A 71,397-nucleotide genomic window follows, 5' to 3' on the forward strand; every position below is an offset into this window, starting at 1 on the left:
ATATTTCACCCTCAATTTTGGCACTTTCTTAAGAATACTTGACCCTCATCCAAAGTACACTATTCTTATTAAAAAAAAGCGTGTATTACGAGAAATATCATAGGTTCAAAAGAAATTCAAAATCTGTAAAATGGCCCTGTTATATCCAATATGTTGTCCTTCAAAAAAAGTTGTCCTAGATTGGACCATAAGTAATTAGGCTCCACAACAGGTTAGGAACCACTCTACTAGAGATGCCAGTCTAGTCGATAGATGGATAAAGGGTCCACTTTGGTTGGCTTTATGGTCCAGGAATGGGCATGAAATTATCCTAATATTCTGAAGTCAGAAATTTTCCAATTCTTTTACTTATATGTTGCCCATACTTTTTGTGCTTAAGGACCTTTTAAATCTGTTTCTTAAGAATATCATATCACCCTGCCTTGCTGGAAAATTGTGTGAAATTTCAGCCTGCTTGAGCAAAAAAGCAGCCAAGAGTTGACCGCAAGAAAAATTTTAGTTCTTTGTTTCAGTTCTTAGTTTTTAAGCTATTAGATCAACAGGACCTTCACAATCTAAATTTTAAACCTTTTATCTTACTTACAACAATATTGGAAGTCAAGAGACATATCTTTTCATAGGTTACGGCTCAAAATGTAACCATGACTAAAAATGGTGCAAAAACAGCCATTTCTTGTATATTTGATTTGACAGTGTGTTCTGAAGTATTTTCTTTGACTAACCTTGCTTCTTGCATACTATACTTTAAATCACAGTGAAGGAGATAAAGCCAGTCTCACAAGGACAAAAACATATGCTTTTACTGACCAAGGGGTAACTCAAAGTGGGGGGTTGGGCTACTTTAGGATTCAAAGAATTTTGGGGGTACCAAAATGATTGGGGGTTCCTGAACGCTGGAGGACCCTATGGGTAAAATGTTTTTGAGTACACAATATTCTAGCACTTTATTCTACAATATAGCTAAATTTTCTCTGGGCTCCCCCTTTACCCCACCATTTCTCTGCCCTGGACCCACAGAAACCTAAAGTCCATGTGTCAAAAAAGTGTGCAGTGTTTTACTTTTGACCAAAACTTTCCAAGAATTTCATGTATAGTAAAAAGTTTGGTATCATTGGAAAGATATTTAAATGTGCTTATATTTCCTGCTAATTTGTTTTGCAAAATTTTTTCAAGAAATTGAAGAAAAATTGTATTTTCCATTCCATAATTTCAACATCTGTCATCTTGATTGGACTCACTTTTTTAGAATGATCATAGTTTGCAGAGTATCAACCCCCTGGGTTCTTTCTATTCCCTATATACCCATCCCCCATCTGTAATGAAATCTTACCCCTCATACAAACCACCAAATGATTGAACAGCACAAAAAAAATACAGTCACAAGCTAAAAATTTCACAATATGATAATATAATTAGCGTTTTTATCAATATGACAGACTTTGTGTTTTGGTGGTACATATTCTTACTTTAAAACAAAATTTGACCAAAATTTCAAAATCCACCCCCCCAGTTTTTAATGCAAATCTTGGTTTGTAAGGGGGACAAAGGCTCCCAAGAATTTTGGCATCCCCCCTATTAACAAGGGGGGTGTGCAAACTATGAATGAATAATAGGAACAAATCAGTGATTGAGAATCTTTTTTTCTCTAATCGCTAAGCATATAAATAAAATTTTAACCAGTGATTCCAATGTTTCTATCATTCCTAGTAGCTCTGAATAAGAAATAGAAAACTTACTGTTCTTATTCGATTGTTTTGATTGTGTTCTATAGATATTTTTGTCTTTCCATACGCCATATTGAATTGTATGCGAAAATTATGGTGGCTGAATTTCTGTGGCGAGATTTCATAAGAAAATATGCAAAACCTAACTTTTAGCTACTATAAATCCAACCATGGCTTTTTTGTTATTTTTTCGCATATATTTCAAAATGGCAGAAGGAAAGGCAAAAAGATCTATTGAGTTCAATCAAATCAACCTCTGTCTGATTATGATTAACATGATATAATGATATATGAACAGTAATAATTTTCTTACATATATACATGGTTAACCCCTGAAGGCACTTAAAAATCATCAAATATTCAATAGAAAATAGTCAATTCTACACTGTCTGCACCCCAAAATGTAGGTGAACCCAAAATGTAGGTTATTAGTTTGACGTCCACTAAAACTTATTCAGTATGTGAACTGCCCAAAAACGTTTGTAATGGATAGCCTGTAAGTGTGTGATTAATTTTAATGTTGATATTCTCTTGATTTGCCCATTCATCAACCAAGGGTATTTCAGAAAAAAAAGAGGTAAATTTTCTATCAAGTTTTGGGTTTCCGAGCGCCTAGTCCTTTCACAGGAAAAAAATTTCGATTTCCAAGGTTGGAAATTCAATATTTTTGGGTTGGAAATTTTGGTTTTATAATTGAAGGTTGGAAATTTGAGCGATTACTTTAAGCTGATTTGGAAAACGTAAATTACCCATAGGTTTTGTAGAATAAACCAATGCCCTTGAAAAATCAAGTGAAAAAAACCCATGTAGAAATGACAATTTTCCAAGGCTGGTTGGAAAACATGACTTTTTGGGTGGGAAATTTTTATTTTCCAAACAGTTTGGGAATTGAAAAAAAGGTCAAAACTCGATCTGAAAATACATATTTTTGTACATTTGATACCTCAGGTTGAAAAACTAAGACTTTTTGGGTCTGAAATTTGTGTTTCTCCCAAACAGTTTGGAAAACGTTAAAAATCCATGTGGAAATTACATTTTTCTAAGATTGAGACCCTTTCTTGGAAAATTAGACTTTTTGGGTTGGAAATTTGTGTTTCTCGAAACAGTTTGGAAAACGTTAATCGTAAATCGTAAATCCATGTGGAAAATACATTTTTGTGAAATTGAAACTCTTTCGATTGGAAAACTAGACTTTTTGGGTTGGAAATTTGTGTTTCTCCAAACAGTTTGGAAAACGTTAAAAATCCATGTGGAAATTACATTTTTGTGAAATTGAAACTCTTTCGATTGGAAAACTAGACTTTTTGGGTTGGAAATCTGTGCTTCTCCAAACAGTTTGGAAAACGTTAAAAATCCATGTGGAAAATACATTTTTGAAATTGAAACTCTTTCGATTGGAAAACTAGACTTTTTGGGTTGGAAATTTGTGTTTTTCCAAACAGTTTGGAAAACGTTAAAAATCCATGTGGAAATTACGTTTTTCTAACCATTTTCTGCGCATGTCCTTGGGAAACCCACAAGCGATTTTTCGCTCAAAAACTGTTTTGATGTATAGCTAACCTAGATATTAGGCTATAATGTGAGCAGTCAAGCTGTAAGTTTCCGTCAGGTGAGGCGTCTCTTCGGAGCGGCCTCGGTCAATCGCAGTGAGTTCGCACAGTGAAGCACATAGGGTACTTGTGTCATAGTTTCAAATAACGCCCTGCTGAGCTGTGTGAGTGATCTAAGATCAACCACGTATCTGTGCGAACAATAACGAGAGATTGACCGGGAGCCATCGAGCCTAGGCTAGCGAGTGACTGTTCACTAAAACAAAAACCTTGTTTAAGATCTCTTTTCCACATCTCTGCCATCACTTTTTGGATTTTGGCTTTTTTCAACCTGAATTTTAAAAAATTCCAACCTTGTTAAATTTGGATTTTGGCTTTTTTCAACGTGAATTTTAAAAAATTCCAACCTTGTCAAATTTGGATTTTGGCTTTTTCAACCTCGATTTTCGAAAATTCCAACCTTGTTTAAGCTTGGATTTTGGCTTTTTTCCAACTGAATTTTAAAAAATTCCAACCTTGTTAAATGCAAAATTTTCAACCTTGGAGAATGTCCCACATTTTCAGGTTGGATTTTCCATTGTATTTTATCTTTTTTCCAACTAAGAAAATTTGAAATTTCCAACCTTGGAAATCGAAAATTTTTTCCTGTGTTTACCATTAAGAGATAAGTCCTACAAACCAGGGTTCTTTTTGGAGCAACATGTATACTGAGATCTGTTCCAAAACCATCTGTGTCTTATTTTTAGTGTAAAACAAGATATCTTAGTAAATAATGACCAATATTTTGGGGTGCAGACAGTGTATATAACAAAAATTTTGTTTCCCGAGAGGTAAAAAATTAAAACTTTTCTATTGACACAGTCTCCTAGGTACTCAGCCATTTCAACACAATTATGCTACCTACCGTGAGATTGGGTAACTTGCAGCCCTCAAATGAAAGACCTGGCTAGTCATAAAAATACAACTAAGCAGCTCCGCTCGCAGCTCTACTCTACCATTTTTGTTTCGATTTAATTTTGAATTTTAATGGCCAGCCAGGTCTTTCATTTGAGGGCTATGCATGTTAGCCTCCACTGATATGCAAGTTACCCAATCTCACGGTAACATTCTCCAGCTTTGCATGCAATAACTGTGCGAATTTTACCCATTTTATCCTATAAAGTATTAGTGTTTTATTTCAGCAATACAGAGCAGATAATCTCCAGCCCCCTGAATGGCTGGATGGAGTAAATTTTATATATATGTAGAATAGTCAAAATTGTCAATATTGGTCCTCGTCACGCTCTCCAAAACAACTATTCTCATTACCAGTCTTTTTAGTGTTGCTCTATCCTTACCAAATCGAGATGTAATACTCGTCAGATTTTTTGTTTTCACACAACCCTTTACAGTTTGAATGTGATGTGCAGAAAACAATCAGAAAGTAATGACCAGGCGTAACTAATCGAAAAATTCGATTACCGAAATCATCGAATTTAATCGAAACTAATCGAAGCGATTAGACTTCGATTGGTTGAACTCATCGAAAACTAATCGAACTAATTGAGATTCAAAAAAGGTTGGAAATTTCGATTAATTCGATTAGATTCAATAAGCTTCGAATACTTTCGATTACTTCGATTAGGTTTCGATAAATTCGATTACTTGACTTCGATTACTTCGATTAGCCATCGATTAATTCGATTACTAGACTTCGATTTTTAAATGATATTTTTGTTTAGACAGGGTGAATCGCATAACCGGGGTGAATCGGATAATTTGTTTAACCATCTCTCATACTTCACTGACGATGTCTTTTTCCATTCTGTTTTTAGATCCCGTTCGCCGATCGATCAAGCTATCGGAAAAATATGGCTTCGAAGATTTGGAACATGTTCTTCGGAAGTTGAAGAAGAAAAGACCTTCTGATTTTCGGCCCTTTTTTGAAATGGCAAATAAGAAATAATGAAGTCACTTATATATAATGAAGCGACCGTGATTGGAAATTCCATTGTGTTCTACGAAAGCCAGTTGTATACAATCTTTGATTCACTAAACGAAAAACAATGTCTATTCTTCGTATTTTCATTCTAAGTTAGGACAGAAAATTGTTTACGTTTTAAAACGCGAATCGCCCATTTGCAGCCCAAGATGAAGGCGTTGTAAAGTCATACGGAACGGAGAAATGTAAAGGAATTAATTGTTGAATAATTGAAAAATATCGAATGCCGTCATCATGTCATTTTTAATTACTACCACACTATCCCAAGAGGCTTGTTAGTGTTCAGAGTAGCTAGGAATAAATGTTCAATATAAATAGTCAATCATTGTTCATGTGAATACAATGTCTTTGTATATTTTGTATAGTGATAATTTAGGAGTTAAAATGTTATGTATTACTACATTCCAGAAGAAGATAGTGGGAAGGGTAAGGCTACAAACACTTTGCAACAGGATAAGAACATTTATTAAAGAAACGGACGTCGCAGTCTCTCGTCCTTCCTAGGAAATGTCCCGGGGGGGGGGTACTAGGGCAAGATGGGTTACGGGGATGCTCCGCTGGTCAGGGTACCTTTTTTAACCTCCACCTCAAAATTAATACCTTATGAAATTTAGAGTTTTACTGTGGTGGTCATCTTTGAGATTGAGATTGCCCTTTTTTCATGTAGAGGAATAGTCGATGTTTTCATATGACAAAAAGGCCAATCTCAAAGGCAGAACAGGATTGCAAGATTTCCAATTTTCCAAGACACTTATTTTGAGATTGAACCTTTAGTCATGTGAGGGACGATATGTTCTTGCTGGGAAATATTGAAGATTCTACTCTAGTCCTTCAGGCTTTAAGCTCAATAGATGAGGTAGAGTGAACTGAAGATCGCATGGCCGGCACATTCACGCAATTAAATGACACAATCAAAATTGCAAGTCGGCGGTCAAGTTTATCAAGGTAATCGATTGTAATCGGCAAAATCTTATCAGCAAATTAAATACACGTGGAAATAGAAAATCTTCAAAAATTGACCAGGCAAAATTCACCTTTGTTGATTATAAACGATCATTTATGTACAGAGCAGCTATTGTTTGGAATAACATTCCCAGCTCAATACGGGAAATAAAAACTTACAAAGCTTTTACAAAAGCGTTGAATAAATCTGATTGTTTGGATAAAATTAATTTTAATATGACGGGTCGTGCACTATTATATAAAGATTATGTTTATTACTAAATTACATTTACTGAATATATATTTTTTCTTCGCAAATTCTTAGCTTATTATTACCTAGAGTTTATTTATGTACTTTTATATATGTATATTTCTCCTAAATTCTCCTTAGTCTTAATCCTAATCAACTTCTTGTTCCTATACGAAACAACTCCTAGATTCAACTAACTTTTAGCTTGATTCAACCAACTTTTAGCTTGATTCACTAGATTTTACTTTTTCGTTTTTAGCCAGTAGGTCCACATCAGTTTTTTACTGCCAATATGTACAGAATTGTGTATAATTGTATATAGTTTTGTATATAGAACCTGACCTGCTTTACCAAATAAATAAATAATAATACCTAATAATAATAATAAAGTAATCGAAAGATAATCGAAATAATCGAAAGATAATCGAAAGTTATCGAACACTAATCGAAGGTTAATCGAATTAATCGAATTAATTGAGAAAAACATTGGAAATTTCGATTAATTCAATAAGCATTCGATAACTTCGATAATCGAAGACTAATCGAAACGATTAATCTTCGATTAGCTTCGATGAATTCGATTAAAAATCGAATTCGATTACCTTCTATTGGTTACGCCTGGTAATGACAAGGTTTTCAGGCGAGGCCAGGTTTTAATATGTTCAGATGTTTTAAGTCATAGTTATTTATGATGTGAATGAAACAATTTCTCATAAAAAGAAATCTAGAATTTCTTACCCTTAGATTTGTCCCTCAATCTCACTTGAAGTTAAAATAATGATTCGAAAGCATCCACCGAAGGGGGACCTCAAAATATCTGTTCTGAAGGCACGTTCCAGCTGGATATGGCGGTCTGTTCTTACCGAACTAAAGAAAAAAGTCTGCTGAAAAAAGAGGTCTGTTCTACTGAAGATTGGGACCAGCTGGAAAATATGGTCTGTTCTACTGAAGATTGGGACCAGCTGGAAAAATATGATCTGTTCTACTGAAGATTGGGACCAGCTGGAAAAATATGATCCGTTCTTATGAAAAAATAGTCTGATATCTTATATTTATAAATAACGTGTCTAAGAATTTCCTATCTGTTCTGACGGAATTTAAAAAAAGTCCTGAATGTGGTTGCCTGGAGTGGCAGCTGAAAATTCTCCATCTGTTCTACAAAACATCTGGAAATTGTGGATCTGTTCAAACTGTTAGCTGGAAATTAAGTTTCTGTTCTTAAAAGTCCTTCAATGTCAAGCTGGAATTTAGCGATCTGTTCTTATAAGATTTTATCAGCCCTGGTAGATAAGAACAGTTAACTCGCGTTAAATCAATCGTCTGGTAATTTCGTATCTGTTCTGAAAGTTTTTTTACCTCCTAGCTGGAAAAATATAACTGTTCTGAATTAAAAATTTCTCACCTGGAAAACGAGGAACTATTCTTAATTTCGTGGAAATCCTTCCAGCTGGCAAATCAGAACAAATATTTTCAAATTTTAGGTCGGTGGCTGCTTCTGATGATTGATGATCGAGATTTACCATTAAAAATTCTGAAGTAGGAGGTCCATTTCTATGCGCCATCTTGAAAAAAGTTTGTTTGTGTTCTTTCAAGCAATGGACTAAATAGAATTTCTTGATTCTAAGAACTGGTGCCCAGCCCCACCGTGGTCATTCCCAGACTACTTCTATCTTCCAATTCTCACCATAATGGCGGCCACTTTCGTTTTGAATCTTCCCTCATTTGGTTGTTACATAAGAAATTGATCAAACCCTCAAATCAATGGAAATGCAAATCGCCATGATTCAGCTTGAACATTGGCTGATTGGGGACGACCTGATCATGATCATGATCATTACTCACACATAGAACTACCTACATGATAAGTTTATTTTTCAGTTTGTGAGGTTTCTAAAAAAGGGATTGGCAGATCATTATAAAGTCTTTGATCTTCTTCAGACAATCCCTCCAAATATTCTTATGGTTGATATTCACAGCTTTCAAATTCAGAAATTGAATTTTCTACCTACAGTATATGGCTAGTTCAAAACGCAGGCCACAGGCAACAGGTAACAGGTCACAGGAAGAGGTCATTGACACAAGTAAGCCTGAATGTGTTGCCAAGCCGGTGTGATGAAGGCATGATAGACCTTTTTTGAAAGAGGACGTCTTGTTGAATAATTATGTAGTCCAGCCATAAAAACAATGATAGAGCCATGCATAATTACTGTATCATGCATATTGTAATAATTATGCGTGGTTTTATCATTGTTTTTCTGCTGGACTACATAATTATTCAACAGGGTGGCCTCTTTGAGAAAAGGTCTATTAGACAGGAGAACCGTCCTGTATTTTTATAATCTGATGTATACAGGATAGGTATGACCTGTGAGGCAAATTTCTGCCTCAAAAAATTTACAGTTCTAGTTCTAGTTCTAGTTATGTATTTGCATAAGACAATTAAGCCTAATCTCGCAAATTCTAGTAAAAATTACAAAAATGGAAAAATTTTAAATGTGCTGTCAGCAATAAATAGATTAAAATATAAGTTAGTTAGTCAGTTAGGATCTGGGAAATTCAAACTATCAGCCCATACCATGCTATCTATTTCGCCATCAGTATACAGAATAAAAAATCATAGCATGGATCTCCAGGCTATGGTGTGATAGGCAGATAGAATAGGGATTTTTTTCTAGCATGATTACGTAATGTGGAAATTTCTTTTCGTAATTGCTTGATTAGAGTTCAAAACATGTCACAGTTCGAAAGATTTTTGAGCCATGATACCGTGAAGCCCTAAATGACTGACCAATCAAAGCAGCAAAATTCCAAAACAAATGAACTACGCAGCTTCGCTCGCAGCTCTACTCTACCATTTTTTGTTTTCATTTAACTTTGTATTTTAAGGACCAGACAGGTCATTCGTTTAAGGGCTATGCATGTTAGCCTCCACTGATGCAAGTTACCTGACTTCACGGTAAGTGATTGGGGTGGGGGACTTTTTCAAAGGGATGCGTGATTACCCAAACTTTTTGTACCTTTTGCTAATTTTCATGATTGTGATTGATGAAAAATTGCATGATATTGTGATCAAACTTACCGCTGGGAGGCCTCTTGAATAGTTGTTTTGGAAAACGTGATAGCCTATTTAATAACAAATTACTCCACATACATTACTTTCCCTCAGCCAATAAAAACGTCTTGTCTCTTAGGTAACTGATGTGGAGTAATTAATTATTCAATAGGTTGGACAGCCTATTTGTTTCTCAAAAACAACTATTACTGTAAAATGAAAAGTAAAATGTTTGAAAACACTTGCTATTGTCAAACATATCATACTGAAGGTATTTTTTTTATCTAGAACCTTTTTAAAGGTCAAAATCTCTCTACATGCCTACCACACGCTTTCACATTCTGTGCTGTGTATAACGCAGACCTGTACTACTTGTATTACCTATATATTATACCTATATCACAAATGTAATAAGAGTTATATTTTCAGTTTTGTATGTATGTTACAAAGTATAGTAAATATTACTATCAACTTTAAACAGCCCTCGACAGGAAAATAGCTATTTCACAATCGCTTTATTATATCTCATTATATCTCCTTTACATCTCCTTTACATCTTGGTAGGCTAGTAAGGTTAATTTTTTTTTCAAAAAAAGACTATAATTTGTGTACCTTTATCCTTACTTCCAAAAAACCAAACTCTCAAACATCACAAGTCAATGAAATTACTTTTGAGTTCCCAGAGAAATTATGTATATAAAGCTCATTGATGCTGGATTTCATATCTACGAATTTTGTAATAAAAAAATTTAAAATTGTTGCATTAAAAAAGGACAAATATATACATGACATTGACCTATTTTCTTTTTTTTTTATACCCAGAAAAGTTTGCATAAATGTTAGCTTTCTCAGAATTCCACTTTCTCTTGATTATTCATGTAAAAACAGTGAAGTAATAATTATCATTCATGCTATCAACCTTTCTTTTTCTAAAGATGATACCATTTTTCACCAGGGGGGGGGGGCGTCATGCAGTTATTATATAAACAGTTCTAGTTCTATTAAGTGATCACATAATGCGCTAACGTACATTATCATGATATTGAAAATAAAAACTTATTAAAAATACCTAATAAAATGAAAACAACTAAAGCTAAAAGTGGCTGCAAGAAGAAGTAGTGAGATAGCGAAGTAGCGAGATATGACTGAAGCTGAAAGACACCACCATAAGGATTTAGAATAGTATGTAGTAAGCGAGAGGCTAAGATGTGATAATGTAGACCTGAAAGACTTGTGATTTGATGAAGCTAATAAGATATAAAATATACATTTAAATTTTTATATAATATATAAATATGATTACTTAAAATTAAATATTATGATTCAGTATTATGTTTAATATAAGCTAAAAAGAAAGGAGAAGCATTAATAGTAAATAAATAACTTTTGCCTTGAATGCACGACCTAGCTGCTGAGCTGAATAGAAAAAGAATAGAATTAGTTAGAGTTTGAGATTAGAGGATGATGACTAGATTGAGACTAGATACTAAGCACAGCAGGAATAGAGCTAAAATAAAAAGCTTGAAATCAGGAGGAGTTATGAGCAAGTGAAGGCAAAATGTAAACAATTAAAATGATACATACAAGTTAAGTATAGTGCTCATTGACACCTTTACAAAAAGAATCATAATTTAAGTCAGATATGAGATTCACGGGTAATTCATTCCACAGGCGGATGGTTGACGGGAAGTAACTGATTCATATGTTTGAATCCTTGCATTGATTGTAATAAGTTTAAGATGAGTGTTACGTGCACGAGGTGCAAGAGCGGATAAAGATTCAACTTTGCCATGAAGAATTTTATGCATGAATTTAACTTTATTTGCTGTTCTCCTGGTTTGAAGGGTTTTAAGTTCAAGATTACGAAGCATCAATGAGGGACTACTCATTTGCCGCCAGTCATTCGAGATGAAGCGTGCAGCTTTCCTCTGAACCATTTCCAGCTTATAGATGTTGGAGGCTGAGTGAGGGTCCCATACGACTGATCCATATTCCAGGATGGGTCGGACATAGGTTTTGTAGCATTGGAGCTTTGTATTTGGGTGACATGATCTGAGATTCCTTTGTATGAAACATTGAGTTTGGTTGGCTTTCTTAACAGTATAGTCGTTATGGACATTCCAGGAGAGCTTTTTGTGGATATACACACCTAGATATTTCGCTGAGTCAACAACTTCAAGTACTTGGTTGTGCATTGAATATGGCTGAATGATAGTATTACGCTTGTTGGTGATTCATAAAACTTTACATTTGTCCGGGTTGAACTCCATTGACCATTCATGTTCCCAATTCATGAGTTGGTTTATGTCTTCCTGAAGGCTTATGGTATCATTAATTGAGTCAATGACTCTGTAAATGAGTGCATCATCAGCAAACAATCTTATTTTACATTTAACCAATTCAGGAAGATCGTTTATGTAAACTAAAAACAGAAGAGGGCCGAGGACTGTGCCTTGAGGAACTCCAGAGATAACATTAGCTTTTTCAGATGACTCGCCGTTAACGACAACAGTTTGAGTGCGATCGGAGAGGTAGTTGGTGATCCATTCAAGAGTTTTACCCCTTACGCCATAATGATGAAGTTTTAGACAAAGTTTTTTGTGGTCAACTTTATCAAAAGCCTTTGAAAAGTCTAGTAGAATTGAGTCGATTTGCTTAGCTTCGTTCAGGGACTTAGCAAGGTCTTGGATGGTTGTTACAAGTTGTGATTCACATGACCGATGTTTACTGAAACTATGCTGGCTATCTGTCAGAATGTTGGTGTTGTCAAGGTGGGCCATAATGTTGCTGTGTAAAATATGCTCCAAAATTTTACAGGATATGGAGGTAAGACTGATGGGCCTGTAGTTACAGGCTTTGGATTTGTCGGCTTTACCAGGTTTGAACACAGGGGCAACCAGGGCATGCCTCCAGTCATCTGGGATGGAAGACTGTTTGAGTGAAGCTTGCATCACTAAGGTAAGACCAGGAGATATTTGGTCAGCAAACTCATTGAGAAATCTTGATGAGACACCATCTGGACCAGCAGCTTTGTTAGGGTTGATATCGTTAAGCAGTTTCCGAACACCAGGTTCTGTGATATTAATTTCTGGCATGGGTGTATTCGCTTGACCCTGCAGGGGTGGGATTCGATCGTCAGGAATAGAGAAGACATTTGAAAACTGTTTGTTGAGGATGATCGCTTTCTTGGTGTTATCAATGTGTAAGCTGCCTGAATCGAAACAGTTTCTTAGGATTATTTACCCCATCTGGGCTTACACAGTTTTTGACAAAGTTATTGAATGCTGATTTGCAAGCTTTCCTGCATTCGTTTGTTAGCTTTTTGAAGCGATCCCAGTCTGCAGGTTTTGATAATTTTTTGGCTCGCTTGTAGGCCCTCTTCTTTCGCCGAGATAGCCTTTTACATTTCTGTGTTATCCAAGGTTGAGAATAACGACTTGATGCAGCTTGATGTGTATTTTGAAGGGACGGATAGCATGGCATTTTCGATAAGACCTTTGAGGGCTTTCCACATGTCATCAACAGGGGATTCAGAGTTGTAAGTAGTGGTAAACTCAGCAATTTCAGCAGAGATTTGATCTTTGATGGACCCAATGTTTGCTCGGTTCCACATGAAGATTTTGTGTTTGCTAGGTTTGGATCGAATAGGATGACATACCATGTCAAGAAGAACAGCTGTTTCGTGGTCACTGAAACCTGGGTGAGGGGCTATTCTGCTGACAAAAGTTGGTCGATTTGTTGCGATGATGTCAAGAGTGTTTTCCTGACGTGTAGGAAACTTGACTAGCTGCTCTAAGCCACAATCATCAAAAGTCTCGAGGAAGCCTTCGCTGATGTTCTTTTTGTAATTATTGCTAGCAATAGTGTTATTGTTCCAGTCTATATCTGGAAGATTTGTATCACCACCAAACCAATGTGGAGAGTTTTTGAATGTGTTATTCAGATCTTTGATTTCATTACATATGTTGGTAGCTACAAGAAGATTGGAATCAGTAGGTCTGTAGCACGAAGTGATGATTACTGGGTGTTTATGTGTCTGGATTTTGATTGAGACAAGTTCGCATGTCTCTGACAATTACTACCGTGGTGGTATATAAACCAAAATTTGGGAAAACAGTTACTCCACCAGTAGACTAACTACAACATGGGTGGGACCTAAGCCCAAAATTGTCGATTTTGGTAGGATATGGTGTACTAAGTGAGCACATTTTTCAATTTTTCACTTAAAATTTTAGGTCCCCCCCCCTGTTTTCACTAAAACAATAAGCATTAAAAGATTACCTAGTGAAAATTAACTTCTGGATCGCTATGGCCATAACTTTGGGGCAAACCTTTAGGTCCTGTGATATCTTTTATGCGACACAACTAAACTTGTCGTTTTATGGAAGAATGAAGTATTTTATAAAAGCATTTTTTCATGAGGAGGGGGTTCTGCTCAGGCCTAGGAAAATCTTTTAGGGCTGAGAAACTGATGTCACATGCGAAAACCCCTTTTGACAAAATTTCAAAGTTGACGAAATTTGAAAAAACCACCCTCAAGTTCTTCAAACACAAGTATCACATTAACCCACACCTTCACAACTTGCACCAAAGGCTTTCTATTAAATACTGCTTGGAGAATCTCATAAGTGAATTTGTTCAAGGGATCAAATATTGCCTTTAATAAAGCTCACACACGAAGTTAAATATTTCAAGGTCTGGTTATCAGTTCACAAAGTGTGGTAGTTATTATATGAAATGAGCTATACAGGAGGTTTTAAAAACATGAAATTCAACCTTGTTATACTTCATTTCTAGCACTAATCATATATCATTATTTTATCGTTTTTAGATATAGATAAAATAAAAAATATTGTCCATAAATTGACAAATCGTTGGGCATTATCAAGTTAACATTAGATCTATGTTTTCATTAAGATTCTTGTCAAAACATCTCTCAGCAAGGTATAAATTTTAGTTCCCTTTCTCCCCCCCCCTCCTCTCTCTATGTGAACTATTGTAGAAATATTTATTTGAAAATCCATAGTGTTTCCACATGAGGAAGTATGTAAAATATTTTTTTATTGCAGGGCTATGTCTTCTTCCTCTTCGACCACTCATCTCGAAAGAACAAGTCACGTGATCAGAGCAAGTCAGGTCAGTAAAATCCATTATTGTTTTAACTCCAAACATTAAAAAGAATGCTCATTAAAAATGATTTAGGTTTAAAGTTTTTGGATGAGTAATAAAGTGCTAAGATGTTTGAGTCGGTCACTGAAAATGATTAAATTGTTCTTTGTGAATGAATTCCCCCCAGTTTTTATGATATCTCTCTTTTAGGCAGTTGTAGATGCAGTTGTGACCAAAATCAGCAATATTTCACCAACTGTCAAATTTTTAAAGCTCAATATAAAAGATGAAAGTGTTTCTTTTAAACCTGGACAGTGGTGAGTGTTCTTAATCTTCAAAATTCGATTGTGTTCTTTGAATTGAAGCTCAAAATTTATTCTATTGTTTTAATTTTTCTTATCTTTCTTTGGAAAAACTTGCTTGTCTTTTAGGGTCGATTTTCACATTCCTGGTCTGCCAACTGTGGGTGGCTATTCAATGTGCTCTACGCCATTACTTTTGAAAGAAAGAAAAGAATTACACCTGGCTGTGAAATACAGTGACCATAAACCTGCCCATTGGGTCCATACGAAGGTAGGAAATTTGAAATTTTTCTTCCTCTTTTTCCAGGGTTGATTTTCATATCCCTGGTCTTTCAACCTTCAGTGGATTTTCGATGTGTTCTGCACCTTCACTACTAACCGAAAAAAGAGAATTACATCTTGCTGTCAAGTACAGTGACTACCCACCTGCCCACTGGGTTCATACAAAGGTAAGAGGGGGGTGCAGTGTGATGAATTAAATGAAATTACTTTTGTCCTTACTTACACAACAAACCATTGCCCACTGGGTTCATACAATGGTAAGAAGGGGTTGTAGTGTGATGAATTAAATGAAATTACTTTTGTCCTTACTTACACAACAAACCATTGCCCACTGGGTTCATACAATGGTAAGATGGGTTGCAGTGTGATGAATTAAATGAAATTACATTTGTCCTTACTTACACAACAAACCATTGCCCACTGGGTTCATACAATGGTAAGAGGGGGTTGTAGTGTGATGAATTAAATGAAATTACATTTGTCCTTACTTACACAACAAACCATTGCCCACTGGGTTCATACAATGGTAAGAAGGGGTTGCAGTGTGATGAATTAAATGAAATTACATTTGTCCTTACTTACACAACAAACCATTGCCCACTGGGTTCATACAATGGTAAGAGGGGGTTGTAGTGTGATGAATTAAATGAAATTACATTTGTCCTTACTTACACAACAAACCATTGCCCACTGGGTTCATACAATGGTAAGAAGGGGTTGTAGTGTGATGAATTAAATGAAATTACATTTGTCCTTACTTACACAACAAACCATTGCCCACTGGGTTCATACAATGGTAAGAAGGGTTGCAGTGTGATGAATTAAATGAAATTACATTTGTCCTTACTTACACAACAAACCATTGCCCACTGGGTTCATACAATGGTAAGAGGGGGTTGCAGTGTGATGAATTAAATGGAACTACATTTGTCCTTACTTACACAACAAACTATTGGTCAAAAATCCCTTTTTTATAAACTGTTGATTATTTTTTATTGAGCTAGATCCGATGAAAGTTAAAAAGCAGATTACATCCACGAAGCAATTAATTTTTGGTTAAATTCAAATTACAACTAAAGGTTACTTCGATTAAAAGACGATGTGAAATTGCATTTTTATTCGGACCCTTATTCTTTACTTTTTCCCAGTGTGTAGATGGAAGTGAAGTCAAAGTGAAAGTTGGTGGAAACGTTTATCATGATGCTTTTGAAGAGCTGGAACACAAAGAACCGCAAGATTTTCTGCTTATTGCTGGTGGAGTTGGTATCAACCCTCTTTATTCTATGTTTCTGAACATACATGAAGCTTCAACGAAATTACCAAATACTTCGAAGATATCGACGACCCTTCTTTATTCAGCTCCTTCCAAAGAAGAACTCATTTTTAAGGTTTGTTTTCAACAGATTACAATAATCGGGCTCTTCATTTTTGACAAGCAAGACAAAAGAATGGTTGGACCAACAACCTTCCGGATAACTTGTTGGGTCTCGCAGGGGAGGAGGATCGTAGGGTCCGGAGAAGAGCCTGGAATTTCATCTTTGGGGAATTCCATAAGCTTAATTTCTTCTACAAAATCAAAAATTGAAACGATTCTTGGGAATATATGTATCGCTTTGAATGTTAGTTGAATAATCTAGGGACAGTAGTGCCTTTTTGAAAGAATGAGAGCCAACGTTGGACACCAGAGGGGATGAGCTAAACAATGACAAAATAAACTCATTATAAATCATTCTTATGAAAAGTTTATGTCCACAGGATTACTTCCCAGTTATATGTGTTTTGGTTTTGAGTTAAACAAATAAACTGACAAACGTGTTGAGAATTTCAGAGTGTTTTGTAATTCCGGTGTTTCACCTTATAAACTGTTGTCTAATCAATGGAACTAGTGTTGTTTTGCTGTTTGTTTTGGTGATCATCAACTAGTCTGAACCTTTACGAGCAATTTCATCAACTTTATAATTTGTTATTTGTTGGTTACACGCTGAATTTTTTGTTATCATGCTTAATTTCCGAGTGACCTTTTTACTAGATACTTAAATTAAGTGACTTTCAATGATTTTTAATCATTACGCCATTAATTATGTGTTCTTTTGATATGTGTTGTCTGATGACCCTCTTTCACACCTAATTACACACTTGAATGTATTAAAAACACTTCTGCTCCGTAAACAGCTCGGATGTTGTGCTTTAAAAGTTTCAGTTTCAATGTTTCTCTTGAAAACAAGCCAATGTTGTGATGTAAAACTTTGATGGAGTATAAAGTAAATAAGGTCATTAAGGGACACTGAAACACAGAAGTCTCCTCGTGTTTCATTTATAAACTTACCATTTTTTTATCAAATGGTAACTTTAACTTTAGACCTTTTAGGGCATTTCTGATGAATGAGATGTCGATGTAAAACCTGTTTCAGAATTTCGTCAAGTCTCATCAATCATACTTATAAATCGACTTTTAAGTTTGTAGCTCATATATGATCTTAGCTATTACTACTTTCATCAAAATTACATTCTTGCTTTTATATTTTATCACATAATAATGCTTGAAAACATATCTTTCAAAATATTAAGAGTAGCCACTTTAACAATACGCAAGTTTCGGGTTTGAAGAATGGCTCTTCTATCACACCACCCACCTGTGAATGTGGGTTATTTGTAAAAAAAGTACTAGACGCAGAGCAATTATAATTTAGCTCGGGTAAATCTTAAAGCCTTATAAGATAAATTTTCGGGGGCAAGTTTAAATATTCTATCTACCTTACGCCCGACCTAGATACGTAGGAAGGCTCACCTACGATGCAGTTTGTTAGTAAGCGCCCAAAATTCATTTCGTAATAACATTTTCTTTGCAGAAACAAATCGATTCTATCATATCAGAAGACAGTGATCATTTTCGAGCTTCATATTTCGTGACCAAGGATCAAGAAGGAGAAACTGACAACAGCATCACATGTAAGTATGAATTCAAGTTAGAAATTTTTAGAAATTTTTATCCACTTTTTTGAATTTGACACGGCAAAAGACCGGCCGTATAAACTACATCTTAATTTTAGGTTGAATTCCGATCCTAACCTAAGAATGCCATAAGATTTAAGATGATTTTCCCCGAAAAGTTCAGAATATCGATGATGAAATAGAAAAAAGCTATTCTTGAAAAAAAAGTCAATCAGACTGTAACAAAAATACGCACAAAAACGAAGCGTGTATATCCGCTCAATGACCTCAATTTTTTTCAGCATTTCACCAACCCTTGCTTTCAAAATCTTTTTAAGGATGCCTATTCGTTTCTTCAAAATACTTTTCTCTGGAATACCGTTCTCTGCAGTTTTTCATTGTATATTTTACATTTGCTAAATCAGTAGTTTCCAGTACATTTCTTCTCGGGTACCTAATAGCCGGTGGGTTTGGAATAAGCAGGGGGAGGGGTTGGGAAAAATCTCAAAATTTAATAAGGGGGGGGACCCAATGTCCTGGGTGGAAAATGTTCGAAAAGGAGGCTAATACAGCAGGATTAGGGAACTTTCAAAAAGATTTTCTCGAAAATCAATTAGCGGGGGGAAGGGGGTGTGGAAATAGGAATGTCCTGTCTGGAAGATTTTCGAAAAATTGATTAGAGGACCCCCCGGCTATTAGGTACCCGAGAGTATAAAATATTCGATCGACAAATTATGCTTTTCATCATCATTTTGGTATCTTAGATAAACAACAATTTTTGTATGTACTATGTGAGTAAAAATATTCTAAACCGTTTATAAGATAACCTTCCCCTAACTAAACAAAAATATGAAATAATGACTTTGCTGCTCCCTTAACCTTTAAGATAATCGGATTACCAAAGCAGACATACAGCGCATGCTCAAGGGAGGAGCAGATGACCACAAGCGATTAGTTTCTTACTTATGTGGGCCATCTCCCATGATGAGTCAAATGAAGAAATACTTGACGGAGATTGGTTTGGAAGAAAAGAATATCCGATACGAATCTTGGTGGTGACGTCATCAAAACACCAAAACGACAAAATATAAAAGGTATATGTCTGATGTTTTTCCTGTCTGACTAGCGTAGATATATTTTCATAGAGTTTAGACTTGTATCGAATGTCTTTATTATTTTGATTAGAAGTATTTTGTGAAATCTTGACGAGATTTTGTCGAGACTAGCATAAAAATTCGGTTGAGTCAGCGCGTTATTTAGAATATTTCCTTTAAGTTCACAATAAGTTCAACGTAATTGTAAAGTAAACATCATTAAGGTCAGCTGACTCAGCATTTAGGTTTCTTAGAAACTCTTTTGACGTGTTTAAGTATATACCCTCACAAAACATTTCATCGTATGGCTGATGGTTGAAAACTGTTTGGTCTACCATTCTTTCATCGTTCGTACAATATTTTTGACGAAGAAAATCATTTGGACAGGACGGATCACTGTTTGGGTTTAGGTTTGGGTTAATGGTAGATCCTCTTCTCTTAGTAAGATATTATGGGTATTATGGTCATGTATTGTTCACTTGCTTTTGGTTGTTCCCGTCGTCTAACCATCATCTCTGACAACATGTGATGGAGTGCAAACTCTTCTTTAGTAATACCTTATATGGAACTTAGACCCTCCCCTTTAGTATGTAGTCGTCTCTGTCACTTTCATTTCACTAGTGAAGTTTACTATATTCAACAGCCTTCTAAAAACGAAACTTGTTAGTTTGTTAGCGTTTAAAACTTTAATATACTTCTACAGAAATAGAGTGTGATTTCGAAACTCCCGTCTGAGTTTGTCGCCGATTGTTCATTTTGAAGCTCTTCCACTCCTCCCTGTCTTTACCCTTCACTCATAGTAAAATTCTTCTTATAGTAACTGTTTTTCATTAATAAAATTTCCTCAATCAAATCTCGTCAAAGCGCTGTCAAAAAACTAGTAAAAATTTATCCGGCCTTTCAATCAATGAATAAAATATTATGAAAATAACGAAATTTTCAATGAAAAGAAATTGAATTTTTCATAGCATCCATTGGAGATATTTGAATGGTGGTTTCTCAGTAAAGAAATTTTCATAATTGATGAACTTTTTTTTCGTTCCGCGAGCACATCATGTGATTTTGGTTTTTGATCTTGGATACTTAACGTATTAGCCGAGTTTCCAAGGGTTTCTACTGATTTGTTTTTTATTTGTTCCAATCCTTCCATCGGGGTTGGAGCAAGGTCAAAATGAGATGTTCTTAACAGTAATGGTCTCTCCTGGCAATGGATATTTTCAGCCCTTACCAGTCGTGATGCCGAGCTTTGATACTTTCTTTGGGTACTCTAATTTGTGTAATTTTTCATTTATGCTTTACTCGATCTACGGATAGAGACTGTAGAGATGCAGTAGTAGACAGTTGAAATTTGTGGAATTTTTCACAAGTTTAGGATGAAAATAGTAACATTTGCATTCGGAGACTTAACATCAAAAGGCGAGGGACAAACCTCTCTTTAAAGTAAAAAAAGGGGGACAATAGAAGTGTTGATTACTTGTTGTTTTTATAACCTTTTTTATTTCGGAGATTTTTTCACTTCCGACGTGATCGATCGAAATGCTATCTGAAGTGATTTCTCGAGTCTATTTCTCTTATAAAGTACTTTATGGTATAATGGAAAGAGACTCAATTTCTTAACACACAAGTAGAAATGATGCAAGCATGTAGTGTCAGACTGCTGAAGTATACACTTTTACTTGAGTGAAGTTATGCTTCAAAACACTTGAAGAATTTTATGTCATGATTTTGATAAAGTACTTTGTATCACGTCTTTCATAATTGTCATACCACTTCACATCATTTGTCATTGAAATTCCTCCTAGTGATTCCTGTATAAATTTGTATACGACTATTCGGTAATACGTTAAGACTCGTTTTCTCTTTGACCAGATCATTCAATTTTCTTCATCTTTTCTTTTTCAGAACAAAATTACAGCGTGAGAAAAGAATACACAAAGATGAAGAAATTATTACTTGTTTTGCTTTATATGGTATCTGCCGTTCACTGCGCTCGACTTTCCAAACGAGACTGGCTAAGAAGACATAATCTAACGTGCAAATTTTGTGAGAAGAAGAAAAACATTTTTGGATTGGTACCCGAGCTAGAACACAATCATGAGGAAGTAATAATCAGCTTTGAAGCGGAGTTACCGAAATGTAGACTAGATGATCGGTTTTTATCCTTCAGTCTTGACGCACTTGAACTGAAGAGAAATTTACGTTGTTTTCCGTTGGAATCGCGCAAAATTAATACTCTCGCTCGTGCTTTATCGCCCGCCTACTTTCGCGTAGGTGGAACTCCGCAAGATTTTTTGATATTCACAGAAAAGAAGAAAATACATGCCGTAGAAAATGACCAAGGTCCGTCTAATTGTCATCCAATGTTTGAGAACTGGACTCGAATGAAGCAATTTCAGTACACACATTCAGAATTCGAAGAACTTTTCACTTTCACCCAAAGAAATAATTTCAGATTGATTTTCGGTTTAAACGCGTTAACACGTGATCGCAAAGGCTCGTGGGTAATCAGTAATGCAACAAAAGCTGTTCTTAACAAATATTCTGGAAAAGTTGATTGGGAGATCGGGAACGAGCCTAACCGATTTTCGAAATATGGCGGGAAAACGAAAGTTAGCGCTCGACAGCTAGCCCGTGATGACAAAAAACTGCGAGGTTTGTTAAAGAATTCCAAATCGAAAATTTACGGACCAGATATTTCTAAACCGTCTTTGAAACCATTGAAATATTTAAAGAAATATCTGGCAGCCTCCCCTCCAATCGATGCAGTGACTTATCACATGTACGAAATGCATCAAACCGAGGCTAGTGTTGAAGCTTTTTTAAACCCCATCTATATGTCAAAATTAAAAGAACAAATGAGCTGGATTGATCAAATCGTTCAAAATTCAAGTCGTGGGAATCCATCGAGACAAAAAGATGTTTGGGTAGGTGAGACAGGAAGTGCAAGCGGAGGCGGAGCACCTGGTTTCTCTGACCGTTTTATCTCTGGTTTCCATCATCTCAGTAAAATTGGACTCGCTTCAGAATTTTGCCATAAAGTTTTCATTCGACAAAGTTTTTATGGAGGACATTATGGCATGCTGGATCCTATTACCCATAATCCCTTACCAGATTACTGGGTAACTTTACTATTTAAGCAACTTATCAAAAATGTTGTGTTGAGCTCCAGCGCGAATCAGAACTCATTCTTCAGGACACATTTCTATTGTTCCAAAATGGTAGCTGGAGATGTGGTGGTCAGTTTTGTGAACATGAAGCAACGGTCAAATTTTTTTCTCTCCGTAAAAAACTATGAGAAATATCCGATAGAGAAATACATCTTCACTAACCCTGAAGGGTTGACTTCAAAAAATTCTTACCTGAATGGAGAGCTTCTCCGAATGATAAGTGGTGAGCGATTACCGCAAATGAAGGGCGTTGATGGCGTTCGTCAACCAGTTGAAATACCGCGTTTGAGCTATGGATTTTTGGTGTTCAAAAACACGAATGTTAAAGCTTGCATGTAAAATTATTTTCGTTGTTTTATATTTTTTCTGTTCTTTGTATTTTCATGAAATTAATTGTACAGTTTGACTTAAATTTATTGAGATTTTAAGAGTTTTTAAAAGACTATAGTAATTTGAATTCCTTTTTCTTTGATATACGGATATAATTCAAATCCCTATGTTTGGATGATTCCATGCCCTAACACTGTCGAATGCTTAAACTTTTTCTTAAAACTCAGTAATTGCTTACAAATGGTATGTTTAGCAGACTCCCTACATACTTTTGACGTCACCAGGCCACCCCTAATTTGACCTTTTCACAAACATAAATTTCACTCTCGTAAACTACAACATGTTTTGACAGTTTAATCTTAGACACTTAAACTTTGGCTTTACCCATTTCCTTTTCCATGCTGTGTGGATTTAACTAATTTTTTTTGTAGGCATAAACAAAACGAATCAATGTATGACCTAAACGAGAATCTATCCTATTGATTTTTCACTTTCTAGAAAAGGACAAATCTACGAAAAAGCTTCCTATCTCGTATTCAAGTCAAATTCAGGGCACCTTTTGGAGAAATTCTCAGGGCCAATTTTAAGGATTTTCTTTTCCTTTAATTTACTTTAAGGACAAAAAATGACAAGCCAACTCACTTTATCGTCTCTCTTTGGGGAAATTTAATCTTTTTGGCTTTGTTAGATTTACAAAATAAACATCAGTAAAATATCTACCGAGAGCTCAAATTTCTGCTTTCAGGTAAGATGATTTCATGTCTACACATTATATACTTCATATCTAAACTCTCATCTGTGATCTTATCACAAGATATTTAAGGATCATTTTGATGTGTTCTTTTTGGTGTACTCTTAGGTGTCAAATAAACGGGGGGGGGGGGTCGGATAAACGGGGGGTTGGAAAATTTTGGAGCAAAATAAGGGGACTTATTTTAGCCAACTGAAAATATTCTTAAAAATTAATAAACAGGGGGGTCCTAATAAGGTCAAATTTTCGAAAAATTAACAAGCGGGGGGGGGGAGGGGGTGGGCGTTTATTTGGCACCTAAGAGTAGTAACACCATGGAATTATTATAGAGACTGGATAAACAATCCATAAAAGGGTGGAGAGCAAAGCATTGTATTTCCATTGTTTCAGAAAACAATCAAGGATCGAGCTGAGTCCGCTAAGGACAACTGCCATGGTGGTTCGAAATTCTCTAATTTAGAAAACTATTGATAATCTCATTTCCAAAAAGTTTTTTAACTTTGTCTCTTTGTACTTTTACTGCCAAAAATTTGAAAAAACTTGGTTTAGGTAGGAAATCCTACCAAAGTCACGTGACATTACAATAGAATTTCAGCGTTTGACCAATCAGAAGCTTCATAGGTTTTCGAAAGCAGTATAGCAACAATATTTTTTTCGATATTCACTTTTGTTTGCCTGCGATGGCTTAAAGCCCGACACTATGTGGAAACCTAGCTTGTTGTTGTCGTTGTTTATTCAGTGTCTATAATGAATTCATGGTAACATGATTAAGAAATAAAAACATCGCCGCCTATTTTAGTTTTCAAAAAACATTTCGACAAATATTTTTCAGCTGAAATTTTACAACAATATTTTTACCAAGGAGGATTGCCACCAAAGTAGACAAATTGTGCATGCTCGAAATGTTTTTTGATCCATAACTTTAATTTCCTTGTTATTTTATTACAACAATATTCTAGTTTTATTTTCTTTATTCACCATTTTCATATTTTAATCGCACGATGGGTTATTTTTTCTTATTTGGCGCGCCCTCAAAGAGAGCAATTAATCGTTAATTGCATCCTGTAGAGAGCAATTAATCGTTAATCACACTCTTCGATGCAGCGCCAATGTTTACAAAATTGATTTTAATGTTTTTTCTTACATTTTTTTTTGCATCGAACGTCTTAATTGCATTTGAAATTTACTTTATGAGAAAGAAACTCAATAAACAACAATAAAAGAAAGACATAGAGAGAAGAGAAAAATATAAAACTCTCAGTGTAATTTCTGTAATTTACTTTCCTAACTGGGAAAAAGTAGTGAAAGCCATTGTGCGATTAGCTCGTAATCACATAATAACTCGTACAATTCGAGAATCGCACTCGTGATTTTTTTGTTTCGAATTTTCCTCGTCCTTTCGGACTCGGAAAATTAATAACAAAAAAATCACTCGTGCAATTATATTCGAATTGCACTCGTTATCATGTGATTACATATACGAATCGCAAATTAGGATTTTATAATTTACTCGGCAAACAACGTATTCGGACCCCCCCCGTTCTTATTAGGACCCCCCCCCCATTTATTAATTTTCCAGTTTTTTTGTTTTTGAGTTGAAGTGTAAATCATTAATCTATTTCGACGTTCGAATTTCGTTTTCATAGAATTAGGTGGGGGGAGGGGGCCCGTTTATTCAGACCCTTTTATTATATTTCGCAAAAATTTCGGCCCCCCACATTTTATTCAGACCCCCTATTATTCAGGACCTTAGAGTAACATGCATAGCAAATTCTGGAGTAAATTTTCACAATATTTCTACAGAGGGATGTACAGCAAGATAAAATGGACAACTTGGCTGATCACCAACCTAGCAATGGTTTCTATGGGAGTGGAACTCACAGAACGGCCAGATCTTCTGATCTTTTTGGTTGATGATCTTGGATATGGAGATGTTGGATTCAATAAGGAAGGTGACTCGGGTAAGAAAACGAATAGACTAGCAAGCCAGTCGGAATAGAACGATATCAGGCGGGAAAGGTGAAGCTAGGTAAGCGTAAGAAATTGTCGGCTCTCTCGCTAACTTCTCTTCGTTCTCCTTATGTTATTCTAAGCAGCTCCCTTCCTGGCAAACGCACAACGCCGTTATTTCCGCCCTTTGACATGATTGATTAGTAGACTAATTTGCTAGTCTAAGTATATAATTCTAGGGTGTGGTTGCCAGAGTAATGCAAGGAGCCACAGGGAACAACCGAAAAGACCTCGGGGTAACAAGCGAGCTTACGGAGAATAAAAATACTACATTATTATTTCAGATGGTTCAGGAGAAAGCCCGACCCCGAACATGGACGCTTTTTCCAAAAAAGGAATTCGTTTTACAGACTACCATTCACCATATGCCGTGTGCACACCAAGTCGTGCTTCTTTGCTGACTTCAAGACTGGGTGCAAGAACGGGTCTCTACAGGTAGGTATTGGTGAAACACAATCTCCATCTCTGTAGCTTATTTACATATGAAGTCTCTTTAAGTTAAACCTCTATAACATAAATGTCTTCTGGTAATTAAAACAGTGAGTATCGAATTATCCATTCGTACTGGAAATCTGATCCCTAAAGAGTGGTAACGGATATTAATTCTTTCTTTAGTCTTTTGAATGCGAAGAGCATTGGAGGACTGCCAACCACGGAATACACTCTCTCTGAACACTTGAAGAAGATTGATTACTCAACGTTCGCTATCGGGAAGTGGCATCTGGGACATCAAGACAACTACCATCCAAATGATCGAGGCTTTGACCATTACCTTGGTGTACCATACAGTCTAGATATGGGATGTCTCGATTATCCAGGTTATTCACATCCAGAACATTTGAGTTGCAAGCGAGACATCACTGACGAAGTTGCTATTCCCCTGTATCGAGATAAAACTATTATTCAGCAACCTTTAGATTTGAGAACTCTTTCGGATATTTACTTCCAAGAATTTCAACAAAGAATGGAAGAAATTCATCAAAAGAAAACTAATTTCTTTGGTTACATCCCCTTCTCAAAGGTGCCGCGACTCATTTTCTTCTCAGAGTTGTCGTTCAAATTTATTCGATTTTCACGTTGACCTTCATTTACCCTGGACCAAGCGTTTTCCACTCTATTTGATCGAATTTTATGTTTAGTGAATTTTAGTGCTAGTATTAGGGTACAGTTTTCAAAAAACTCCGATCAAAGATATTGCATGGCCGGGGTGAGAAACTTTGTCCAGAGTATAGATCAGTGGATCAGTGGGTTTTAACATGTCGCCTCATTTAACGTCAAACTTTATTATTGGTAGCGAGAAATAATATGGTTTGAAATGATGTTTCGGGTCCTACAGATCACAAAATATGATGGAAACCTTGATTTTTACAATTGAGGCTTGAAAATGAAAGTAAAGAAAGCTTAATGTTTGAGGAAAGTCATAACCTTATCCAATACGCGCACAAACTACTCTGTTTATAGGTACACGTACCACTTGGCTTTGCTGAACACTCTCCAAACGGCACTGCTTTTTCGGACAATTTGAAGGAATTGGACATGAATTTCGGACGGATGATTCAAACAGTGAAGGATTTGGGATTGTTTGAGAATACAGTGATATGGTTGATCAGTGATAACGGCCCTTGGGAACTAGAATGTCAATTTGCAGGTATTTGCATTTTCGTGTTTTTCTTGTTAGCCAATGTTCTTTATTTGCATTCTTGAAAATACATAGCTATTATTTCTGTATTTCAGGGCAACCTGGAAAATTTCAAGGATTATGGCAAAAAATGAAAACTGGAGGTAGGAAAGCTTCACTCGAGCACCTTTGAGCATCATTCTTAGCATTTCTGGTTACTTTTTTCAGAGAGCATTTAATATGTTACTGTTACACTGCTATGGTAACAATGAATAGTTTCCTGAATTCTATCGCTTTGCAAATCAATACAAAATATCCATCCAAGCTTTTTATTGTAACATACCACTGTTTGACCAATCCCGTAGCTGCTTGCACCACTACTTAATACTATTGAAAGCAGTACAATCACGAACGCTATTAGAACCATAAAGAACGAACTAAGGGTCCGTGACCGACTTTGCCGTTTAAGGTCATTTTAATTATTAGGTGGCGGAGGTACCAGTTGGAAAGAAACCATCTGGGAAGGAGGACATCGCGTGCCAGCAGTCGTTACATGGCCACAATACATCAAAGAGGGGAGGGTATCTGACGCCTTGATCAGTGGTTTAGATATCATGCCCACAATGGCAAGTTTGATGGGGTTTGAATTACCAACTGATAGACATTACGATGGAGAGGACTTGTCTCGTGTTTTGAAAGATGGATCGGATGAAGGGCGACTGGTAGGTCATTAGGCTGCACACATCCCCTCTGATAAGTTTTGATATAGAACTAATTTGGGGATGCATGCAGCCTAGTAGGTCATATCACTTCCCTGTCCCTACTGATATATTACTCAGAGCCAATATCCAATCATAATCGCTAGTCATGGTATCTATTTGTTTTAGAAGATTTTCGATAACTCCTGTCAGTTTGGTGTTGTATACAAGTCGTGCCTTTTCTAATCCCAGCTTTCCTCTGCAAAATAAAGGGTAGATTGAAAAATACTTCCTTCCATTTAACAAACATCTCAGCTAATTTTTAGCATTTTTTATACATGCGTAGCTAATGAGCAGAACATTTATAATTATTAAAAGGTTTTGTGAAGGGATGAAGCTAGATGTTTGATAAGATAAGAATAATTGATCGTTAATTTAATGACAGTTGGATGATAATCTTTCAGACAGAGAGAATCATGCTGTTAAACACGTGATTGGTACAGTTTTCACATCTCTCCACTTCTTTCTCTCTTTTTAGACGCTTTTCCATCCGCGTTCGAACGCAAGGGATAACGAGATCACTGCCGTCCGGTGGAAAAATTATAAAGCTGTCTTCAAGTCCGGTAAGTTTCCCTCGTTGTATTTCCTGCCTTGTGCGTTCAATATCCAAGGGGATGGATAATTGCCACTTAACGTAAGCTTTAACATCCCCTTTATATCCCTTTTAGTGGTCAAGTGTGAGTTGTGACCAAGCATTTTCATCTAACAGTTCCAAGAACTATTCCATAATATTTTGATAACTGAATAAAGATTCGCTATTCAAAAATTGATTTTGGTATTTGAACATAAAAGTTATATCTCAGGTTCCTTAACACTTTAACAAAGAATTGCCTTTTATAAATTGCTTTTTAATCAAATCCCTTAAGAGTAATTAAGAATTTAATTGCAAAAATGACGTTATGAACTTTAAAAAGATGTTAATAATATGTTGCATCACCCTCTTTTACAAAAAGTGCTTAGTTTTAATGGGTAAATAACTTTTTTGTTTCAAAATTTCTTTACTCTGTCCGCAAAGAATTGAACTATTTTAAATTTTGCGGAAAATTTTTGTAAAAAGATGTGTCAAAAGTTATGACTGTTTTTTAAGCAAAATCCAGGTGAAAAATTGATGAAAAACCACTATTTTGAAGATTTCGAGACAAAGAAGCATTTACAAATATTTTGCGCAAAAATATTTATTGTTCGGTCAAGAATGTGTGCTGGAAATGTGAGCCAGTGAAAATACAAAGTTGAAATTGAAGAAATTCTGATTATTGTCATTTGTCATTAGTCATATTGATGTTGACTCTCTCATAGTCAACTTGTGACTGAGTAGCGAGTGAGAAAAAGTTGGCCTTTTTTATAATAAATTTGAAAAAAACAAAAAACTAGTTTGACAAGATATAAAAACAATGAATATGTAACACTCTTGAGAAATCAAATGATAATTAAATAAAGATGCGTGTGAAATAATTAATTACTAGATAATGACTAAATGACAAAATGATAATAACTGACAAAGTATTTGAAATAATTGATAACATAGATAAATGACTTTAAAACATAGAACAAAACAAACGACGCATGAAACACGAGAATGCACAAGAGAGAGACGCAAAGGACGCTGAAAAAGAAAGCACTGGGAAAACAAAGGACGCTGGGGACAAAAAGACACTGACAAAAACAAGACACTGAAAATTGAACTATAAAATATTTTTGCTTTTTTAAATATACTAAAAATTTGATGAATCACATTACAAAGATGTTTTTTCTTCACCGAAACTAAGCTCTTCAAAGTTGAAATACTCTTCCTCGCAAAAGTCTCCATTTTCTTCTTCATCAAATTTTTTTCAATGCAATTTTTGAATTTTCAGATTAAGGAATAGTTTGTCTAACAGAAAATGTATAACATGCCATAGTTTTGTTGGTTACATCAGTCAGAAAACACATTTTAAACACGGCAATTATGAAAAATTCACTATGGTCAGAGCCCACAAAAACTGATTCTAAATTCTTTTCGGGGAAAGCTTTCGAGAAAAAAACTGATCAAAAGCTTGCCAAAATATTCTCAGAATAACATTTATCTTGATTCATATTTTTGAAAGGAGAAAGGAGAAATCAAATGAAACTAACATAGAAATGAGTATTTAAGAGACTCAACAGGGCCCACGCCATGAAATTGAGAAAGAGAGAGGAGAAATGGCCTTTGTGTGGGAGGGGGGCAATGAATATAGAGTCTAAGGTGGCGCAACCAAAAATTTTACTTTTCAAAAAAGTGGTGCCCTGTTGAATCTCTTTACTTTCAATAAAACAACTTTAATTTTTATCAAAGTGTATTTTCTACAGGTGGTTTGAGGCTTCTTGATTGTCACTTCGGATCATCGATGGCCAGGACGTACGATCCGCCATTATTGTTTGATCTGAAGGACGACCCTTCAGAAGCAAAACCTTTGGATACAACCGACCCCTTCAATAAAGCATTAGTCAGTCACTTGAAAGACTTATTAGAGAAATTGAATGAAGATATTGCTGGTGATTTTAAAAGCAAGTTTGATGATCGGCAAGACTCATCAGTGATGCCGTGTTGTAACGCACGAAATAGACATTGCCGGTGTCAACCTCTGATTGGTTCAGATTAATGAAATAAAAATGTAAATAAAAAATGAGAAACATTATAATAAAGGTCCTTGGAGAAAGTTTACTAAAAATGAAAACATACTTCATTTATGTTTTATATACCAGTGGATACTACTTTAATGGGATAAATTTTCGTGGGGATTAATTTTCGCGGATTTCGCGGATTTGGGTGTCATCCGCGAAAATAAGTCCCATTGGAAATTTGAAAAAGGCCCATCCGCGAAAATTAGTTTCCGCGAAAAATTTGAATTTTCTTTTGCAAATTTAGCTCCGCACCATGGAAGTTCAAATTCAACTTTTGATAGTTGTAATACATATTTCCTCGCCCTATTCCAAAACACTCTCTTATTACTTGAAAAAAAAGTTCTTAATTTTCCTGGAAAAATTTTATTTTAACCCTTTAAGTGCCGATGTCGTATATATACGAGATGGGCTATATAGGAGGGCGAAGCCCTCCTGTAATGCCCAGTTTGAGTTAGAAATCGTTATTTTTGGTCAAACTCGTAGGAATTAGATTGTCCTTTATGGTCAAGCAAAAAAAATTTCAAAAATGAGTCTTTCCAGCGAGATTTTAAGCAAAAAAGTCAAAAAAATGCAAAAAATTGACAAAAATTCACTTTTTTGAGATTCTGACCGTTTTTTGACTATTTTTGGTCAACGAGTGATCCAAGAACCTCCAAATTTGGCCCTGTTTTACTTTATTCTGTCTTCTAGTGAATTGATTTGAAGTTTTACCACTGGGCACCTTTCCATCAGTTCAGTCAGGTCCGCGCAGCGGGCCTGACTGCTTTAATTCCCCTAACGTACCCCCCCCCCTTGGCCGCCGCCCACCACGCCCTTCCTCAATCGGGCGGCGCCGAAGGCGCCCAAAAGAAAGAGGAGACTCTAAGCTATCCAACGAGCTATATACAAGCTTCTAATTCTTTCTAGATCAGGAGATATAAGCCCTTAAAGTTTGAACTAGCGATTTTTAAAAAAAAACTTAGAAAAAAAGACCCTGGCACTCAAACGGTTAATGTTTTGACCCTTTTCAAAAATTTTAATTTGTACCCCAATCCGCGAAATTAAATCCCCGCGAAAAATCAGGAAATCCCTCATCCGCGAAAATTAATCCCCGCGAAATCTTAAAATTTCGCGGATGAGCTCAACCGCGAAATTTAATCCCCGCGAAAATTTATCCCATTAAAGTAGTAGCTGTTGCAATTCCCATTCGAAAACTAGTGTCATGTCCACTGGGAAAGACACTAAAACCGATTAAGAGTTTGACAAACACCATTGCAAACCTTATTGTATCAAAAGTCAGAACTGTTTAAGAAATCCTCTTTTGATGAGACACGGGTGATTCGAAATCAGATCAAGGGAGAACATGAGAGGTTTTTGAAATTTCTTTTCTAACAGTAAGCAATTTAAAAACCTTAACTTTATAAAATATTTAGGTAAAATGGTATTTAGTTTTTTTACAGGCCCTTAAAAGTTAATTGGGGTCAATACTACAATCATCTGGTTATTCATCTAGCAAAATATTTTCTGAAATGAGTTTTCCCCTTTTACTTCTCAGAAATTCAATTTTATGTCACCTAAAGGTGAATTGGATAACCTTGAATCTTCATCAATAATGTCTTTATACAAATCAATTATGAAAGTTTTGTTTTGAATTTCGTTACCCAAATAAGTCGTTGTGTTTATTGTCAACTTATTATACTTGATTGAAAGTAGACAATAGAAAAGTAATTAAGCTCATGTCATTATCATTTATATTGCTATTTTATGACGCACGCCTTCTCTTGTAAAGCAATTAACAAAATAATTTAAAAATGCTTTTGATCATTTTCATGCAATTTCTATGCGATTGCAAATTCAGCCAGTTGGAGTTTTGATGCGTTTTGTTTTTGTTGTGGGGATGAGTTTAGCATGGATGACAAAGCTGTGAACTTTTTTTAGATTTGACATTTCTTCTGTTTACCTCCTTACCTTACTGTCTGCATTAATGTTTTCAAACCCAGTCCCGGGGAAGGAGGGCACTCTAGGTAAGCGGTCTCTATGCGGCCCTTAAGGTTTTCAGACTTCCCAATGTCTGAATGTGCACTGTAGAGTCGAAGTAAGAGAAAGTGCACCCCTGAGGGTGTAAAAAATAGTAAAACGAAGTTTTTGGACAAAATTTTCGAAGATCTGGCCATTTTTTGTCAAAGATCTTGAAGAAAATGCACCTCAAAGGTAGATTTTTCGTCCAGATTGACTCAATTTTGGCTATTTTTTTCTGCACTGTAAGGATCTAATTAGACCTATAAATTTAGACCCAGACTCGTCAAATCCTTAGCTGCACGCAATCGTTTTCTGTTTTTAGAGGTTATATCGATTTTTGAAAACCAGGCAATTAAATCAGAAACATCTCTAAATAATGAAAGTTCAAAGCCACACTATACCCTGGAGAAGATACCTAGGCAAGTAAAGGGGTACAAGTGTGCTTCTCTAAAGCCTTGCTTTCTTTTTGGAACCAGGAAGTCCCTATAATGGTTGGAAAATAGAAAATTCAACTTTTTTGCCTTTGAAAGACAAATTCGTCACAAGATTTTCCTTTTTCCGACAGTCTGGTCACTAAAGGATTAAGCATGGAGTTATAAAGAAACAGGAGAAGTATGCTATTGTAACCATGCTCGCCCTACGATTAAAAATATTACGAGGTATGCATGCTCGTAATCTCATATATCGTGCATTTTTAATGAGCTCTTTTGTTGATAGGTAAAATCTTATTGGCTAACTTAAGTGTTGGAAATAAGATGGGACGAGATTCATTGTTTCTGACATTGGTGTGAGAAAATATTTGGATTAAAAAAGGGCCTGTAAACTTTGCAATCTATCATCAAATGACAAGATTTTTCGATCAACATTTTCTTCAAGGTGAACTCTATTGCTTAATACTTTCCTCCAAAATTCTCCAGCGACTTTTTGTCTACAAATTGGGTCTGAAATTGTGTGTGCCTATAAAGAACTTTCCATTTTCTGGCTTGAGAAAATATATTTTCAAAACAAAATTCAATGGATGACAAAATTGAACGCAAACTTATTTCGTGGAGTTAAATTTTATTTTATTCTCGTATATATGAAGGCTGGAAATCTTCGATGCTGATAGTAACAATGTTCAGAGCAAACTTGAGTTCTACTAAAAAGTCGTATTTCATCGGGCGAGCCTAGAATTTCTTTTGATTTATTACATAAAAGAAATCAAAAGACTTTAACGACCAATTACCGACAAATTCATCTCCTGTCTTTCTTTACACCTCTATGGATTAAGCCAGCTCTGATGTAAAAATACCTCTAAAAATTTTCCCCAAAATTCTTCAAATCAGAATCCTCTAAAAACATCGAGTGTTCTATCTTTTAAGTGGATTAATTTTGGTGGGATTAATCCCCGCTAAAATAAACAAAAAGAATATTTGGTTTTTCCAGAAAATGTCCATACATGGGGGGGGGGATATAGTGTCCGGGGGTAGTGAAAAATCTACAAAATTATCCTTGCGCGGGGGGGGGATAAATATGCTCTGTTTGGGGGTAATTTCGCCCTGTTTGAGGGTAATTTGGAATGTTCAGGGGGTCGATGCTTGTCCGGGGTTCAAAAGTCACAATATCCGGGGCGAGGGTAAATTTCCAAGAAATCTTATATCCTCCACCCCCCCTTATATTATTCAATTCTTTTTTGAAAAAGCCCATTATGTGAATAATCAAACCTTTTTAATATATTTTAAAGTACATATAACTTTCATCTATTTCATTGTCTCCAAATTCCCAATACACTATTCTCGAGATGCATAAATTTATTGTTGTCCTCGTTTTCAAACAGATATCATTGCTATGAAATTATACATTTAAAGGAATTTAAATCCCCAAAAGGCAAACATTAACTCTAAAACAAAAGTACTTGAAATTCAAAATATCTCATGAGGTGTAAACAACATCACTGTGAATATGTAATTTTATAGCAATGAAATCTGTTTGAAAACGAGGACAACAATAAATTTATGCATCTCGAGAAGAGTGTATTCACTAAATTAAATCCCCGCCAAAATTTGTCCACTTAAGGTATGTTAAAGATCACTAGATAGATAGAAAGCAGTCTGCAAGAATTGGATGTGATTAGCTATGATGGAAAGTTTTTCTACCTTTTGATGGGACCTTTTGATTCGAATTTTTGTTTATCCTATCGAAACCTCCTTTTTACAATCATACAATAGCAAAAGGGAACAACTTAACGACCTCAGCATGTAATTAGATGAGATAAGCTGAAATAAGACTTTCGAATTATAATTAAAACAGCTATTCAGTTAATTAAAAAACTCTCTTTAATGGTATGCTGTGAATGACGCATCCTTGCTTGTAGCGCCTATATTTTAGACAGATTTTGTTTATTGGGAGGATTTCGAGTGGTGGTTTACAGTGTTGTTTTCGTAATTCGAAAACTGAAAAACGCGACCAGTTGTATGAATATTTCAATTCATGCAAACTGGTTTATAAGGGTTTGTTAACAGAGAGGTACAGAATTTTGAGTTGGGTTAAGAAGTATTTGAGGATTCGAGTTAGTAACTCCTCTAACCTCCTTAACTCTTCTCCCTTTTGGTTGAGCTGAAACATTGCAACGTCTGTAAATTGCAAAGTTAGCTTTATTTTAAATGTATCTATTATCTTCTCACAGATCTAGATAATCAATATAAATATTGGATGCAAAGGATTTATTGACATGGATTTCCAGTTCAAAGCGATATCGCTGATTATATTATCTCTGTTCTTGCTTCAAGTGGAGGCCCATGGACGTAAGTTGACTTTTTACTTTGTTTATTTTCAAACACTTTCTCCTGCTGCTTCAAGTTGAAGATTTGACTTTAATACACCTTATCGGAGTTTTTGATTTTATTAAAAAAGCGATGCATTGTATATCGATCGATTGTATTTCAATAGAATTCCCTCGAGGAATTCCTAAGGGATTTCTATTGTAATACACTCGAAACAATCCCACAATGCATCGCTTTTTTAGAAAAATCAAAAACTCCGATAAGGTCTATTTAATCATAGTCATTATAAAAACACTGGTCTGGAAGGCTTTTGTCTCGTTTTATTGTTAAAAGATGAATCTTACGTACTAAAATCGATTTATTTTGCTAACTTTTTGATCATGTGATTAGAAAATAGACCAATCCCAAGAGGAGATTTTGGTAATGTGATCAAAAAGTATGCAAGTCGCAACTTGTCTTTTGTTTGTAACAAAAGAAAAAATAGAACAAAAAGCTAAAACAATACATTACCAGACCGGGGTTTTTTTATAATGACTATGATTTAATCTTCAAACCCTACGACGTTTGACAGGGAAAAACACAGAATACCCTTGAACGATGCTTTTTTGATCAAATATGTAAGATATTGTAGATTTTATCACTAGGTGTTTTGAGTCATATTCAGATCTACTTCTTACGCAAACTATGATAAAAAATGTGTCCCACTTTTTTCGAACCTTATCGGGCCATCGCTTTTGAAAGATAAAAAAATACATTCTTCTTCCCATTAGATGAGAATCATGGTGGTGAAGATGATAACGATGACGATATGATGAAAGCGATTGTGGAAAAACCGTTGAATGAGCTGGTCCCTGTGGATGAACAAGATCATCTAATGGACAAAACAATCATTCAGATCATCACCGAGTATGTCAATGATACCACTTTCAAAACCCTCAAGTCAAACATGAGTCTATCCATGCATCTTGTGGATGCGTTGAATAAAACATCTTTTGGGACGGTAAAATCTTGTCTGAATAGCTCTGATATTGATGTTAAGGATAGTCTGAAAGAAATCTTGGAAACTGTCGTCGAGAAATTTCAACTAAATGAAGATTTCAAAAATATGAAAATAATGAAACTAAAAGCAGCTGGACTTGGTGACTTAGTTGCTGGCATCTCTGCTAACAATTCTCTTGAGTTTTGTTCCAAGTTTTCAATGGTACTTAAAATGAATTATTCCAAACTTTTGGCACACGAAGCATCTTTGCGTACAAATTTGAACGCGACTGAATTCGAAAATGCATATCAGCATTTGAATGTCTCGTCTGCAATGTTGATGAAATTCATCCTTGCTCAATTCAACTCTGACGTCAAAGATGTTGCAATGCTCCGAGAAATGATCAAGAAACAGGTTATGACCACCTTCGATGAAAAACAAAATCTAAAGAAAACCGAAAAACTTTTTCCTCTGATCGAAAAAGAATACAATTTGGCATCTGACTTTGTTACAAAAGAGTTAGTAGATCTAATTGGCCTCAAAAATTTCATTATTGAGGCTTATAAGGCAATAATAATCGAGAAAGCCCCTGGTTACTACAACGACACAACATCTATTAAAGATCTGATTCTTGCAGCCTTACCTATTGATGGCATCATTGCAAACATCGTCGATCAGCCAATAGGAGTGGTCAGACCTGGAAAGTCTCTTTCAGATTATGAAGGTTTGAGAATACCAGATATAACTTCATTACATATAGGAGACGATCCAACTCATATTTCCAGTGGTCATTTACTCATTCGGTGGCTTTACGAGCATCGTAAATTTGGACTAACTGGAACAACCTTTTCTTTGAAAGCAAAATTTGGTGCAGTTAGCGGCTTCAAAGAAATTCCCTTCGTTGATTTCATATCCATCAAAGTAGCAGATTTCATAAAACTTTACCAACCTTTTAAAATTCCCACAAAAGAAGAATTCTTAGCTTTGGGTAAAAAGTCGTTCGCAGCAAATGGACCTCTAATATTCCCTGTCATCCCAATTAATATGATTAAAGAAACTACCTTGGCTGAGGATTTCAACGTCCAGCACTTTGCTACCACATTACAAACATTCTTTCAAAATAAAGATCTACTTGATGAAGTTCGTATGAATCAAGTCATCAAGTTTTTCCTGAAGAGATACACTGGCAAGTATCTTGAATCTCAATTTGGTCACGTGACTCTTGGAGAATTAGTTAGCAAGATTGCAACCACTCATGGACCTTCGTGTAAGTGTACAACTTCCATATTTTTTTTGGAGATGGAATTTGAAATCTTTTATTTTATTTAATGAATTTTTATTGCAATCTACGAAAAAATGTCCTGATTGAAAAAAAACTACATTGTACTTCTAAAGTCTGATTAGCAAAAGTTTGTCTAATTCCATCATTATTTCACTTGCCTTATTAGGTTAAACTCTTAAGGATAGAATTGAGTAATTATTTGGGAAGTAGATGCAAGTCGCTTTTTCAGGTTTTCAGGCCCGTTTGGAGAAAATGATTGTATAAAGGTATTTGTTTTCCAATCGAATAACTTAAAACAAGTTTTTTTGCGGGAACTGTTCTACTTTTTCCTTTCTATTTCAGTTCCAGCACTGGTCATTACTGGCAATATCCAGCAGGCTGTGGAACTTTGTGCTGGAAGTGGCACGAATTTCACTACGGACAACATTTTGGAAATCGCTCAAAAATGCATCGGCGTTAATTTCAATCGTCTCGCAATCATTGGTCAAGTCTCAAATCGGAATTTCTCGAAACTTGATTTTGATGGGGCAGAAAAACAACCTTTGGGTCACCTATTAGTTAAACTGAAAATGCAGGGGACAAATTTCCAAGAATCTGGAGGCAGCATTCGGGAGTTGCTGGTCATGTCTTCAGCGCCAAGTGGATTCCTACTTTCAACACCGATCAAAGATCTTGTCAACATCTCCGATCCACATACTGCCAATGTGACCATCATTGATATCCTTGGTGAGGGTAGATCGAAATTCGGCATGAACGAAACTTCAGATATCCAGCTATTGTTTGCATGGATGAATCATCCTGATTTACCGCACCAAAACACTTTACAAGATCTAGCGGCACATGTTGAGCAAAACGTGGAATCGATCGGGAAATTCTCATTGGGTGAGATTCTAAACATGATCAAAGCAATGGCTCATAAACCATTCGGTGTGAAGCTTCCGATCTCCCAATTACTTGTTGTTTGTAATCTAACAAGCAACATGACACTCGAACTCAAAACAATTACTGAAAAATGCATTCAAGACGATTCGATGTTAAACATCCTAGGATACCCGAAAATCAAATCATTCAATGTGTTGGAAATCTACAAACTATCTGGAGGAAAAATCAATCTGATAAAAATGCCAAATCTTCTCGGTATTGTGGACATAACTAACTATGGTTTTGACCAAATCATCAAACTGACGGCTGAGCCTTTAGTTCTTCTGGCACGTGGCAAAAATATTTCACTATCACAATTGAAAAATCAAACAATGGAGACGACCCTTATTCAAATTTTTGACGCTGACAAACAAATAATCCGGAAAGTATTCTCTGATATCAGTGAAGAAATTTATAAATTGGTAAGTTTTTGCTCCCCTTCATTTTGCTGTTACACTTTCACTAAACACAACATACGGAGTAAACATCCCCCTCCCCTTCGATGTTGATATTGAATATTATTAAACTCATTATTCTTGGTCTTGATTATATTTCATTCTGTTTGACTGTTTTTCCGGGGGTCATTAGGTTTGAGAAACATGAAGAATTAGGGCCCAACCTGTTTACGGACCTATTGAATTGCATGGTATCCCTATACGTAAGTCTATATGTATTTCATTCACTCATTCAGGTTTCTGAGACTCCATTAAAAGATCTTGTTGATGAAGATTCTGGACTAAAGAGTGTTCAAGAGCTCTACACTGGTTCCGTTCAAACGATGGCAGCTACCGTTTTGGCCAATGAGACGTCGACAGGTGCAATTGAAAAACATCTACCACGCTACGTTCTCTTGATCAGCAAGATGAAATTCCCACAATTGTTTCATGTTTACGAAACAAACACCGAGATGCTTCAAGATCACTCATTGGTTGATATTGTTCATCATTTGTTTGGAGACTTCAGTGCAGCTACATTCAAAAAAATCTTTGAAGTAGATGGTCAACAGTTTGGAAGATTACAAAAAGTCACTTTCAAATTAGCTATGTCGACACATCAACACTTACAGAAGCCTCAGTCACACGATGTCTCAACTTTATACAGTTTACTCAAATTTGCTGTTACAGTCGAATCAAGTCACTTTGACTTCCTCACAAAGCCAATTTCAGAACTCTTCAAATCTGGAATGAGTAGCAATTCAACCGTTGAAGATCTTTTGGGGTACAATACAAGTTACTCCAAACACATTCAAGGGTACATACCACAATCTTTCAAAAGCTCTGCAAAAAGTGATATTCTGAAATACTTGCTTGAAACTGAAATCATTACCCTGGCTGAAAGCTTTGGTTACAATTTGACACAAGTTGAAAAAGTGAACGTTGTTAAGTTGGTCCAACAATCACTTAAAGGTAACATTCGTTCATTTTATTTTGTGAATTTTCCCTTTCTTCAAATTTTCTTCTCGCCCGACTACTTTAGGGGAAGAAACATTTCGCGAGTATTAACTTTCGCTCATTCAGTTTTTTTTTCAAAATATATAATCTTTCGAGATTAATTAATTTTTCTCATTGTTTTTAACTTAGTTTTCACTAGTTGTTGTGAAACAGAGGACTGAAACCTGGCTTTCTTTTCTTTCATCAATCTAAAATATGTTTCAAAATAACTGTTTAAATTGCTCTAAAGAAAATTTCATGACAAAAGGCACATCTTTGGGAAAAGTATTTTTTTCGCGGGATTAATCGTTCGAATATTTGCCCGAAATTCGCGAAGATCGCGAAAGCTTCTTCACCTAAACAAGTACATGTCAGTTTTAAACTTTATGGCTAAGAGTTTATATTTTCACTGATCTTAAAACACAACACACTTACTTAAAAAACAACTGAAACATTTTTTTCTAGCGATGAATGAATGTGCCATCATCACCCAAGTTTGCCCACAGAATGGTTTCTGTATGAAGAAAGAGATGATGAAACCGTTCCAATGTCAATGCAATGATGGCTTCTCTGGTAATGGAACCACATGTGAAGGTATGATTTTTATGGCATTACATAAACACACAGACCTGGTGGGTGGGGGGTGGTTGATGATGCTTCCAAATGGAAAAACTGGCCAAAATATGGTCGTCAATGAAAAAGATCCAACCGGATCTGTGGGAAGAGGGTGTATAAACTGATTGAGATAGAAGGGGAAGAGGGCTAACGCCACAATAGTGCTTCATAGGGTATTAATGAGGACATATTTATCCTTTTTTTCTTTTCAGACGCTTGCAAGTCAAACACGTGTGGCGGAGACAATGGTGTTTGTATCAATGACGTCAACGGACCAGTTTGTAGATGCTCCAGCAAATACGTTTTTGACAAAAGTAAAGGGAAATGCAAATCTGCTAAACGCGTGATTAAGGTGACACATTATTTCCACAACTGAAAGTTCTTGGCTCGATTGAAATCACTTGCACATGTATACAAGCATTTTATGTATACTTTGGGTTCTTTTTTTAACCCCAGCATTGGGATAAATTTCACTAGAATTATTTTGAGACTGTGACCACAGAAGGATCTTCTTTCATAACGACACCCCTGTGTCACAGACCCGCTGGGACCCCAGCCCCACTGGAAAATCTGGCAAAAATTTCGTCCCAGGTAGGAAAATACCCTGGAATCTTAGCCTTATCATTGACTTATATTTCATCCCTACTCGAAATTAAATATTTAAAAGTTGCACTCCAAAACCATCCCCACTGGATTTTTTAGCCTTTGAACAATAGAATTTCTACCCCCATTGGGATTTCATAAGGAATTTTTATCTCCAATGAGGAAAAAAGTTCCACCGAGGCTGTGAGACAGGGGTGTATAACGAGTTAAGAATAAATAACACTTTTCTACTGGTGACTTCACATATGAAATGAATTCTCAATTTCCTTTTCAGATCAAAGGACTGAAATTCCGTGAGAATTACGACCCTGATTACGCAAACACAAAATCCAAGAAGTTTTTGAAACTGATTGAAAAACTAGAACCCATTCTTCTCAAAGTTTTACAAAAGAAATTTCCAAATATCACAAATTTCATCATTGTCTCTGTAACAAAAGGTAAATTACGTCATCCAAGTTGCTCCCAGTCCTTTTCTTTCTCTATTTCACTTCGCCGAAGAACACTGATGAATACACTTTCATTCAGAAAGTGTAATAACTACTGAAGATCCCTTTTTGAAGTAATGCTAAGACAACTCAGTTCCAACAGAATTTCTTAGCTGGAATAGACCTTTTCATAAATTACGTCACGAACATCACTTGTCTCGTATTCAAACAATTTCCATAGTGATTATGTCCCTTGAGACATTAAATGATTTTTTTATAAATAGAAAGTAGTTTTAATAAAATCCACTGGGAGTTAATCACCATGGCAATAATTTCAAAACGAAGCAAGTGATTTTCGCAACGTAATTTATGAAAAGGTCTATTGATAACCTTCATAATTGTTTCAAGGCAAGGAGTTGTGCGTTATGTTATTTATGAAAAGGCCTTTATTTTGACTGTCAGGGGGGAGGTTGATCCCTAGTTTCAAAGAAACTGAAATGGAATGGAAGCATAGCTTAAGCTGGCAGGTAATTCTTGATATTCATGACGTAATCTTTGACACGTAAACGTCCGAAAACACCAATATAAAGAAATAAACCGAAGCGTGAAGGTTTTAACAAGATATCATCATCATCACTCTGAAATGTTCAAAAACAGTTTTTCTTTTTTGAAAGGTTCCATCGTTGTCGACGGAGAAGCATTCACAGATGACGAAAAAGTCACACCAAGTTCAATTCAACAAACCTTTGTTGACGCTGCACAAAATAATGATACAGATCTCAACCAATTAAACCCAGCAACAAACTTCACTGCACTAGTAGATGGTATGGAGAAAACTTTTTATTTACTAGAAATTCATAACTATATACCTAAAGTGTTAGAAATCTCATTAATAAGACAAGCCGACAGAGTGTTATTAATTGGACTTTAAATATAACGCAGGGGTCTATCTTAAACAGGTTAATGTAATCTTAGCCCGGGGGTCCACGTAAGGTTTTTTGATAGACTAGACGATGTGATTAAGTTAGTTCACTCAAAATACTCAAAGGTTCAGCAATGAGAAGACAATAGTCTAATGTATTTGTTGACAAACGTTTTAAGACATCCCTACGTTACCTATGAGGGTAACAAATCCTGCATTACTAAAAAGAGACAAAAAGAACGTCAAATTTCGCCGTCCACAACCCCGACCTCTACGGATTCATTCCTCTTTGTTTATCATGGAAATTAACTACACATGGTTTAAAGAACGACAAATCACGCATGTGTGTTACAATGGCAGGATTTGCAAGACAAACCCACTGCTATTTCTCACATTTTTTCTTAAATTGCTAAAATTTTACGCATGCCCACTTTCACACACTGAAAGTTGAGATTTTTTTCGCCCATGATCACCATTTCTCTTCTTTCGTTATTTCAGAGGAAGACCCGTGCAAATCAAATCCGTGTGGCGAACACGCGACGTGCAGTGCAGTTGATGCAGCCACACATTCTTGTAAATGTGACAAAGGTTACGAAAGAGATGATAATGGAAAATGCAAAGGTGAATAGTCATTTTTTGTGCACCAACATTGAGTTCGCTTTGAAAACCACTAATCACCAAACAAGCATGCACAAATGAACCATATCTAATGAAAGATCTTTGAATTCATAGCTCTTACCCTTGTATTCATCACCTATTGACCTACAACATTAATGATTCTTTAGTTCCCACACTATTGAAACACCCCCTTCTCACAGAACCGATAGGAATTTTGCAGTCAGTGGGGTAAAAATAAAGGACCAAAACTCGATGGATTGATATTCCCATGCTATTTTATGGTTGGGGATTTGAATTTCGTTGTTTTTGAGCCAGAAAATTCAGTGGGGACGGAAAGCAGAATATTTTCCAGTGAGATTAAGCTTATCTGATTATTTTCACCGGTGGCAAAAGTTAGAGTATAATTTTCAACTTGGGACAAATACTTTGGCCAATTTGATCCTGGAACCGTGTTTTATCAAAAGACATTGGACTTATATCTGTAAAAAAGAAAATAACCAAGTTTTCCATGAACTTTCCCGTGCCTAATAAACAAAGGAGGGGGTTTGGAAGATAATTATAGACTAAAAACCTGCTATTCTGAGCAACACAAGGGATTCTTCTTTTGGCAGCTAAAAATATTTTCAAAAATCAATAAACGGGTGGGTCGGGAGGTCATAATAAAATCCGAGGGTTGAAAATTCGAGAAATTGAAAAACAGATAGACATGTGAGATTAAAAAAACTTACGTTTGCATTTTCAGAAGAGGATGATGATGATGATAATCTTGCATTGAAAGTGGCGTTACCAGTTTGTTTGATCCTTGCTTTGCTTCTCATCATTGTTATCGTTGTTTGCTGCTCCAAGAAGAAAGAAAAACAACAATACAAATCTCCCGGAACCGAGATGTCCGGAGCTGCAAATGCCGGCTACGATAATTGAAAATGATACTTAAATTTCACCAATTTACGGACATAGCTCACTGCGCTAATATTGTTAAGGGCAGATAAGAAAGTTTTGTATAATTATGACCCTACAAAAATGAGCCTCGTAAACGCCCTGGTATTAAATAACACCGGGAAAACCTAGCTTTGCACTACACTAAAGGGTTTTCAAATCCGAAAGGAGCTATCCAAGAAAATAACTTTCGTGGTTCAAGATTATCAAATCTGATAAATGAAATTTTCAATATTTAATACACATTTACATAAATTCTTCAGTCTTTTTTTTGGATTTTGTATATACATATCATCTTCTATTCATTTTCTATAATAATAATTTCCAAAAATTTCAAAAAATTTCAATACTGCATTTTTATTCTTTTGTTCTGTGAAGTAAGTTTCTTGTCAAGCCAGTCAAAAGAACCAGGATAACTTATTTGTTATGCTTTGGAAATTAAACAAAAATTATTTAATATGAGCTACAGTGTGCCTCGAAAAAAAAAACGGGGAAGATTTCATATAAATAAAAACCCATAAAATCATTTATGTTACCGAGTTTTTAATAATTATCATAAAACACCCCTGTGACACAGACCCGGTGGAAAAACCCGGAAATAAGGTGAATAGACTTCATACAAGTAAAATCCTTAAAACTCATTGTCTCCATGGACTTTAAAATGTGCTTGTCCAGAAAGTTTTTGTACATGGGGGTGGAGGAGATGACAATTTTTGGACTTCATTATATCACATAAATTATTTCTTGTTTTCAAAGCATTGATATAGTAGGGAAAAAATTCTCAACGTAATTGTCGATTTACTTCAAACCCGGGGGGGGGGCAGCTGGGCAAAAGGACCGACGGGTATGTGCGGGTCCTAAGGTTACCTTTTCCAATATGTTTAAAATGCACTTTAAGGGTCGGAAAAACTAGAGATGCAGTAGAAATTTCAGAAAATTCTTGAAAAATATAGATATTTTGACCAAAAATGCTAGAATTTTGACCATTTTTTGCACGAAAGGGATCGAAAATTTGGGGGAAAACGCACTCCAAGGGTATGATCTTCACTGATTTTTACTGCACTGTAAGGGTGAATTTTTAAAGCCAATTTTCGGCCCGCACATACCGTCAGTCCGCAAACCCAGTGCCCCCCTCCCCCGGGACTTCAAACCTGCAATCTTGGGGCCACCAGTATTCTGGGGGCCAATTACTGTAAATTCTTTCCGTTTTTTCCCTGTCACACTGTATATTACTTTTCGAATTAAAAGATATTTTATAAAAATCATCCAATCGATTCCCGTGATAGCGGAACAAACAACGTTCCCACTTTTCTTTTCTTCTATTTTTCCTATTGTTATTTACAAAAATCAATCAATTCCATGTCCGTACAATGCCGTTCAATTTCAGGTTCGTGTGAAGTTGGTTACTTCTTATAAAAATCGTGACAAGGTTGACACGTGCACCCCATGGGGACTGGAACCATCATTTGCGATCGCGGATGTGCACACACGTGAATCGATAAATGAATAAAAGCAGTCGCTTTACAACATTTGCATCGATTATCGATGCCTTCGATATCACCCATACTGGGCGTATATTGGGCGGTACTTTTGGAATGACAATATCCTTCACATCCATACCATGTTAATACATTTGGTTTACTACAAAGAGAATGTGTCAAGTTCAATGTGATTTTTTTCATTCGACATCCAGTGTGGTGGTAAAACCCCCTGTATGATCTCCGAACTGGATAGCCGGAATATGGACTCGATTGATATCGATTCGTTTCACTCATCATGAGCATTATCGATAAAAACACGAATAAAGTCGACCAAGACGAAGCCATCATTATTTTATAAAGTGATTTTTTTAAAAGTCAATTCGTTTCTGTCAATACTTTTTACATCATGTGAGGTTGCTTGTTGAGAAATATTTGATAACTATGAATTTTAAAGTTTGATCACAAAATACTTCTTTATGTATTTGATTGAAAAATTTCAACGTCTTTATTTCAAAAATAGGTCGACATATTGTGGTTTGTAGATAAGATCAATCACCGAAGAGTGACAAAGGAGAAAGTTATTTTATAGAGGGAACAAAGTAAAAATCAAGATAAATGCTGACGAAGGGGTATTTTATGTGGCATTCTTTCCCTTCGTAATATTTTCACATCCCTGTCTAAGTGACCCGTTAAGAATTTTAAATTCAAGCGGGGTAAAAAGAGATAAATTTTAATAGGGGCTGAAAATCACCTGTTTCTAATTAAGAGGTGGAAACTCCATGTTTAAAGCTTTCAAAATTTATTTCGCAGTCAATTGTGCCAGTATAGAGAAATTGTCTGAGTTACGAGGTGTATTGTCAACTCGTCTAACTTTGGTTTATTCGGTCCCGTTATACAATGCTGGCTGGTGAGGCGGTTCAACAATTTGTGGATATCGAGATTCTGTACCCTCTGTTCACAATTCTGGCGGTGACAGCACATTATTGATTTCAAATTGCTTACGGTTGTAGCCAACGTTGTCTTGATGAAAATGGATTCTCTGTTGGAAAGCACATCGTTGATTTCAAATTGCTTACGGTTGTAGCCAACGTTGTCTTGATGAAAATGGATTCTCTGTTAGAAAGATATCAATGATTTCAACGTAGCTGTTAATTGGGAAGATGCAAGGATATTATTAAGACCAAAACCATCGATTCGATATCAGTAACACATTCAGTGGAGTCTTTTCGAGAAAAGGTTTGCATTGATCTCCTAAAATACAAAAGGAACACAATATATAGATAGAAACATGGCATTTTCCCAAAAAAGATGAATCCTCCCCATTGGGGAATGGGTCCTACACCTTAAAAGTAGCAATTCCTCATTTACAAGTAGAAATGCAAAGGCGCTGTGTAAACCCCTGGTCCTGTGCACGCAAGCGTAGAATGAGATGAGTTTCAACTCACAACCGCAATGTCTGGTGTATCACCCACACTCTTTTATCAGGGTAGAGCGTGGTACCCAATTCCCCTCACATGGTATGGATTAACTCGGGTTAAGGTGTGTTCATTTGCCAAGTGAACTGTATGGTGATGAAATGGTCAAACGAAGAAGGAAAACGTGAATAAAAACCGTTTTACGCTGGATTGAATGTATGTGAAGCTTCACATACGAAAAATCATTTTTCGAGAATCAGACTATGCTAAGTTTTGAGCATCAACATAAACAATCCGGCTATTCCTGTAAAGATAGCTCAACAAAATCTAATAAAGCCATAATTTGGCCAAAATTTACCCAAAACTTTTGCTTGAAAATTTAGTAAACACATTTTGAAGATTACCATTTCACATCATTTAGTAAAAAATCAGGAGAAGATACAGAAACGATTGTGTACAAAACCCCAAAAATCCCCAGTTTTAGACAGTTTTAGCCCAAATTTGCCCAAAAAAGCTTTCTTCTGAAGATCGGGCTCCGTTAGATTTTGAAAATAAATATTTGACATCATTGCACAAAAAATCTTAAAAATACCTATCCATCGGCGAGATATATGCTAATTTTTCCGAGGCCAGAAAAAACTTTCCGGGAAAAACGGTTTAAGACACTTTTTAGTTAGTCAAGCAAGCTAGACGACTAATTCATACATAGTAGAAATAAAGCAAAAAGTAATAAAGGGAACAATTTTAGTCGCCTAGAAACCTTGTGCACTAACTCCAAATAAAAGAAAAGTGTCAATATTTGCAATTATAATTTTTTGCCGCTCAAAATAATTCTTGAGAAAAACATGTGTGTGGATTTGTGTATTGAAAGTTTTTCATTTGAGTTGATTTTGTTTTGAGAGTTTGTTATTGCTTGATAAATTGTTTTCTCGCTACGCAAGTTTCTGCGTAGCTAGCCCCTGTATCTATAAGGCTGGAACACCGGATTCTTCACATGGTGATAAATAACGAGATTGCTCACGAGAATTTTTAACCCGCGCGCGCAAACCCGCACCTGTCAATCATGCTTTAAACCTGTCAATCATTTTTTAGCTGCGTTTCTTTTCACTTGTGGTTCGAAAAAAGTGTTTGTAAGATAATAAAAGAAGACGAAAGTCGATTTTTATGCATTTTTTTTAGTTGAAAGTTTTGAAATACTGGATTTTCAAGAGAAGGGAAAGTCATGACTCTTGACTCTTACCCGCTAACCAGCCCGATCCATTTTGAAATATTGTACTTGAGTCAAACTGTTCTGTAGTCAAAATTTTTGTTTCTTAAAATTATAACGGGAATTTTCAAAAATATCAATAAGAGCTCATAAAACCAGAAAAAGTTTGGCCAATACTGACAAAATAACACAAACTTCACCTCACCGTATAAGATTCGAACTCTCAAAAACATCATTCCCATGTATGCCAGTGTTTCGCCTTATCAACTCGGCCACTCAACCTTTCACTGTTAACTAACAATGATTAATAGGACCATAATTTTATTTGCCATAATCTGTATAACTTTATTTACCCTGTCAAGGTATTAACTTCTTAAACAAATGATTTTAGATCGTTTCCAACATGCGGGAGCCGATCACTCATCGAGATTTTCAGGGGATTTTCATGACTCTTTAGTGGGACTGCAACAAACGGGCTGTCAACCCTGTAGAATTTCCATCTGGGGGGTTAGTAGCAATGAAGTATAAGCCCGAAGGGCTAGAAGTCAATCTCTTTGGTAGGATTTGAAGCCAACAAATCCTACCAAAGTTGCGCGGCCTTGAGCGACCCGCCTGGTTTTTACACAAATGACAGATTGAAACTAAAATTTACCGCTTAATTTTGAAAAATATATCACTCGAAAACAAAGGAATTGCTAGATTCAATCCGTCATCAAAAATACGGCGCATATTTTAAGGCTTCAATTTTTCTTGCCTGAGAAAGGTTAGAGATTGACCTCTAGCCCTTCGGGCTTGAAACTCAATGGTTAGTAGGCCTTAGTTCACTCTCCAATCTTTTTAAAGTCTCAAAAGACTGAGGAGAGGAGCTTTTCCTTGCATACAGTACCCATATACAGCAGACAGAATTCACAGAGCGTACACGCGCGGGCGATTAAACACGATCGCGCGGAATGCGGGTCAAAAAATTCCCGTGAGCAATCTCGTTATTTATCAAAAAGTGATTCTTCCAGTCGTTTATACAAACTAAATCCCGTTTTACTAAATCCCGTTTTATTATTATTAGTATTACACGCATTATAAACGACTCCAGTCTACTTTTTAGTTGGTGAACTTTGGCCTCGGTCATGCAAAAAATTAGAAAAAACTAAAGAAGCAATAAAAAAAAATCCTATTTTCAGGCGGTTGTTGGCACGAATTTGCCCATAGACTTTTTTTGTCAAAAATCGGGTTCCGTTACATTTTGGGTATTGCCATTTTCATCATTTTTCAAAAATTTAGAAGAAAAAAAACTAATGAGTCGATACCGATGAAAGTTCGTAACAGGCGGACGGAAAAACGAACAAACAATATGTAGGACCTCCACAGTAGGTCCAAAAAAGTTGATCACTATTTGACTTTAAAGAACCTCAAAACAAGTAAAAGCAGTCGTTAAGGTAAACTAGCAAGTGGATACCAGCCTTTATGCGTGCTGCTAACGTTAAGAAACAGACCAGAAATGAGATCCTCCAAATAAGAAGAACTAAAAGCTCCTAAATTCATTTTGAAATAAAGGCTCATCTGAAAAGTTATGAAGAAAATTTTCGAGCCGAGATGGAGATTGTAAAGGTCATTGAAAATTATTCCAAAATTTTAACCAGCCATAACTTTCATTAAAGTGCCACCGTTGCAAAACGAACACATAGAGTTGAATTTGCTTTCAAAAGGAATGGTATTAGCTCTACAGTAATTTTTGACTTCTCATCTGATCTGAGACAAAATTTAGTCTTCAAATGCTAACAAATGTGTCAAGGGAGTGATTTATTAAACCATTTAACCGGTATAAGAAGAGTGACAAACAAGTGCTCAAAATTGTGAGCTATTTGTCCAACTATCTTTAGGCGTGAAGCTATGAATACCAACCTCGGTCGCTTTAGGCTCCCTGCGATTGCAAAAAGCGTCAGGAATACTGAAGTAGAATGACCAAGAAAATGTTATGGTCAAAACAAAGCATTGTCAGATCGACAAAATCAAGACCCTCCATCAAGGTCAAACAAAAACGCGAACAAAGAATCATCAAGAATACAAAAAGGGCCTCTCAACTTCTAAAACAAAAGAAAGTCTAGGCAGGGACGGGTAGCCTAGTACAGTATACAACTCGGGAAGGGTAATAACTTATCTAAAACAAGCGTAGTCTGGATTTTTTGGGGGGAGAGGGGATGGCGCCGAAAGACAAGGACACAAAAAGGCGCCTCTGATAACTAATTTCGGCGTCCCTTCTGATAGAATTAGCCATTTCCAGCTAAAAACCTAAAGAAGTAAAAAAAAACGAAGACTTTTCGTGTTTGCTTTGCTCGCATAATTTTTACAAATAAGTTTTACTTTAACAGGGGGCGCTAAAATAAAATTTTTCCAAAATTGCCTCCTCAGTTTTGGTCGACCCACCACGCTACTGTATAAGAAGGAAAACTCTAAAATCAAAAGTTTGAACGTATACGAAAGGTAGACAATGTCTAGTAAAACGTTTCGATAACGGCGGAAAAATGAGCACATAGTTGCCTTGGTAGAAAAAGTTATTATTTCCTTTCCGCAATAACGGGAAATATATGACGTTTATGGCTTTGTTTTTGAGAAGTGATGCTTGTCATTCAAAATAAGCATTTTGTAATGAACTTTTGCTTAAATTCAATATACCAGTAATTGACCAGCAATTTAAGTAAACAATGAAAATAATAGTCGCAATGCTTTAATCGATACTATTTTGTTTTGTTCGTATGATAAAAAAAGTAAGAAAATGATTAGAAAGTGGTTGATGTTAAGTGCGGTTAGTTTCGTAACAGCTAATTAAGTTTTCGATGAGTTACAGTCATTCTCAATCAGACGGGAAGCTCGTCCATTACATCAGATAAAGGAACAAAGGCAAGGTGTTTCCCTTATTCGTGCTCAGAAGATTTTTTCTTCTTCTAAAAGGAAAAGTTGTTTCATTTGGTTGGTAGTGTTGAAGGCGTCAGTTTTATTTTGAGAGGTCTACAAATTTTGCGTGGTTTATTAATTGTATTTTTGTGGATTCATTTTTGTTGAACTATTTTTCTTTTCCAATTTTAGAGAAGAACAAAAAAAAAATCTTAATATATTGAAAATAGTTTGTAATATATATATCTAAAAACTGAAAATGACTGACAAAGGTAGATTATGGATCACATTACTATTAAACTATTTGGCGCTCTCGCAATCCTTTAATGTGGACAGCGAAGCCAATCGGTTGGAGTTCTCCATTAGCGGTGGTTCCGGTGAAGACAAATCAAGTTTCTTTGGTTATTCCATTGGTCTCTTCAAAACTTTAGCTGATGCAAGGTAATTTAAAGTTTGCAATTCTTCCAAAGTAGTTCTTCTCTTCGCTTTCATTTACTTTTAGTTTTATTTCATATCTCAAAGAATATTTGGAGCATAGAAAAGAAAATTCAAAAATCGTCCTCGAGAAACTTTTCCGTCATTTCATCATTGAAACAACATTAAAGTTTTTAATCAATCATCTACCTTGAAGCTAATTAAAATAGGATGAACTGAGAGGAAATTAGGAACACTTTAGGGTTTAACAAATTGACGAATAAGCAAAAAAGGGCAGAACTGACAAATAATCTCTGTAATCGAATACTAGCTCATGCTAGTAATCTTCACTTTATGGAAAAAACATTAACCATGGAAATGAGGCAATTAAAATTTCAAAAAGCTTTAAAGTAATCGAAGGTTTTTTGAATTTTGAAAAGCTTTTGCACAAAGGATCGTGCTAAGCTATAAGACCTTCTCTTTTTCAAAACATTGACCATTTGACCCTTTAGACCACAAAATAGTTTTATTAATCGAGTACAACTCGTATCTATTATTGGCTCTGACCACAAAAGTTTTAATGTAGCATCAGAAGTAATTTATAATATGGCAATATTGGTTTCACTTCAAGCCCTCATACCACAAGTTTTTAAAATGATGTACACGCGAACATGACCAATTAACCTATTATAAAGCTCGTGAGATAAAAGTAATTGCAACCAATTTTTCATTCATGCTTCAAGCACTGTTACATATCTTATGTAATGCTGATTCTTTTGAAAAAATTTGTCAATTGCAGAATTTTATCGCGTCTAACACACCTGGGGGTGACTGATAACTGATAAGAAATTGTTTTTTATTCCAACTTGTCATTAATATGATAATGTATGTCCTACTGTTTATGAAATAACAACATAGAATTGTTCAAGTTAGCTTTATAGCTTACACTGTCGAGGAGCACTTAAGGTCTTCAAATAATCTAAAAGATGACACATTAAAACGGTGTAATTTTAGAAAAAAGAAAAAAGAATCGCTTATCCAGGAGTAAGGAAATAGTTCATGATATTAGCATTCGTAAAATTTTCCCATTGGACTACTAATTAAGAATTTCATAATTTTGTAACATTATACATAATATTGAATCAATTTTTACCGTTGAAGTAAAGCTCCTTATTTGAAGATTTCTTCAAATCAAAATAAATATCTAGGATGTAGAAAAATATAATTTCCGTGATCATTAAAGTTTTACTACCGGTAGTTGTGTAATTACAGTCTCCTTCATGAGTTATCTTTGACAAATAGCTACTTAAAAATGCAATTTATCATGTCGAAGTAATAATTTCAAATGACAATCTTGCCTACTCCTTGTCAATCCAAATAATTCTGAAAAAAAGGAACCATTATTTTTCGATAAGAAAACTTGTTAACCTGCCCATTAATGCCGTAGCTTATAGTTTTTTTGGCCCAACGCATCAACTGAGATTTCGCTTCCCGCCGACTTCCCAACGGAACCTTAACGGAACTAATTTTGACGAGACAGCAATTTTTCTAAACTAACTTCGGGAAATTTCGGTAAACGCTCAACAAGACCAGCGGCAAGGCTTCAGTACATCTGTTGCTCAGCTTTATTCTTATATTCGCAATATTCATCAGCACAAAAAGTTGATTTGCAGCCAGTCGATTTAAACCGTCTCTCATCTTATCTATCTATTCAGACTATTTTAGAATAATTCATACTCGAGTTTCATGGCCCGTTGCCAAAATAACTATCTTCGATGTCTTCAAAAAATATTTCTTTTCTTTACCAGATTGATCATTGGTGCACCGAACCATAGCAATCGAGCTGGAGCAGTCTATAGTTGCCGTGTCAATGGTAATGATAATTCCTGCTCCAAGATGGACGCTGTGGCCAGCTCAAACACGGAAATACCTGGAAGTAAGTCATTTTTTTCAAGTTCTTTATTTTTTTTTGCACGGGAAAGAAAAGTTGCATCACTTTCATTTTCAATTTGAAGTCTTACTAGCAAAATATTTACACCGAACGAATTTATGCATAACACAAATACCGTCTTTCCTAAAACAACCGCCGCATCGCTCGTGACATTCTTACCATTCAAGATGCGGTGCTCATTAAAGGGAGGCACTCTTTTACAGTTTAAACTTTTAAGTGCGAAAATCTTTTGAGGGAGGTGCTAAATTGAGATATTGTACATCACGTTGATTCGACGAAGGATCAAGGAGGTCAATGGAATCTGTATCGACAGAATACACCTTTTTGACCGTAGCCGCCAATTGCCGCGCGGTTATTTTTTTTGTTTGCATTTTCATTTTTTTTATTTTTTTATTTTACCACCCTAAAACCGTCCCAGTCTTTTTTTCGCACCTAAAGACAGTAGAAAAAGGTGTAAAAAAGGATTGGATCGAGTTTAGGGTGGTAAATTAAATATTAAAGTGGCACGCGCATGACTGCGCGACTACGGTCGAAAAGGTTTCACTTTGGTGAAAATAACATTTCACATTTTCCATTACAGACGATGCAACGGAAGGTGAGTCTCTTGGAGTTACAATCTCCACCACAGAAAACACAGTGACAGCATGTGCATCAATGACTCGTTTCAAGCCCACCAACCAGGCTTGTGTTGACGATCCTGAATCAAAATCATGCTTGTTCCGTAGAAATTACTTCATGGGACGATGTCCGGTCTTTGATGAAGATCTAAAGTTCAAATACAGCGATATTCCATGTTATAAAGGTAGGGAAGATTTATTACAAGATATTATAATCGAAGGGCGGAATATTGTTTCCTGTTTTTATCCTTTCCCTTCATGATTCGATTCCGTAGTCGAGCCTTAGTCCAGAGATCGAATTCAACCGAACACTCACCATTGAGGAAAAAATCTACAATAAATCTGTTCGATTCAGATCGAGACGTCGATGCTTAGAGAGAGTTCCTAACAACAACAGAAGGGGTTTTATATTGGGCAGTTAAAAGAAACAAAATAAAAACGGAGAAATAATTGTTTTCCAGAGACCCTCATACACCTATTCTACTTTACATTACAGGTAGCCTGAACCGTACACCACATCTCAACCGTTACGGTATGTGCATGTTAGGTACAGGAGGCGTCCAATCATTCAATAATGAGGGGAAATTATATCAATTCATTTCTGCACCAGGATCCGGAAGATATATCGGTAAGTCTATCAGTAGTGGAGAGCATTTTAACCATTTTAACCAACATCTCAGTGATATGTAAAGGTATAAAATTGAGTACTTCTTTCTAACTTTGGCAAACCGAGGCTGAGGAACAGTTGGCGTGACTTAATAGCGAGTTTGTGTATTCGAGATAAATGAGGGGTGCGGGATAAAGCAAAGTTGACATGTCTCCGAAATCACCATCCACTTTGCTCGACGACGGTAAAAACACCAAAATACCGTCGTCTGTTTAGGTGAGCAAAGGCGATATAGAGCCGTACATCAACTATCGACTTTTGTTTTGTATCGATTTCATCTACCGTAGCCCTCGATATCCTCCGATATGATAAACTCGGTAATTGAACTCCTATACGCCCTTCAGAATCTTCATTTTCAAATTATTTTCAAGACATTTGAATGGAATAAAATATTTGACATCTATCCTCCTCCTCTTTATTCTAAGGTGCTGTTGTTTCTACCGTTGATGGCGATAAAAATTCAAACTTTGTCAACAAAGTGAATCTCAAAGATGATACAACATTCTTAAGAAGCGCAGAGGTGAAGAATGATGATTCCAAGAGCTTCACTGCTCAACATGCTATGGTTGGTTACAGCACCGCCAAAGGAAATTTCACTGGTGAAGTTTTACCAGGACTTGCCAGTGGATCTCCAAGAGCTGCTCTCTTCGGCGGACAGGTAAGAGAAACATTTGGATAAATGGTAATGGCAGAATGCTTCATAAGCATACTGGATTAAGGAAGTTCCAGTCCATATATCACAGCGTGGCTAAAGTAATTTATGAATACAGTCAACTCTCTCTAATTCGAAATTAAATACTCTCTGTAATTCGAATCTTTCGAATTTGAAACCCCTGGCTCTTTGAGAGTCAACTGTATATGCAGGTATATGTAAATTTAACAGTCAATCACAATCGATATGGGATACTAAAATATACTGTAAAAATGACCAAGTCTTGTGGAATTAAAAAACGACGACATACTCATTTTAGGTGATGATCTACCAATACCGCTTGAAGAATGGGACAGCCACACCCGATGATCTAGATGATGACTCAGAACTAACCATCAAACAAATTATCACTAACCCAGCACCTTCCAAAGGAGTAAGTAGTTTGGAGCATTCAACCCATAAGCCACTGCGTCACACATAGAACTATCTCTGAAAGATTTTAGCTATAGTTGACTCTCTCCAATTTGACATTCTACTATTCCATACGTTCCATTTTTTCGATAATAGTAAAGTGACCGTCAACAAGACACTCTCATAAACGACGTTCTTCTATCCGATACGTTTCATTATTCGTTGAAAGTCCAATCCCCTTGAAAAAAGAATCAGAGAGAACCAACAACTTATTTGTGAGGTGTTGAATTCGTATCACAATGAGAATTTGGACGAAGAAAAGAAGAAGCACATCCCAAGGCCTCACATATAAATATTTTACAGTGCTTTCTCGGTTAACATTTTTATGGTATTTCTCATAGGGACCATCGTTATTCGGAGCATCTGTTGCAGCAATCGATATTAACGGGGACGGGTAAGAAAAGTAGATTTCTATTTTTCAAAGATAAAATGCAAAAACTTGGTTTGAAAAAAATAACCTAGGAATAGAGACAGAATAGAAAGTGTAGAATCATTTTGATCTCTCTAGAATGAACATCCAGTTATAATGTTTCCAAAGGAATCTATGATATTCATGACGTGATGTTTTATAATGAAGCACCCAAAATAGTCCGGGCGTATGCAACTAGTATTGTTACTAAAATCCAAAACTAGTGCCAAACACCCGGTATTTTTTTAGTGCCTCCGTTCAAAACATTACGTCACGAATATCACGAATTAAGTTGGTGTTCATTTTATCCCTCTTTTTACGTTGCCAGTTTCGATGATTTGGCAGTTGGAGCACCGTTATTTGCCAATTCAGTAGGTAACCGTATCGGTCAAGATGAAGGACGTGTCTTCATATTCATCAACAACAAAAACGGACAAGTAAGTATATTACTCCCCTAGCTTTTTTTCAGATCCCAAAATTGGATATCAGAGCTATTAAGCACAACTCGCTAATTAGGGCGAAGCGAACTCTTGCTGATATAAACTTCTATAATTAGAGCCCTTCTATAATTCGAAATAATCCACAGTCCCAATCAAAGGGAAAAGCTCTCAAATTACTTTCTATAATTCGACTCCTTTCTTAATTTAAACAAATAAGATTCCCCGTTCGAGTTCAAAGTAGCGAAAGTCAACGAGAACTAAAATTGCAACGATGAATTTTTTTTGTATCTATAGTTCTCGTTCAAACAAAACATGACATTGGAAGGTGAGAATGTGGAGTCATCACGTTTTGGTTCCACTGTTGTCAACATTGGTGACATCAATGGCGATGGAAGTGATGGTAAGTTCGAAAGGCGTTACCCTTTACAAACCCTGGACCAAGTTTTATCCGCCATCTTTGATCGGAAGTTTTAGAAAAATAGTAGCACTACTCGATGTCGGTCAATTCATAATTTAATGAAATCTTTTAAGTTTAAAAACCCAAGAAATTTCATGTATTGATTACACTAGACAATCATCGTGTTATTAGCGTACTGCAAACTAAATACTTTTCTATGATGAAATGACGGCTCAGTTAGTACTAAATTGATTTGTTTTGTCTGCAGACTCTCTTTTCTGGCTTTCAGAGTATGCGTCGTCATAACACATCCAATTATTTTTTATGTCTTCTTACTTTTTTAGATTTGGCAGTAGGAGCTCCTTGGGGAGGAAAAGATGGAAATGGAGCCGTCTACATCTACAACGTACGAGATGGACAACTCACTAAAACACATTCCCAGGTATGTAACCATGGTGATGAAGTTGATCATGTGATACTTAAGATTCTCATCGTTAAAAAATAGGTGTAAAGTTTTTGTGAGGAATACGAAAGTCATTGTACTCTCAATTAAACATCCGCTTTCATGACTATGAAACATTTTATTTCTTCGATCTTATCACTATCAAATGAAAGGAAAGTTGAAAACAACAAAGAAGTATTAAAGTTCTCCTCTCTACTGCTTTACAGGTCCTTTCCTCACCATCTGGTGCCGGATTCGGTTATTCGATTTCATCAGCCAAAATCGACACTAGAGTTTATCCAGGTAAGATTATACGAACGGTGCAATGAATCGATGTGGATCGACGTTCTCGATTTTCGAGTCAATAGATTGAGACCAGGAGTGCCACCTGATGAATTACGATAAAGATAATTTCAACTAGTGGAACTTCGAAACTTCCTATCCAGGAAACAGTCTATTTTATTGTTTTAAAGAAACAAAGCCTAACCAGAGGATTAACGTGTATATTACTGACCTAACATAATCATATTTCTCTTAATAGCTTTGGCGGTTGGAGCACCCGAATCCGGTCGCGTCTTCTTATTCAAGTAAGTCAAATCTTTTGAGAACTACAAGCAGAAAAGTGCAATTGAGAGTCCACTCAAAGTCTGATATTTATCAATCTAGACCTCAATAAGGTTTCTGAAATTCAGATATTACATGTCAAGAAGAGGTCCTCTATTATTTGAGTAAAGAATTTTAAAAGCTTTTGATTTGCGGTGATTATCGAGAGAAATGTTCTTCACTTAAGCGTCGTTAACGATTACTCAGATGCGTCAAATGGGAGTGATTGGACTTTATGGATAGGAAGATGATCACTGTGATCAATAGCAAATTATTGGTAAAATTATCGTAAAATTATCTTTTTCTCATTACAGAGCTAAGACCATCATCACATTGGAAGATAATTTATGGATTGATCGGATTACCATCCCAACTGATGAATCAAATTGTGAATTCGGAAAAGTCAAATATCAATGGTAAACAACTTTTACGTGTTATGCCCCCTTAGCCATCAGTTTCAAGGTTATAATTCGTTTCATACAAGTTAAAGCCAACTCATGCACGAGTAGTGATTATTGAGTAGTTTAAAAGTATGACCTTCAATTCTTTGATTTTAGCATCACATTCAGAGCTAATTTAAAGGACGCAAGTACCAATGCACCAGCTAAATTTGGTAAGTTACCCTTTCAAAAGGTATTTGCACTATTAAATAACTACTGAAAGATGACTACTCAAAATTTTGACGTTAAAGCATTTTTACCAACAGAACCGTTGTACCATATAGAAATTAATCTAATGATATACAAACGCTTTGATTTAGATTTGGAGATAACATTCGAAGCGGATGTCCGAGATTCTGCAGCAGCCGGACGAGCTTTGATTTACGACAACTCTACGAAAACACTGGTCAAATCTGTCACCAACAAGGTCACATTCATCCGAGGTAGATCGTTGCCATACCAACACACCATCTATATCAGTATTGATGTAAGTTACACAGTATAATTTTACACATGTTGTCAAGAAACTTTGTAACAACTAGCCTGCTACCTATTCCCAAATGACAAATGAGCCTAAACAGGATGAAAATTTATTTCTTGAGCTTTTCCATCCACAATTTTTTAGCTGCGCATTCCAGTATCATCCATATCGATTCGCAGAAAAGCTAGTGATCTTCCCAGGGAGGCGCAACCAAAAATTTTTACTTTCCAAAAGGTGGGGGGGCATGGTCCCCTGCCCCCCCCCCCCCGGCGTTGGTCCTGCTTCTATTTATTCAAAGTACCTTTGCTTACGACCGCAAGCTCAAATGAGAAATGAATATTTATAAATGTGATGAAAATAACGTTATTCAAGCTCATAGCTCTCTCAGACTGAGAATTCCCCAATAATAATATTTCGGCTGAACAAAGCAGTATCTACTGAAGTATTAGTGATATGCATCACTGCAATCGACATCAAACCATAGACCCAACAGCTCTGATTGGTTGTAAGTGACTTAAAATCAGTCACTTGCCACTTGCAACCAATCAGATGTTGGGTCCGTGATGTAATGTTCAATTGTACTGCGTATCAATTGACAAAAGACTAATGATATCCTCTTCTCTATTTATTCAAACAGAAAGCAACAAATTTTGAATCGCCAGTCCGTCTAACAACCTCCTACCGAACATTCGCATCAAAGAATAATTGTGAAGACGGCCCATGCGCCATTTTGGATCAGTTTGGTGCATTGAGCGGGTTTGCCGTGGTGAAATATTTGAAACAATGCGGTACCGATCAAGTCTGCGATGTTGACCTAGACATTGAGGATACTGAAATTCGTGTGAAAAAAGGGTACATTTATAGCCTCAATTTTGCAAGTCTTGTTAAAAACTCCCTCTAATTGGCACCTCTCTTATTCGCTTCTTTCTGTAGTGAAACATTAAGCCCGTCCAGCTAGAAATTGTATATAATACTAAAAATTTCTTGGTCCATTGAAGGTCAAATAAGAGTCAATTAAAAATTCCTTTTGTATGACATATTCAAACACTTCGACTCACTGATTCCTTGCGCATGTAATAATTTGTCTTTTTAAGTCTACCACTTTGGCTTCTTACTCAGCCTCGCATATTTTATGCGAGTATATGTATCTAACAACCGATGGTGTTTACTGTATCACATATTTTAGATTGTTTATAAAAATTTCCAGTGCAGAATCTCAACTTCTAAAATTTTCTCTTAAAGTGCATCTTCGGTAATCGAACCATTGTACATCGGGTCATTTAACGATGAAATCAAACTGATTGCAAAAGTACGCAACAGAAATGAGTCGGCATACCAAGCCAAAATGGAAATCAATTTTCACGAAGATTTTGCTCTCCTTCAAATTTCAGTCAACGGGGTATGTGTTGATTGTTCATTGCTCTCTTCTAGATCAACTGAAGCTTCTTTTAAAAGAAAGAAACCTATATTATTATATAGAAGTTTTTAACAAAAATATTAGCATGTTACAACAAATGGAGTGCCAGTTGTAAAAAAATAGAAAATCCGCCGCCCTCTCTTATCTGAAATCGGAACCGATATCTAACGAAATTTAAAATCATTGTACTACGCTACGTTGTATATACTACGTTATACATGATATGCAATCTGGTACAGAATACGCCTTTCCATGCTTCCCGGTAGATGTCTTTCGAACCAGAGGATTTCTCTCAATGCCGGTCAGAAGAGTACGCAGTTTTTTATAAAAATTCATTTTCTCTAGAGAGACAGCATCATTCCTGAATACAACGGAGAGAATAAAAATGGAACTGGAAATGTGGTCAAATTCTTATTGGACAATCCCATCTTGGAAAGAGAAGTGGTAAGTCGCGTTGAACAAATTCTTAATCCAATATCTCACCAGTAGAAAAAGTACCAGAAAGCAAAACATTCGTGAACATAAATCCCTCCTCGATGCCAAATGAAATAGAGCTCAATAAATAAAGGTCCGTCAAAACTAACTACAATCAGTTGTAAAACATACACATATTGTCTAGTAAGCCTTTTAGGAGAGAAGGTCCACGATTTCTAGGCATCATTAATCATTATTCGTATGTAACCAGTTTCCATTACACTTTACGGAAACAACAATTTATCCATGAAATTCGAAACTTCTTTTTTTGCACAGGTTGATGTCGAAGCTCAATTCATCATCAAAAGTTTAGCGAGACCGAAATTTTTCGAATATCCATTCAACTTGACCGTTAACTCGTAAGTTTTTTGGTGACATCTTGATATGAAAAACCTCCTTGTTTCCAATATAAAATATGAAGTCTTCTGGATCTCTAACTTTAACTCTGAGGACCAGACCCCAATCGTCCTGTTTGGCCCCCTAATAAGCATGTCGTAGAAACTTTGCTTTATGATTAGCTAAAAGATCCTAGAAAGTTAGTTATTTTCAAGCGGTGGAAAGATAATAAGCTAAAGAAACCACAAACCTAAAATAATGCTAAAAGAGTCAAAGTCAAAAAGTTTAAAAATGCACAACTTGATATATCTTTCAGTACTGGTAACGACATTAACCAATCAAACAACAGAAAAACCATCAAATTACCCATGAAGATCCAATCGTGTGTACAAATCTCTCTTGATCGTGCTGAAGGGGGTGACGCACGAAACGAAGCACCTAAACTGTTGTACGACAATCTCAAGAAACCGATTGCACGACCACAGAGTGCTCAAGAAGCAGGTCCAAAAGTCGAATACACAATCTTGGTAAGACCATTTGACAGTACATGAGATGTGTAATGGGTATTCCAGGGATTCGCCCTCTGAAAACCCACAAGACCCCCAGCTTCACCGATGTACAGCTTTGCTGAGCAAGTTCCATTTCAGGCATATTAGAAATTCAATCTTTGTTCGAGAATTTTGAATCTGACCAGTGAAAAGGAGTTCGCCATGCGAGCGAAATAAATGCTGATTTTAAACGATTCATTTCGAGAGCCTTTCGAGGTATAGCTAAAAATTAAAAAAGGAACCCGTTTGTTTTTCACCAATTTAAGACTGATACTGAATTTCATTCGTTCACATTTTGTTTTCCTCTTCTTCTTCTTCACAGGTGCAAAACAGTGGGCGAGTACCAATTGATAATATGTCAATTGACGTCACATTAGTCGATCGTGTTGGAAGAACGAACATTATCTACATCACTGAGTTATCGGTAAGCATGTCACAAATAATTAAGTCACCTGGTTGCTTGTCAATGAGCACTACAGGGTGTCCCTAATAAAAGTATCGAGTTTGAACATGCGATTGAGTAGAAAAGTTTGTGTGTGTTATCGCTAAAATATAATAACGTTCTCCATCACATAGGCTCATTACAAAAGGTATAACTGACAAAGAAAAAAGAGGGAGAGCTTAAAATACAATTTTGTGAATACACACTTAAAACTTTCTACTCAATCGCATGTTCAAACTCGATACTTTTATTAGGGACACCCTGTATTACCTACACCCTCCTCACTACACTGTGAGAGTCTAGTTTTGAAAACCATCTCTTGGGAATACATTCTGTCATTTACAAATGCCCCCCGGCCCGGTATGAAAAATGTAATCAACTTTGACATTGACTTTCCTTTAGGTTGAAGGACAAACGTGTGAGCTAAATAAAATCAACACCGGAAAACTTTTCGTAAGTTATTGGTCGTTTTTCATTTAACAGCTTTTATCAATCAATTTTCTGCAGTATTAAACATTTTATAAGTCAGCTTTTTTTTTTCAAACATGACCGAATCTGATGGGGTATTCTTCGTTGCAAGCTTCGTTAAGCGAGTCGAAGTGATAAATAAAACGTTTACAATTTTTTCAATGTAGGGAAGTCAACCAACTCAAACAAATGATGTTGCAGCACGAAGAAAGAGACGTGATGTTATCCAAAGAACTGACACTCGACCACCCATCCTGGTAAGCTTTGTTATGTATTCCTCAATTTGTACCGAAAAGATATTGGGTTAATCTGAATCCCCTTTTTTAAGTAAAGACACAAGTAAATCTTTCGACAAAAATAAAACTACCAATTCGACCATTATCTCAACCATACGCTACAGACATAAATGGAACAGATAAACGAAAGAAGAAGGCACAAATAGAAACACGACAATCGACAAAGATACAGACAATTAATAGAAAAGCAATAGATTGAGACAGAGACTGTGAAGTGTCAGGTGTGGCCATGATGCTAAGGCATGCACAAGTAGTCCTAAAAACAAGTGTGCCCTCAGTTTTGGTCATTCCGAAAAACTGAATACAAGAAAATGTCAAAAGTTGGTTAAAATGTGAACTTTATCAAATCTCGTTTATTGAATTTTTATTTCTTCTTTTATCCAGAATTGTTTGAACGGACATTGCCAAACGATGACTTGTAAGAATGTTTTGAATGTCCCTGTTGATGGCATCCGAAGATTAAAATTATCCATGGCTGTCTACTTGGAAGCTCTTCAAAAGGTAAGAAATACAAATGTTTACCTTCGAAAATGCAGAAAGTGCCTTACCACTTAAGTCTCTAGTAAACTCTGTAATTGACGCTCATCTTAAGAACAGCCCTACATTAATTTTTTTTTTTTAAAGGTGGACACTTCCTAATGAAGAGTAGAGTACAATCCTTTCTTTTCAAAGTCAACAAAACAAATGCTGGATAGCTCTGGCTTTCTTTCATAACAACTGACAATCTGATAGAGAGCAGGAGAGATGAAGTGAAAACCAGATGAGATATTCTTTCCTTTATATTTTTCAGTTTCAATCTGATGAAATGGTGATCACGGTAACTCCAAAGTTTGGTGGAACTTTTGGATCTATTGTTGAACAGGCTCAAGAATGTCCAGCCAAAATTGAGGTGAGCAAACAACAAAATAACAAACAGTAAAAAACTTTTCAGTCTATCAAACAAATATCAGGCAAAGCTATACAAATGGACAGTTTTAACAATAATGTACTTTGGTATAGAATTATGAACAGGAAAAATTTGAAGTAAATGAATCAATTGCATGAAAATGTATCAACAAAGTCTTCAACCACTATTTTACAATGAATCTTCAATAAAAGTTCAATCTCTACTCTTTCCAGCTCCGTCAACCGTTCGGTAAGATTACCGCTGAGAATTCAGACATCAAAAGGGTTGAATGGTGGATCGTGTTGGTAGCTGTTGTCGGTGCACTTATCTTTCTGGCCATCTTCTGCGCTGTTCTCTACAGAGTAAGTGCTTCTCCTGTCTTCTTGTGGTCTAGGACCCTAGGCAGGGTACCAAGGTTGAAAAATTTTAGGTATGTACAGACCGGACCTCTCCGACCGGTGCCATACAGTTTTTTATTTGACGTCAAATAGTCAAGACGTGTTCTGCATCGCTTTCAAAAAAATGGTGGAAACTCAAAGAAGCATCGAAATTCGCTAAATATGAACAAAAATCGCGATAAAAACACCCAAGACCCACCAATTGAAGCAGCAAACACAACTGCAACATGCACCCTTGTTACGTGTATTGATGATGAAGATCAAAATCGACTCAAATGCCGTAGCTGCCAACGTATGGTACATTACGAATGCACACAATTGCCACTTTACCAACTGCAAATATTCGCTAACACGTACAATCTCCTAATCTCCTCTCTATTACTCTGGAAACCCAAGCGGCTGGTTCAAAGATCGAGAAAGTTAACTTTTACTGACGCAGTTAGCAGGGACACTGGACTTCTTTATAGTGACCTGGAGACTGCCATGCGCGACCGCGATTCTTTGCGCCAGAGGGTGGAATCCATCATCTCGACCGCGGTCGAAAGATGATGATGATGATGATGATGATGAACACGTACAATAATCAATATGTATGTCACAATTGTGTGCGAATAACGAGATCCTTAAGAAGTAAAATCGGAGAAAACAAGTACCATATGATGCAAGAGCAGATTGCTAAAAAAGACGACGAAATCAAAAAACTCAAAAAACAACTGACCAAAAACCGAGAAGTCATCAACAACGACATCGAAACAATGCTAACACAAAAGATGAGCGACCTAGAAGCCAAAACAAGGAAAATGATAAAAGAAGAGATACAACAGACAAAAGATTTTATGAAAGAGTCATCCCGTAAAACCTACGCTGATATAACCAAAGCACACAAGGAAAATCTTAAATCTGTTGTTGCGGAACAAAAAGAAGAGGAGAGGAGAGAAAAACGAGACATCGAATCAAGAAGAAAAAGCATCATAATTCATGGACTCTGTGAACAAGCTGAAGACACGAAAGAAGAAGATCAAGAAGAGGACAAAAAGGAAATTGAGGATCTGCTCAAAGATATCGGCATCCGCGACATCAAACCAACGCATCAAAATCGTATTGGGTTCGAACAAGAAAGATCGAAGAAAAATCGTCCGATAAAGGTGACCTTGCAAAGTGAAGAAGAAAAAGAAAGAATCATGAGCAACCTTAAAGCCTTAAAAAAGTTTGGATATCATCTAAGCATCACTGATGATTTCACCATCAATGAAAGAAGAAAAATCAAAGAGATGTGCGAAAAAGCTAAAAAATGGAACTCCGAATGTGATGGTGATTTCATTTGGCGTGTGAGAGGAAGTCCCAGAACAGATAACCGTCACTTGATAAAAACAAACAAAAACTTTGCCAACCAAAAGCTGTCAATATCTAGCCTCAGTAGCAGCGACGATGAGCTGCCAACAAAACATTAGTCTTTTTTAATTGTAAAGTAGCGTTGACTTTTATTAGCCTTTGTTGCTACCTTTTCGTCAACATGAAATAAACTATTACTTACTTACCTTTAAAGAAACAAACTCGGCTAAAAGTGACCCTTAGATAGCAAATTTAAAAAAAAATTCCTATCCTTGAAAAGCGATTCCATGGTTTATGTAGCCTTCGTAGCGTTTCTTATTGAAAAAGGTAGATGATGGAACTTCCAATAGCTAAGACTTATCCTAGCATTACAGCTTTAAATGAGGAATTGTAAACCCTATTTGCCTCTAATCTACCAAGTATTTCAACAACGAAATCTCTTTCCCAATTTCAGATTGGCTTTTTCAAGAGACATCGTCTGGAGGAAGAGTCACCATTACATCAACACCACATCGAAACTTACCAAAGGAAACCACAAGCTGATGGTTATGGATCTGGATCTGATGATTAGAATGTAAAGCGAATTTAAGGTAGAGATTAATAATGGCAGACTTCTGGCAAGGAGGACAATGTACCTTACGACAAGAACAATCACCTACTTTACTAATTGAACAATATTTAGAGCTAGAATATCAATTTAATCAATTTTTGAAGTGTTTGGTACAATGCTTTGTGCAAGAAAGACATTGCAGTGTTAGATTAAACGAATCTAACTTAAATCGTTTTCTTTACTAAAACTATGTTTGGTACAATGTGATAAATTGTCAACAATTTCATGAAAAAAAAAAAACTTCAAGTCGAATATCAAGCACCTATTCACGATATACATCACTGCAATGTCTTCGGCATCACACCATAGACCCAATAGCTGATTGTTTGGAAGTGATGTAAAATCAGTCAATATGTCATTTTCAACCAATCTTACGACATGATGTGTAATGTTAGAAGACATTGCAATGGTGTACATCATAAGTAACTTCCTCCCCTGTATGGATTATACTCGGTCCCGATTCCCTAGTAGTGTATGGGCTAATATAGGTGTGTTTAGCGGTAGATCTATAAAATTGAGTGTTGTAACGAATCTAAGAAAGATGGTCAGTCATAGCTCGTAGAAAAAACTTGACAAATTCAAATGTATAAATGGACAAATTAATGTTATGCGGCGCTAATCATCGCAAGTAATCAAGGAAATATAAATATATCGCCCTCGGAACATTTACATTGCTATTGAGTTTTATCTAAAAAATTTTACTTTAATTTATTGAAAGCATTTAATTTATACTATTATTATTATTTAACTTGCCTTTGTCGCATCCCCTAAATCTCTTAGGAGAGACAATTTGAAAATCATTTTTGTATCGTGTTTTTTCATTTTCATTTTTCATTTTTTCATTTTTCATTTTTCATATTTTTCTTGTAACATAGAATATTTACCTTTTTATCAGATTGTAAAGTAAGACATTTTCTCATAAAAACATGTATTTTACAAAATCAAATCAATTTTTTGCATTCATGGCAGTATTGCCAACCTTCAGTGTAATGGGTACCCTGGGTGCACAGTAGCTTGGTAATCGATCAAATCTGTATTACTGAGAAAATAGATACGTAGGAAAAAGTGTGCATAATTTTTTTTCCGGGAATCCTTTAAGCGTACAGACTTTCACGAGCAGAAACACAATTTTTACGAATTATGACTCTTTTCGCAAAAGTTTATGTACGGAAAAAATTCTTGACGAAATAGAAAATCTGTAAAACTTCAAACTTTGAATAAAAGATTTAAGATGTAGTTAAAGCCTTATAAGTAAAAAAAAAACAAAATAAATATATGTACCTGCCTAAGCCATTTTCACATTTGAAATATTTACGTCTTGATTCACGAAAGTTTATGCTCGCGAAAAGATTTTTTCGTCAAATTCGCAAAGGTAAATGTCGTGAATTTTGCGATTTTTCAACCTCACGAAAGTGTGTTCGTTTGTACGACTAAAGTAGTCTGACTTCTGCAAGTCTACTGGAAAAATATGGCTTCTACCCAAAGACTGAGTCAGATATCCAACAGGGTAGAGGTTTCGCAGACAAAAGTGACGAAAAACCTTTTAAGGCCGTTGAATTTTTGCAGCCGACAAATATTTACAGGAGTATATGGCACCCAAAACGGAGGCGGCCCCCAAAACGGAGGTTTTGCCTTAATGGGCCATGTTTTTATTTTAAAACCTGGGAAAGCTTTAAGATTCAATCCTTACACATTTCTCTTGAGTCCGAAAAAAGAAAATACCAAAATGTCATTTTTAACATGGCTAATTTTCTTCTTCCTTTTTTTCAAAAATTAGTTTCGAAAATTCCTTTTTTTTGACTAAAACCGTCAAAAGTCAAACAAGATTGGAAATTCAATCCCTAAAAACTGGGTAACTCTGCAAAGTATAAACATATACCAACACCAACTCAGTAATTAAAAGTTTTTCAGAAAATTTGAAATATTTCACGATAAAATAAACATTAGAGGCTGCTAGTATTTTGCACGGGAATTTGCACTCAGCCAGGCCTGACAATTATTGCTTTGGTATGAATTTGGTATGAAAGGAGGAAAGTAAATTTTGACTTTTTTAAGTCATAAAGCATTGCCTTCATACCTATTAATAGTAATTTGATGTCGATGCTATGCTTTTTGATTAAGATATTCGAAAAAACTAAACCTCCGATTTGGAGGACATTAGAAAAATGTCACTCAACTTTGACTAAAAAATTTTTTGATATTATAAAATATTTTTGCGAAATGATTTTTGATTACTTTTAACATTTTGTCGGTTAGATGTTATTACTTTGACGCTGAATTTTGGGCTTATATGCTGCTTACGGCAAAAAAAAAATTGCCACAAAACTAAAATGACATATTTTTGGTAGGGTATTTAGATTATCGGTCGATATCACATGGATAAAAAGTTACAGCACTGTGAAGTTGGTCATTTTTGCCGTTTTCCGTCATTTTTGGCCGTTTTAGGCCTACTTAAAGGGTTGTAATTTTTTATCCAAGAAAGATACGAAAAATCTGAGCACAGATTTGAAATCAGCAAGGTTCAAATGTTCTAAAATTTTCATGTCATGTTTTTTTAAGCCATTAGAAAAAATCTTCATTTTTTCATCTTACTTTCTCTCCTTTTTTTTCAACTTTTCAAAAATCTTTTATTCTTTATTCTCCTTTGAAATATCTTTCCAACTGTGTATAAATTTCCAACATAGCATGAATGGGTGCTGAGAAAATGTCAAAAAACCACATACTTTAGAGATAGACGTTAATAGTATACATCTTTTTAAAGCCAAAATTATACTTTTAGCTTAGAACCTTGGCTGTCTTTTCTCTGACTCCCAGACCCAGTAACAGTAATTACAAAGTCACAAGTTTTCAATTCTCTAGTTATACAAAATATGAATGTTATGTTTTGAGATTACACTCTTTCACTGAATCTTTTCTACGTTTTTTATTCGTGATTTTATTGGTTCGTCTTTCATCCAAGATCCTGGATGATTGTCATGGTTACTTTTGTTCTCGCTGAGTGAGCGTTGAATGGATCGGGATATGTCTTCATAGCTTGATATGTAATATTTATACGCTGTGATACCCAATGTAATAACCAGTGGAAATTGTGCTTATAGTTATTTAGCCTGGATATCCAAGCTCAACATTTTAGAGAAAACAAAATTTACCTCAACATACAAAGTTCTAAAATTATAGAGCTTGGTCTCCCTAGAGAATGAAAGTGCAAACCCATGTTTCCAAAATTTTCCTAGCCAACCCAGGGCAGCAAAACAGAAATTAATAAAAAGCAGCCTTACAAGATGTAAAACCATTTAAAACATCCAAAGATTACACCCGAGTCCATGAACAAGTTTGCACCCATTATCATGACCAACCATGCTTGGAAAATGAACTTGCCTCTGTTTTCTTCTTTTTGATGTTTTCATGTAACAGAAAACTCCATCTTCACTAGCAAGTGGAGGACTATCCTATTTTTGCTTCAGAATTGCTCCACGCCGTGTAGATTGGTCCTTACGGCTTTAACGAAGTGAGCGCAAGCAAGCGGACTGCATTCTCATATGAGAATGCAAAACGCTCTAGGGAGACCAGGCTGTAAACCAGAACATAAAATATCAAAAACTGGACTGTGAAATAGTTTACAGCTTGGATATCCAGGCTAATAGTTGTTCTAAAACGTCAAAACCATTGTTATCCTTTCATTACTGTTGTTTTGTTTTTATTACAAAAAAGCATCTATATATGTTGTTGTGTGTTTGTTTGTTTAAAGGTGTACAATTTCATTTTGCACAGGATTGTGTGAGAAGCGTTTCTTGCTTTTTTCAGAAAAGGCGTTTGTTAGTGAGGAGAAAAGGTATTGGAGGAGAAAAACTTTATTATATTCATATCAAAATGAGTGGTTTTCAACGAGAAAAAGTGGTCATTAGAAATGCACAAGATGATTGAGAGAGCACAATGCACATGGTGTTCGAAGAAGAATAGATGAACACAACGCTGCTGGCCTTGGTGATATTTTGAAGGAAGTAAAAAATCATGATGATGTTATTCACGATAATGATAAACATAATAATCACCAAGGGTTGTTGATGATCAAGTGAAAGCGAATGCTGTTGCGCATGTGCAAAAGGGAGGTAAAAATCATAGTGATGTTATTCACGAAATGATAATCACCAGCAATTAGTGTTAATGATCACGAAACGAGAAGAGGTGAAGCTACTGCAGAAATACTCAAAACGAAGTGAATGCGATGAGAAAAGAGTTGCAAAAATTAAAGATGGAAAGAGAACTTGAAAAAGACGAAGAGAAAAGAAATTGAGGCTTTTGAAGGCGTTGTTGAGAAGATTAAATAGAAAAATGAAACAGTTGAAAAAGGATTTTTGAAATGCAAAAATTAAAAGCTGAGGTTGTTTTTGTTAAAACAGAAAACAGTTTGCGTCAGATGCAAAAATACTGAAAATTGAGAAAGAGTTACTCCTTCAAGAAAAAAAAGACTTCAAGAAAAAGCCGAGAAACTGCAAACGAGAAAGCTGCTATCGAAAGAAAATATCAAGCCTTGCAAAATGTCGAAACTGAAAAACAAGGAAGATTTCAAATGATTTTGTCAAAGGTACAGAATGAGTTGAAGAAATCTACAGGGGAGGTTGATAGATTATCAGAGGAAAGAAACCAATTTGAGAAGTTGTACGAAACAACAAAAAGTGAAAAAGACAGGATACTACAGGAGAAGAAAATGCTTCAAGGAAAATTAAACGAATTACAGGAAAGAAGTCCGAAAAAACCCACGAAAAACATACAGCACGTTAATGAAAACAGAAGGTTGGACATAGATGTAATTACTGATCCATCCAATTCTATCCAGGATGCCATAAAGACGCTATCTGTCATGATTTTTGAACCAAAAATTTCAGATCGCTATAGAAGACTGTACGAATTTCTCTATGATGAAGTCTCGGCGGGCAGTCTTGAATGGCAAAACTTTATTATTATTCGATTGTGGATGGGTGACATTAAGAAAGTTGACATAAAGGAATACGTAAAGAAATGGAGCACTGATAAACTGAAATTCATTAAGATTCTTCATACAAAGGACAACACAAAATCAAGAGACATGCGACATATTGCTGGAAGTGTTTGGGGAAGCGATATGGGATGGGTCACAGAATATAAAGGACCATTTGGTTCTAGCTGTCTCATTTTCGTTATAAAATAAATGAGTAGCCGTGGTCCCATTCAGTGTGGGATATCCATCCCCAT

At 35.8% G+C, this 71,397-nt stretch overlaps 5 protein-coding genes across 6 annotated transcripts; all 5 read left to right on the forward strand.

Annotated features, from left to right (window-relative positions):
• Nucleotides 1-14,328: 14,328 nt before the first annotated feature.
• LOC136810813 (oxidoreductase NAD-binding domain-containing protein 1-like) lies at nt 14,329-19,217 on the forward strand. 2 transcript variants are annotated; one of them, XM_067067403.1, is made up of 7 exons: nt 14,329-14,443; nt 14,569-14,635; nt 14,819-14,925; nt 15,040-15,181; nt 16,341-16,580; nt 18,042-18,141; nt 19,010-19,217. In XM_067067403.1, the coding sequence occupies exons 1-7, from the start codon at nt 14,403-14,405 to the stop codon at nt 19,180-19,182; spliced, it is 870 nt and encodes a 289-aa protein (XP_066923504.1). In that variant the 5' UTR covers nt 14,329-14,402; the 3' UTR covers nt 19,183-19,217. The 2 variants fall into 2 exon arrangements, with proteins under 2 accessions (XP_066923504.1, XP_066923505.1); XM_067067404.1 differs by lacking the exon at nt 15,040-15,181 and adding an exon at nt 15,218-15,359.
• LOC136810812 (heparanase-like) lies at nt 19,134-22,829 on the forward strand. The gene is made up of 2 exons (XM_067067402.1): nt 19,134-19,217; nt 21,120-22,829. Exon 2 carries the CDS (start codon nt 21,155-21,157, stop codon nt 22,721-22,723), a length of 1,569 nt encoding a protein of 522 aa, XP_066923503.1. The 5' UTR covers nt 19,134-19,217; nt 21,120-21,154; the 3' UTR covers nt 22,724-22,829.
• Nucleotides 22,830-25,224: 2,395 nt separating this feature from the next.
• Nucleotides 25,225-30,557, forward strand: LOC136810833 (arylsulfatase G-like). Its single transcript, XM_067067420.1, has 8 exons — nt 25,225-25,426; nt 25,760-25,910; nt 26,091-26,496; nt 26,937-27,123; nt 27,210-27,257; nt 27,580-27,815; nt 28,330-28,414; nt 30,177-30,557. Exons 1-8 carry the CDS (start codon nt 25,225-25,227, stop codon nt 30,467-30,469), a joined length of 1,608 nt encoding a protein of 535 aa, XP_066923521.1. The 3' UTR covers nt 30,470-30,557.
• A 4,595-nt stretch (nt 30,558-35,152) lies between these two features.
• On the forward strand, nt 35,153-44,040 carry LOC136810814 (uncharacterized). The gene is made up of 10 exons (XM_067067405.1): nt 35,153-35,272; nt 36,022-37,497; nt 37,855-38,855; nt 39,125-39,839; nt 40,329-40,457; nt 40,691-40,830; nt 41,356-41,518; nt 42,181-42,330; nt 42,927-43,049; nt 43,789-44,040. The coding sequence occupies exons 1-10, from the start codon at nt 35,200-35,202 to the stop codon at nt 43,965-43,967; spliced, it is 4,149 nt and encodes a 1,382-aa protein (XP_066923506.1). The 5' UTR covers nt 35,153-35,199; the 3' UTR covers nt 43,968-44,040.
• A 9,885-nt stretch (nt 44,041-53,925) lies between these two features.
• On the forward strand, nt 53,926-66,371 carry LOC136810816 (integrin alpha-8-like). The gene is made up of 25 exons (XM_067067406.1): nt 53,926-54,141; nt 54,453-54,584; nt 55,049-55,281; nt 55,595-55,708; nt 56,088-56,140; nt 56,484-56,592; nt 56,890-56,995; nt 57,337-57,434; nt 57,662-57,737; nt 57,976-58,021; nt 58,352-58,453; nt 58,595-58,650; nt 58,798-58,964; nt 59,596-59,810; nt 60,201-60,357; nt 60,721-60,819; nt 61,126-61,208; nt 61,502-61,712; nt 62,056-62,157; nt 62,578-62,628; nt 62,811-62,900; nt 63,324-63,440; nt 63,730-63,828; nt 64,059-64,187; nt 66,010-66,371. The coding sequence occupies exons 1-25, from the start codon at nt 53,994-53,996 to the stop codon at nt 66,124-66,126; spliced, it is 2,910 nt and encodes a 969-aa protein (XP_066923507.1). The 5' UTR covers nt 53,926-53,993; the 3' UTR covers nt 66,127-66,371.
• The last annotated feature ends 5,026 nt before the right edge of the window (nt 66,372-71,397 follow it).

This window comes from Clytia hemisphaerica, unplaced genomic scaffold (assembly GCF_902728285.1).
Source record: "Clytia hemisphaerica strain Z4C2 unplaced genomic scaffold, Clytia hemisphaerica genome assembly, whole genome shotgun sequence".
Taxonomy (NCBI): Eukaryota; Metazoa; Cnidaria; class Hydrozoa; order Leptothecata; family Clytiidae; genus Clytia; species Clytia hemisphaerica.

Excerpts from the sequence above, each read along its gene's own strand:
- LOC136810833 (XM_067067420.1), top strand. The coding sequence starts at position 25,225 with ATGCATAGCAAATTCTGGAGTAAATTTTCACAATATTTCTACAGAGGG. Across the intron at positions 25,911-26,090 it reads GCAAGAACGGGTCTCTACAG|TCTTTTGAATGCGAAGAGCA; the intron begins GTAGGTATTGGT and ends TTCTTTCTTTAG. Across the intron at positions 27,816-28,329 it reads GATCGGATGAAGGGCGACTG|ACGCTTTTCCATCCGCGTTC; the intron begins GTAGGTCATTAG and ends CTCTCTTTTTAG.
- LOC136810812 (XM_067067402.1), top strand. The coding sequence starts at position 21,155 with ATGAAGAAATTATTACTTGTTTTGCTTTATATGGTATCTGCCGTTCAC.
- LOC136810816 (XM_067067406.1), top strand. The coding sequence starts at position 53,994 with ATGACTCGTTTCAAGCCCACCAACCAGGCTTGTGTTGACGATCCTGAA. Across the intron at positions 57,738-57,975 it reads CGACACTAGAGTTTATCCAG|CTTTGGCGGTTGGAGCACCC; the intron begins GTAAGATTATAC and ends TTCTCTTAATAG. Across the intron at positions 64,188-66,009 it reads TCTGCGCTGTTCTCTACAGA|ATTGGCTTTTTCAAGAGACA; the intron begins GTAAGTGCTTCT and ends TCCCAATTTCAG.
- LOC136810813 (XM_067067403.1), top strand. The coding sequence starts at position 14,403 with ATGTTTTCATTAAGATTCTTGTCAAAACATCTCTCAGCAAG. Across the intron at positions 15,182-16,340 it reads CCCATTGGGTCCATACGAAG|TGTGTAGATGGAAGTGAAGT; the intron begins GTAGGAAATTTG and ends ACTTTTTCCCAG. Across the intron at positions 18,142-19,009 it reads AACTGACAACAGCATCACAT|ATAATCGGATTACCAAAGCA; the intron begins GTAAGTATGAAT and ends TTAACCTTTAAG.
- LOC136810814 (XM_067067405.1), top strand. The coding sequence starts at position 35,200 with ATGGATTTCCAGTTCAAAGCGATATCGCTGATTATATTATCTCTGTTC. Across the intron at positions 40,458-40,690 it reads TAATGGAACCACATGTGAAG|ACGCTTGCAAGTCAAACACG; the intron begins GTATGATTTTTA and ends TTTTCTTTTCAG. Across the intron at positions 41,519-42,180 it reads CATTGTCTCTGTAACAAAAG|GTTCCATCGTTGTCGACGGA; the intron begins GTAAATTACGTC and ends CTTTTTTGAAAG.